Source organism: Sceloporus occidentalis, unplaced genomic scaffold (assembly GCF_023333645.1).
Source record: "Sceloporus occidentalis isolate IW3139 unplaced genomic scaffold, rSceOcc1.0.p SCAF_4, whole genome shotgun sequence".
Lineage (NCBI taxonomy): Eukaryota > Metazoa > Chordata > Lepidosauria > Squamata > Phrynosomatidae > Sceloporus > Sceloporus occidentalis.
The window spans coordinates 83,812,024-83,864,492 of record NW_028316984.1 but is presented as its reverse complement, the minus strand read 5'-3'; the positions used below and the strand labels follow the sequence as shown (position 1 = coordinate 83,864,492).

The window sequence follows — 52,469 nt, the reverse complement described above, 5'->3', positions numbered from 1 at the left end:
GCCATGACCCCAAAATATGATTCCTATTTCAATGACACCAATTAGATCCTGCTGGTTTATACAAGAAATTAGGAATTATTGTCTTACTCGTCTTTTAAAAAATGTTTTTTATATTGCCCTTCAGGGCATCCTCTCCAGTTTCTCAACATCCTTTTGAAGATGTTATCATCTAAATCCAGCTGTCTCCTTGCCTTGCTCTGCATCCCTGCCTACCTGATGCCAACCACTTCCTTGGGTTGGAAACCCCCATTTTGTTCTGAAGACTGATGAAAGAGTGTCTTCTCTCAGAGAATATTTAATCTCTGTCATCATCAGGTTCAGCTTCTCATGGGGGACCCTCTATAGAGTGCCCTGCCCTGCCCTGCCCCACCCAGAAGGGTCCAATGAGTTCATTCTGCTTTCTTCAGAGCTACATTTCCCACATCCTGTCCATTCACAGAACTATTATGTTGCTTTTCTTGGGAAGGCAGAGTGATGTCAGAGTAGGGGTGTGATCACAAGCAAACAGGTGAGATATAAGGACCCTGGAAGGCAGAAAACTATCTAACCTGAAGCAAGATGAAGCAGGGTAAGTAGACAATACTGGAGGGCACTGTATTCTCCTGTGTGGATATTTCCATAGCAGATAGTTAGAGAGATGAATTGATCAGGTAATACACACACACATATGCATACATACATATAGGGGGTGGAGGACATGGGTACTCAGGGAAAGGCAAAGTTTAGAACACCCCTCCCTCCCAATTGATTTTGCAGCTCTCCAGCACTCCAATATCCCTGGCCAATCTTTTTTGGCAGTCTTTTGGCTCCCAGGACCCCAAAAGCAGGAAACTGGTATACAAACTCACCAAAGTTGCACACCCCTGAACTGGTTGAATGTTGTTTTTGTTGTTATTGTTGGGGTATTGACTTTCATTCTGCAGAAGATCTGGGGGCAGTGCAACTTTGGGTAGTCTTCTTAGGGAAAAGTTGCTTAGTAGCGAGTCTTTGCTAACTGAGTTACCATTGACATGAACAAAGCCACAAACTTGTCATGCTGAGCAATACTGAAAAATCTGGATTCTTGTTTGGGTGCTTGAATGAAAGTTGAGCTATTTCACGGTTTAAAAAAAGAGGCATTACTTATGGTGAGATGTCATTTTGGATTCCTAGATTCTTCCGTTGATGTTCAAGATTCTCTTTTGAACCTTGGGGGCATACCTGATTCACCTATAAACAAGGGACAAGTGTCTTTATCTTCCTTTGCTTTGTCCTGTGATGAGTCAAGCCCATGGATGCCCCAGGGCTGGTAGGATGTCAACAAGGCCATGTGTGCATAGAGCAGCATTTAGGCCCAGGGTTTTTTTGTTTTTTGTTTTGGCAGCATAGGGCTGACACTCCTGGGGTTTGTTATCTTATTTTTATTTTGTTTTTACTTTTAGACCTTTAGCAACTCACCTGTCAAGTAATTTTTTTAAAAGTGTAATAGTCCCTGATATGGAGCTGGAAATGTGCCAAAACACTACCTTGCCCAGCAAAAAGGTGATTCTCTTGCACTATTGCCAGAGCTGTGGGTTTGGAGCACTAACTGGCCAGTCTAGGCAAGTTGGCATGGGAGTTTGATTATAAAGTACAGTGTCATGGCCCTTTCAGCAGAGACTGGAAAGTCACCTATAATTGAAGATGACTATAATAATGATGTGTTGAAGCTATCTGTAACAAAATACGGGAGAGATGATTTTCTGGGTCCCACTGCTTAGTTATACACAGCTGCTGGATATCTTCATAGTTAGTTTTCTTTCCCACACCCATGAAATACATTAAGATCATGTTTCAAGTTGGAGGTGGCAGAAGATAGGTCTGGATATACTGGTGAATCCCAAGCAATTTACAGTGGATCAACAAAGGTTCCTGCTTATCCAGTTATTTAACAATAGCAGCAATAGCATGATTCCCTCTTCCCTCCGTGTTTAATTATAATATACTGAAATATATAAAGTGTACTGATAAACAGAGGTGGGTTTTTTTAATGAAAGGACCATGGACCTGATTAACTTCTAGTAGTCAAATAAATAAATAAATAAACAAATGCCTTGGGGTCACTATTCTTATTTCTGTGCCTTTTGCATGAGGCTCCAGTTGGTGGATCTTGACATTCAAGAACAGAAAAAAACAGAAACCTCAAGTCTGAAGTCATTCCAATCTGTCCTCATTCAGAACCTGTAAAAGTTACTTTTTAAAATACTACTACTACTACTACTACTACTACTACTACATTATTTATTTATAGCCCGCCCAATGACAAGGAATCTGGGAAGGTTACAGGGGAAAAAAAGTATACAAAATACAATTCCAAATTAGCCCCTTTCCAATCCCCAATCCCCAATCCCACACACTCCCTCCAGACTAGAAGATGGCAGTTGTTGACTTGGAGGGCAGGCCCAGTCTCTTGAGGGCAGTCCTGATGTCGTTGGGCCCGCCCTTCCTCTCCATCTAGGATGGAAGATGGCAGTTGTTGCCATGGGGGGCGGGCGCAGTCTCTTGAGGGCAGTCCTGATGTCGTTAGGCCCGCCCCTTCTCTCCCTGCAGGATGGAAGATGGCAGTTGTTGTCATGGAGGGTGGGCTCAGTCTCTTGAGGGCAGTCCTGATGTTGTTGGGCCCGCCCTTCCTCTCCCTCTAGGATGGAAGATGGCAGTTGTTGCCATGGGGGGCAGGTGCAGTCTCTTGAGGGCAGTCCTGATGTCATTGGGCCCGCCCCTTCTCTCCCTCCAGGATGAAAGATGGCAGTTGTTGTCATGGAGGGCGGGCTAAGTCTCTTGAGGGCAGTCCTGATGTTGTTGGGCCCGCCCTTCCTCTCCCTCTAGGATGGAAGATGGCAGTTGTTGCCATGGGGGGCGAGCTCAGTCTCTTGAGGGCAGTCGCGATGTCATTAGGCCCACCCCTTCTCTCCCTCCAGGATGGAAGATGGCAGTTGTTGTCATGGAGGGCGGGCGCAGACTCTTGAGGGCAGTCCCAATGTCATTCTCTTCCTCTAGGATGGAAGATGGCAGTTGTTGCCAGGGAGAGCAGGCTCAGTCTCTTGAGGGCAGTCCCGATGTCCTTAGTCCCGCCCCTTCTCTCCTTCCAGGAAGAAAGATGGCAGTTGTTCCCATGGAGGGAGGGTGCAGACTCTTGAGGGCAGTCCTGATGTTGTTGGGCCTGCCCCTTCTCTCCTTCCAGGCCAGAAGATGGCAGTTGTTGCCATGGAGGGCGGGCTCAGTCTCTTGAGGGTAGTCACGATGTCATTGGGCCCGCCCCTTCTCTCCTTCCAGGATGAAAGATGGCAGTTGTTCCCATGGAGGGAGGGTGCAGACTCTTGAGGGCAGTCCCGATGTCATTAGGCTCGCCCTTCTCTCCCTCCAGGATGAAAGATGGCAGTCGTTGCCATGGAGGGTGGGTGCAGTCTCTTGAGGGCAGTCGCGATGTCGTTAGGTCCACCTCTTCTCTCCCTCTAGGATGGAAGATGGCAGTCGTTGCCATGGAGGGCGGGCGCAGTCTCTTGAGGGCATTCCCGATGTCCTTAGGCCGACCCCTTCTCTCCCTCCAGGATGAACAATGGCAGTCGTTGCAATGGAGGGTGGGCACAGTCTCTTGAGGGCAGTCGCGATGTCGTTAGGTCCACCTCTTCTCTCCCTCCAGGATGAAAGATGGCAGTCGTTGCCATGGAGGGTGGGTGCAGTCTCTTGAGGGCAGTCGCGATGTCGTTAGGTCCACCTCTTCTCTCCTTCCAGGATGAAAGGTGGCAGTTGTTCCCATGGAGGGAGGGTGCAGACTCTTGAGGGCAGTCCCGATGTCATTGGGCCCACCCCTTCTCTCCCTCTAGGATGGAAGATGGCAGTCGTTGCCATGGAGGGCGGGTGCAGTCTCTTGAGGGCATTCCCGATGTCCTTAGGCCGACCCCTTCTCTCCCTCCAGGATGAACAATGGCAGTCGTTGCAATGGAGGGTGGGCACAGTCTCTTGAGGGCAGTCGCGATGTCGTTAGGTCCACCTCTTCTCTCCTTCCAGGATGAAAGATGGCAGTTGTTGCCATGGAGGGCGGGCTCAGTCTCTTGAGGGCAGTCCCAATGTTGTTAGGTCCGCCCCTTCTCTCCCTCCAGGATGGAAGATGGCAGTTGTTGTCATGGAGGGTGGGCTCAGTCTCTTGAGGGCAGTCCTGATGTCATTGGGCCCACCTCTTCTCTCCCTCCAAGATGGAAAATGGCAGTTGTTGTCATGGAGGGCGGGCTCAATCTCTTGAGGGCAGTCCCTATGTTGTTAGGCCTTCCCTTTCTCTCCCTCCAGGATGGAAGATTGCAGTTGTTGCCATGGGGTACGGGCTCAGTCTCTTGAGGGCAGTCCTGATGTCGTTGGGCCCACCCCTTCTCTCCCTCCAGGATGGAAGATGGCAGTTGGGCCATCTTGTTGGGCCATGGAGGGCGGGCTCAGTAAACTGCAAACCCCCTGCCCCTTGGTCATTTCTTATAGTTGTACAACTACTGCTTCAGAAGTGTAGGCTGGGAGATTGTGAGAGTATTAGTCTAAAAATTAACTTCAACCTAGTCAGCCTAGTCATTCTTCCACACTGGTATGGCAGAATGTTATGCTGAGCTTGGGAAAGTTTTTGTTGTTGTTGTTAAAGATTGTATGTACAGCGCTGTGTAAATTTACAGCGCTTTATAAATAAAGGTTAATAATAATAATAACTGCCAGAATTCCCTGTGCTGGCTGGGAGATTCTGGCAGCTGCAATCCAAAAAAGCAACTTTCCTAAACTCTGGTTCTATGCATTGAATAGAACTGACTTGGTATATCCAGCTATGAGCATAAGGTGGTATGGAGCAGGAGGTATCAACTGGTGAAGGGTGTAGGGAATTCACCTTGCAAACTGCATCAGTAACCCACAGCATTACCTGACGTGCAGCCTTGCCTTGAACCTGACAGCAGCCATGATCCTGCCATAGGTATGCTACCTTATCTGTTCCTAGTTCAAGTGGCTGGAGTTCCATTGTTCCTTCTCACATGGTGTGGTGGGGAAGTCCCTCGAGGACTGTCTGTGCTCCAAGGTATTAACAAGCAAAGCAGCTGTACAAGTATTTTTCAGGAGAGGAAGCGGTGTCTCTTCCACTCTGCCAGAGAGTATACAGTTGAGCCTATAGCCATGTCACCTGGCACAAATTCCTGAGGCAGGTGTATGCGTGAGAAAAATGAAGGGGGGGATTGAGAGAGTGGGTGAGAGACCTACCCTTTATTGCTGGTCCATGAGTCCATCTCTTTGGTTACTCATAGGATGGATATCAGGGAGTGGCAGGTGGGTTAGGGGTGACTGTGGAAAAAAAAAGATGAGTTAATGGAAATAACCCATACCTACAGCCTGGCAACCTGTTTATCTCTTTCTGTTCTCACGTTATACATTCTACTCTCATTCAAAACAACTTTATTTTTTTTTAAAGAAGGAATGTTTTTGATGTTTCTTATGAAAAAAACAACCCATAAACCAACCACAGCATAGCATCCATTTCGGAAAAGGTTATTGGCTTCAGTCCAAATATATGTCTCAGTTTGAGGAGACCCACTGAATCAGTTAGATGTACTCAAGGACTGAGTAAACATTCAGTAATGGTTTCAATGGGTCTACTTTAGTAGAGATTATAGTTGGATACAGGGCATTCTGGTTAGAGAAATGGTGAAAAGAAAGCTAAAATCTCTCTCCATAAACCCTGCCTAATATTTAGTTATATGGGAGATGTTTAACCCATTCTATTTACTACTTCCTTTGATAAGTGTTGAGAAATATGTGTGTGTGCATGCACACAAACATGTATTAATAAATATGAGCAATGAAATTTTCTTTGTGTTGTTTCATAATATAATACGTGGGCCCCAATCCAGTTGGTTAAACTGACGTTCTATCAAAACCAAGGGAATTCTGAATTAGTTCTGATAAGTTTTATCAATTTAAAGGGATCCAAGCTCAACCATTTTTGAAGCCATGATACTTGTGGTTGAAATCCCTTTATGCTTTTGGGGGTCTTAGCACAAGTAAACTAACAAACTGACATCAATAACAGATACAAAAAAAGTGGTGGGTTTTTTTTACTATTTATAGCTGTTTTTATTAATTTATTTATTGGACTTATTTCATCCACTTTTATTGTGAAGGTCTCTGAGATTTTTCAAGATGAAAAGTGGTTCAAGATGAAAAGCAGCTAAATAAATACTCCTCATTTTTACAAAATTTGTTGGGTTTTGGATTAGGGGAAAAGTTTAGTAATATCATTAGGTGAAATCTATACTGCTACAGTAGCATAAATTACAGTGGGCCCTTCCCTTAAGCGGGGGATCTGTTCTGCATCCCCCCCCCACATAAGGGAAATCCTGCGTATAGTGGAGCCCGATTAAAAATAACGGGGCTTTTGCCCATGGTGCACTGTGTGCACCATGGGCGCATGCCCCATTACTTCTTCTAGGGTGCACCATGCCTTCTTCCGGGGCGGCTTTCAGCATATGCTGAAAGCCACGTATATTGCTCCTGTGTATGTTGCAGGTGCACTGTATGATAAATTGAGAGCACTCAAGAAAATTTAGAATTAAAAATGTAATAAAACTGAGATACGTACCTCCCCCCCCATTTTATTGATTTTATTTATTTCTAGCTATTTGTTTCATTGTATCTGTTTTTACCCCAAATTGCTTTGATTTTTTTAAAACATGAAATGTTATAAAATGTTCTGACATAAACAAAATCCTGAATGAAAAAAAATTAAATTGATTAATATGTGAAAATTTGTTGCTGTTTTATTGTTTTACTTACAGTTCTTGGTTGTATTGGATTGGTTTGCTGATAATATTAAAGAAGAAGCTGATCACAGTTAATTTATCTTTTTAATTTAAATGGGTGAGTTCTGGATGCCACCCATTGTCTAGCGAGCACATTTTGGATTTTTCAGCTCATGTTTTCCATCAAAAATGATCATGTCCATCTTTTTATAAAACTGTTGAAGTTGCTGTTGTTTTTGAGTACTGATTGCCACTCAAAATGTCTGGCTTTGTAGTTTTATGAGTGTAGTTTTCACAAGAAGTGTTTTGCAACAGGACCTGATGATTCTATGATGTGTGTCTTCTCCTGCATGGCAGGGGGTTGGACTGGATGGCCCTTGCGGTCTCTTCCAACTCTATGATTCTATGTAAAAACCCTACTTCTTTGCAGAATACTCAAAAGTAGTATTTCCGACTTAATATCTTCTAATATTACAGTAAAAGCCAACACAAAGATAGCTGCACTAGTCTTTAAAATTCAGACTAAAATCCCAGCAAATTCATTACCTCCACGGACACAGCTATCATGCCACAAAAATATGCACGTTTCTAAGTTCTCCATAACTGTTCTTCATATTAGATGATAGCAAAAAGGAAGAACTGGGGAAAGAAACAGAAAAGAATGGGAACAATGTCTGGCCTAATGTTTAAACTTATTTATTTCTTCTCCCATCTCCTGTTTTTTTTTTTTTTTTTGTAGACACTAGCAGAAGATAGTGTAGCACTGGCATGACCAAAATAAAATAAAATTGAAAACTTTGCGAGTAAGCAATCTAATTAAAGAGTTCCTCCAAAGCATTGGAAAATGGTGCCTACACACATACACCTTTCAAAATTGCAATTATTAATTTTTTTCTCAATATTCTATTAGTGTAGTTTTCTATTACTGTCAGTAACCTATCATATTAGAAAATATGAGAGTTCCTGGATATTTCCATTTTCACTTTTTTGTGTGCAATTAATATCATTAAGGCTACAGTCCTGTGGAATGCATAATTCCAGGAACAGTTCTGACTGAATGCAATTGAACTTATTTCCAGGGAAATGTGTCCAGTATTGCTTAGTGGTAATTTGTCTTAGTGCTAATAATCTTCATTTTCTTACAGGACAGCACAGATTCATATCCCTGTTGTCCATGATGACAGTCCTCTGGACTTTAGGCCAGGGGTGCCCTAATGAACCTGGACCCATATGTGCTGAGGAATTGCCCAATACTGTCGCCATTATTAATCGGTTGAAGAAGAGCCTGAGAGATTTGTACAAGTCCTTTGTGGTATGTAGGAGAATGGCAGACCCTTGTCTGTCTTACTCTCATTTTCTTTGTCCGGGAACTATATCTTCGAAAAGATGCTTCTTAGATTACAACACTTTGGGAAAGCTGATTTTTAGACTGCATCTCCCAGCACTAGTCATGATGGCTGGGGTGTTCTGGACATTATTTTCTAAATGCTTTTTTCAAGCTCTCCCAAGAACTGTGCTTTCTGCATGGCTAAAACAAGAAGTGAGTAGAACAATGCTAAGTGTTTGTGCTTGCTGTTCCAGGCCATAAATGATTTGATGAACTCTGTGCCCGCTTAATTTCATAAACCAGGGATGGAAATCATGCAGTTGGTAAGCTGCATGGGGTCATTTGGTGAACCCCTTGTGGCCCTTGAATGCTACTAGAGACTTTGGGAGCCCCCTCGTGTTACTCTCCACTTCTTCCAAGAAAAATAGATTTGAGAGGGCCACTTTTGTCCCTAAATTCTTTTTTGGGGGGAGGGGCACCTTGAGAAAGTGTGTGTATGTGAAAATGCTGTTGTAGTGACTGGAAATAATTTCCCGTTACCTCAAATATCACATCTGGCTGTTACCAGATATGCCATTGCTGCCTGACAGGTTATAAGAGGAACTGAAAATAGGGCATTTAGAAAGAAATGTCCATATTCCCATTCAAAAGATTTATGAGTAGTAGCTTCTCTAGTACAGACAATCCTGGCATTCAGATTGTGAAACTGATTGTTTTTAAAGGAGGAAGTCAATACAGAGTTGCAAATACACACATCAGTATCTTAGGAGTTTTATTGTCTTGCCCACCGCAGGAAAAAAAGATCTGAATTAAAACGAAGAAAAGTCCCTAAAACTGTTATCAAAGCTTAGAAACAATGGTTAAACAACTGAACTTGTATTGCAAATATATATATATATATTTGGGGACAATTTTTATTTCTGGTGTGCCATAACTTGCAGAAGCCGGGATGAGAATCACTGTGTGTCCAAAAGACAGGATCACGTGTCTATATGAACACACAACTATTACTTTAAAAAATACCTTTGATGAAAATAGCTCTTCCACAGCTGGAGCATGCCCATCTCTGTGCCACTGAAAAGAGGTTTCCCTGGTGTTGTCCGCAGATGCTACATTACTAGTGTTGAGGGCTAGGGTAGGAATTGACATATACAATCGCTCCTTTTAATGCATGGATCTCAGATCGGCACCCTTGAATATATGCAGAGGGGTGACCTCCACTATTTGCAATGGGGCACATGCCTGGGTGTGCACTCTATTCAAGCCTATAGGGCTTGAATAAGCACGAGCCTCTGTTTCTGCAGGGGAGGGGGGGCGGAACGGATTCCCTGTGAAAAAGGAAGGCCAACTGTACTGAGATATTTTAGCTCAGTGGCTGTATGAATTGCTATGTAAAATTGTGTTCAGTATTGAACAGGTTTAAGCTGGCATAGGGGCATCAGTGTTGAAGGTGCAGACTGCACCAGGTGACACTCTAAGGGGTGTGTGACATGACTGCTCCCCAAACATCTGCTTTTGGACTGAAACAAGTTGTGGCTTCCTACTCAGGCACTCAGCAGAAGAGATGGTATAAGTGGGGTTAAGTGGGAGGAGAAAGGAAAGACATCGTTTTTTAGGAAAAAAGTTTAAAAATTAAAATTTAAAATTTAAAACTTTATTTTTATATTATTTAATTTTTTTCTTGGAATTTTAAATATCTCTCCCTAGTGGCATACTTAGGATATTTGACACCTAGTGTGGATAATTTTTTTAATACTCCCCTCGTCTATTCAACATATGTTTCCAGGTCTGGCAAAGCTGCTGAGCCAGCAGCAGAGGAAGGCAACTCTCTTTCCCGTTTGGCCAGTACCCCCCACCAGACCCAGAAGGCAGTCCCTTTCCACCAGTAGGAATAGGCTGCTAATGCTGCCCCACAAGCTTTCTGGGTCTGGTGGAGCTGCTGGATGGGCAGGAAAGGGAGGAGACTTGCTTTTTCGCCTGGCTAGGAGACCCACCAGATCTGGAAGGCAGCTCCTTCGCACCAGTGGCTCCTGGTGGAGGTGGGCTGCTCCCGCCACCAGCAGCCTTTTGCCCATTCAGTCACTAGCCCCTCCAGACCCAGAAGGAACTGCCAGGCCCAGAAGGAACTACCACTAGCAGCCACAACTGGTTGGCAGCAGCATGCCCTGGCTGGCAGGGGGTGGCAGCCATGGGGATTTTGAGAGTTACCACCCCACTGGATGACACCTCAGGTCATCCAGTCTAAGGTATCACCAGGTGAGGCAGTAACTCCCAAGACCCCTTAGTGACACCACGGCCCCTCCCTAAACTGCACATCCCAGGATTACATAGTATGGAATCAAGCACTTAAACACTGTTATGAAATCATCATAATCATAATAACATCATAATATTACAATCATAATATTATAATCATAACAGTATAATAGTGTGAAAGGGGCTTGGGTTGTTTATAGGATGTATAAAGTTGGCCCTCTATATTTGCGGCTTTGACTTTTGTAGCTTTGATTATTTACGGTTTTGATTAATATGTTTTCTTTAGGAATCTCTGGGTCCTCCAGTGCAACTCTGCCAAAAGTTGACCATAGAGTTGTGCTGGAAAATCTAGAAGCTCCTAGAGAAAACACTTCGCTAGGCATTTGTAGGTATTCCAGTATGATTCCATGAAGTTTATCACATGGGAGGCATCCCATGCAGAAATGGGATTTAAAACGAAATTTAAAACCTGAAAAAACCCTAAAACGATGCGCAAATGTGTGATTGATTTTCAGACATATCAGGGTTAATGCAACATTAAACTGGTTGGAAGGCAACAAAACATGATTCTTTTTACTTTCAGGATTTTCCGGAAATAAAAAGAATTGCATTTTGTCTACTTTCTAGCCAGGTTAATGTCGTGTTAATGCACCTTAACAGCAACGTCATCTGAAAATCAATTGCCCTTTTGCTTGTCTTTTCTACTTTCTGTCTGGGTTAATGTTGGATTAACCTGGACGTCATCTAAGAATAACTCCACTTTTGCGGGGGGTTTTCACTTTAAATCCCATTTTTGCACAGGATCCCTTTCGTGTGATAAACTTCTATGATCAGCTTCTGGCAGATAATGATCATAGAAATGCACTGGAGATTCCTAGAGAAATGTTCTCTCAGGTAAAGGGAATAGTGGTTTTTTATTTGTAGTTTTTCCACATTCATGGGGGTCCTTTACTCCTAATCCCAGCGAATGTGTAGTAACCACTGTGCTATCAGAGGATTCAAGTGAATATCCCAAACTGCTAACTCCAAAGGACAGTGATGTACATTTGAGTCAATTGACTTGGACTCAAGTCAGGCTCAAGTTACTTCAGTGACTTGATTTGGGCTTGACTTAGCAATAAATGATGCTCTGACTTGACTCTACTTGTGACTGGTATATTTTTAGTGACTGACTTGCTGGTGTCGTGTCATTCACTTTGAGCAGGAGGCTAGATCTGCCTCCAGAATACAGGCCACATTTTTTGGAGGGGAAATACAAATGCATTGGGCTTGAGGTGGAAGGATCCATCTAAACCTTTCAAAAGGTTTTAGAAGGCTCTTTTTATGTGTAGTGAGCACAGACTGCAATGCAGGCCTCAATCCCCTTGTTTAACATGTTTGTTGTTCCCTGACAAGAAACACACTCTGCCTCCTTTTTTTCCCTGTTAAAGTTGGCTCCCAGTCTTGAGACTCAACTTGAGACTTGACTTGACTATAATGCTAATTCACGGGTTCCTCCTGTAAATGAAAAAACAAAAAACAAAAAATGCTAGGAGAACAAGGGAATTAGAGGTTGAGTATGGGACAGTCATTGCTTTGTGCAATAAAAAAAAATTGCAGATTCAGATTTCTAACAACTTATTCTCACATTAAAATGTTGTGTGATAATCTCCTTGGAGTAAAAGACTTGAATACACCACTGCCATAGGATATTATTTCTGCTATACTCTAAGGTTTCTAGTTCATCTGATGTGGGGGAGCACTCTTTCCTTAGCCTGTTGAAGATGATGTATCAGATCCTCAACATAAGCAAAAGCTATTATGACATCAGAAGTTGAGGAATGGTGACTCTATTTGAGATCCTGGCTCTATTGGATACCTGGCTGAATGAGACTACATGTGAAAGGGATCTAGGAGTCCAAGTAGACCACAAGTTGAACATGAGTGAACAGTGTGATGTGGCAGCTAAAAAGGTCAATGCAATTTTAGGCTGCATCAATAAAAGTATAGTGTCTAGATCAAGGGAAATAATAGTGCCACTGTACTCTACTTTGGTCAGACGGCACCTGGAATACTGTGTCCAGTTCTGGGCACCACAATTCAAAAAGGACATTGAGAAACTGGAGTGTGTCCAAAGGAGGGTGACTAAAATGGTGAAGGGTCTGGAAACCATGCCCTATGAGGAATGACTTAGGGAGCTGGGGATGTTTAGCCTGGAGAAGAGAAGGTTAAGAGGTGATATGATAGCCCTGTTTAAATATTTAAAGGAATGTAATATTGAGGAGGGAGCAAGTTTGTTTTCTGCTGCTCCAGAGAACAGGACATGGAGAGCAATGGATGCAAGCTACAGGAAAAGATATTCCACCTCAACATTAGGAGGAACTTCCTGACAGTAAGGGCTGTTCGACAGTAGAACACACTCCTTCCTCAGAGATTGTGGTGGAGTCTCCTTCCTTGGAGGTCTTTAAACAGAGGCTGGATGGCCATCTATCAGGGATGCTTTGATTGTGATTTCCTGCATGGCAGGGGGGTGGACTGGATGGCCCTTGCCTTGTGGTCTCTTCTAACTCTATGATTCTATGATCTTTACTCATTCCACATATAAACTGGATTTTGGACTTTGGTTTGATGCTACCCTATGAGTCTCAATATTCTGAGTTTATGAGGCTTTTCTGCTTTGTTCCTCACAAAGTGTGTAGTGATACTTAGTTTAGGTGCGGTGGTGGTGAAAAGGCAAACTGATAAAATGGGACATTTTTATTTTTCAAGGGCTCAATAGGAAAGCCACAAATGGGTTCTACAACAAAATGTTGCAGTGAGGTGAGCTCCAGCTTGGGAGAATCTATTCTGTTCCTAATTCTATTTGGTCTTTTGCCCCCATCTCTGACAGGTAGCCTGCATTCTGCGGGTACTGAGCATGTCCAGTCATCATTGCTCACCACTGGCCTTTCTCCTTCTTGTGCACAAAACTTTTATGCTCTCTAAGAACTGGCACTTATCCCCCAAAACTGCCAAAAACAGCCCAGGACCCTTGTGAACACACAAGGGTCCAGGTATACTAACTATCTTGATTGAATTCAAAGACATAGCCATGTTAGTCTGGTTTGATATGCAAAGGGATCTTGCAGCACCTTTGAGTAACTGAGAGCGAGAAAAAAACTGGTAGCATAAGTTTTTGTAAACTTGAGTCTACTTCATCAGGTCCATGGAATGAAGCAGACTTAAGTCTGTGAAAGCTTATGCTACCAACTTCTTTCTTTCAGCTGATCTCAAAGGTGCTACAAGATCCCTTTGTATCTCGACTGAATTCCAGATTCAGAATTCAGCATGACTACTGGAAGTCAACCAAAATGTGGTTGGGAAGCAGTCTTGGGGAGGCAAACAATCAATCAGAAGTGGATGGAGGCTGTCAGGATCTTTGTTTCCTTTTGGAGAAGCTGAACAAGAAGAAAAGGAGAGGCAGGGACATTGCTGCAGGAGTTGAACAGTTCAAATGTCAAGAGTAGGAATTGTGTGGCCATCCAAATATTGTTGAACTGCAATGCCCTTCACTACTGGCTATGTTGGTCAGGGCTGCTGGGAGCTACATGCTGACCAATTCTGTAGGACCATACAAAGTATCTCATTCTCTCCTTTCACCCTTCAGTTTAAAACATACTGGAGTTTATCACACGGGAAGAATTTCTCTTAATTTCAAATGAAAAGAAAGCGGGGCCAGAACGCATTCACGTGAATTCGCTAGTTCAGCGAATTTACGTGAATTTGAATTGCGTTTGAACTGACTTCCCATTGCCCGAAAATAGCTTGCCATTGCCCAAAATTGCATGTGGTAGTCTGTCATGCAATAACGTGAAACCCCATGATTGCGTTTGGACTGACTTCCCATTGCGTGTGGTAGTCTATCACGCAATAATATTAAATCCCATGATTGCATTTGGATTGCCATTGGATTATACTTCCAATTTCCCTTATCTGATAAACTCCACTGTCATTTTTGGAGCATTCGCTTTCTGAGCATTTTGTTTTCTTTGAATTTTGCAGGATGAGGGTTATGGTGGTAGGAGAGGACCTGTGTGTACCCTGAGCAATACTGGTGTCAGGGATCTGTCCACGGATCTGGTAAGGAAACATTTGTTGAAATGCAAGAGGTGTCCTAGCAGAGTGATAACCATTGTCAGATGGCATGGCCACTAAATTGTGTCATTAACTTTGAGGGAGTTAATGACTCCCAGCATTCCTCATCATACCCTGTTCCAGTTAGGATTTCTAGGAGTTGAAGAGAAACAACACCTGGAAGGCCACACTTTGCCAATCCCTGCTATCCCAAACATCTGAATGTGTGCCACATCTTTAATATTTAATATTAATCCTTTCAGTTCTTACTTCATCTCTCTGAACCAACAGGAGCATGTTTGAAGGGATTTTAAAATATAAAGCAACAGTGCCTCCAGATCAAGCTTTTATTGTGCTATTGACCTCCCTCAGTCACAAAATTTCCCCAGAGAATGTCATCGGTGGGTGAGCCTTTGGTATCTGAGCCTCTCGTTTCCCCATGCTTCTTCATTCTTTTTTCTTAGTAGTGAAAAGGCATGGAAAAGGGAGGAAAATGGAATAGCTGGACAATGCCTTTCAAACGGAGGTGCTGGGAGTCCTCCATTTGGAAGCACCCTAAGGAAGGGAGTTAACACTGAGCACGTTAAAATGGGTAAATAGAGCCCCTCTTCTGTAGCTGTGTGCTTATGTACTTGTGGGCTGTTGGGCTTTGAAACTGTGTTTGAATATGGCAAGTCTAAAAAGTGAAAGAGGATAACTTGTAGAAATACCAGTTGCAGTGCAAGACAGGACTCTGGATTGACCTGTTTAGTATTGACATAGGAAAGGGGTTTCAGTTTTATTTATTCAAATTATTTCTTGCTTTTGACTTGAAGTCTTCAGAGTAGCTTAAAACAGATACACTGAATCCTTCTTCAAATCCTCCCTCCAAATAAATCAATGAGCCATGCTGAAGCAGATTTAGGCCCTGATATTCTATTTCATAGTGCCTCCATACTGAATATATCTTGTGAATAAGGTCAAGTACTCTGGATAGCACCTTAAAGTCTGGAATGAGATCCTGACTGAATCCACCCCCTGACATAAAAGTTACTGGCTACCACTTCCATAACGTAGTTATACAACTAGCAAATGGTTGAATTAGACCATGTACATAACATTTATTTAGAAGAAGTACTCCCTCAAATAGTTGGGGAAATGTGATTTCCCCAAACTGTGTACCCCCATACTGTGTATGTATTTTGTATAATGTAATTTATTTTGTGATTAGACATTAGTATGTAAGCATGGGCTTACTTTGTATGTCTGAGTGTTGAAGAACACATTTCTGAATAAATTCATTACAAGAGGGAAAGGGTGTTAAATGAAGTTAATAGACATTCCTCTTAACATCTTGTTTGACCTTTTCAGCTGGTCTTATGGAGAAGAGAAGACACTGCAGTTGTAGCAAACCTTGATATTGCCCACATGCCCCCTCATCAGTCTCTTTTAAAATCACAGTGGTTCTGTCCTGTCAACAGTTTAATAGTCTTAGTCAACCAACGAAATGATAATTAATTTCCAAAGGGATACCTGTGGTAGAGTGTAAAGATGGTAAGACAACTAGTAGGTCGAAGGAGAGATATCTATAGCTGCATCCGCACTGTAGAAATAATCCTGCTTGACACCACTTTAATTGCTGTGGTTCAGTGCTATCGAATTCTGGGAATTGCAGTTTTGTGAGATATTTCAGCTTCTCTGTCAGAGAGCTCTGCTGAAACAACAAACTGCAATTCTCAGAATTCAGTAGCATTGAGCCATGGTAGTTAAAGTTGTGTCAACCCGGATTTATTTCTGCAGTGTGGATAGACCCTGAGTGGCAAAGATGGCTGAGGGCCAGCTGAGATGATGCTAGGCTAGCTGAAGTTGTACTGAATGTAAACCTATTTCAGCCTAAAGGGACTGATAATTATATTCACCTTGATTTGGGCTGGAGGATGATTCAGCCTGTCATAACTAGGCTCCCCCTCCCCTTTCTTTGCCCTGATTTTGTCTCTTTTACCAGTAGAGTTTAGCTAGTAAAGCAGTTCTGCCAGGAGGTTGCTCTGCCCACACTGAGATCATTCAAAGGTTCTGCCAGTAGAGTATTTCTGCCAGCAGAAGAGGTTTGCACTTAATCATACGTTTTTGATAATGTGCTCTGTTGTCTCTGCTTCTTGATTTTTTTAATGGATGTGTTTCCAAAATTTCTTTATTCATAAGTTTCTGATAACAATATCAAAATATTGGTGTATTTTAACTTTTGTATGCTTCTCCTGGTGTGAAATTTTGCCTCTATGTGTTATAACATTTGTAAGCCACTTTGAATGCAAGGGCTAGGGAAAAACTAGGGGATCGTTCCCACTTAGCTATAAAGCGGGTCATGATCCGAATTTAGGGTGCATCGTTCCCACTGAAGCTCGAATTTAATCTCCATTATCCCTCATTCGTTCCCACAGCATCTTGAATTAGAATCGAATTAAAATGTTTAAACCGGATTATCAGCCTATAATTCGGTTTAAAAAAATAGTAGTTTATAATGCGAGTTATTTTTGAAAGTGGGGTACAATTCGCTGTATCCGAATGGGAACGAAAGGGTGTCTGATTCGGGAACCTGGAGATGGGAGGAGTAGCGCTCAAGGGGCTGACCTGGGGGTGTCACCCTCTTTGGTCTCTTTCTGCATCGCCAGCGCCATTTTCTTCAATTCGCATAGACTTTCCCCCAGTGGATTGCAACCTCCCCTCTGCTCCTCATTCATAGACCGATGTGTGAGGAGAGCCATTGAACACCATTTTTAAACTATTTTTTTTTCTTTTTTCACCTCTGCCTGAGCGCCAGAGCAGCAGATGGGCTTTGCAGGACAAGCCTGCTTGATCGCCCTCCAAACAGCCCAAGGAGCAATGGGGGAGGCAAAGCGATTTTGGGAAAGCAGGCTCATTCCAGAGGAACTATGGGATGGGCTTTGCAGTACATGCCTGCTTGATTGCTCCTCAGACAGCCCAGAGAGCAATGGGGGAGGCAAAGCGATTTTGGGAAAGGAGGCTCATTCCAGAGGAACTATGGGATGGGCTTTGCAGTACATGCCTGCTTGATCGCTCCTCAGACAGCCCAGAGAGCAATGGGGGAGGCAAAGCGATTTTTGGGAAAGGAGGCTCCTTCCAAACAGCCCAAGGAACAATGGGGGAGGAAAAGCGATTTTGGGGAATGGAGAGCCTGGACGTCCAGGGATCTGAGGGGGGAGGGAATCAAGCCTTCTCTCTTCCCCAAAGATTCTCTTTCCATTAATGAAGCCCGCTGCCTTCTCCTCCTTGATCCGATTTGCCAAGCCTCCTTCTAGTCTGGGGAGACACAACAGAAGAGCCTTGGATGGAGTCAATTTTCATTGGCTGCCCCCCCCCCCCAAAAAAAAAACCCAAGACTTGTGACGTCTGAAGCCTATGCACTTGATTGACAGCTTGTGGACACAAATGGGAACAGGGAGCAAGTTAATCTGCTTTAAAATAAAGCGATTTAAAATAAATGGAAACGAAAACAAGGTTTAAATGAATCGAGGTAATTTGCCCCTTTTGGTAATGGAAACGATGGGAAAAATTCGAATTATTCCCGGAACATAATCCAAATCAGAATCGCTCCAATATAATCCGTTTTATCTGCCAAGTGGGAATGCCCCCTACAGCCAGAACATCTTTGTGTCAGGACTGCACTGTTAGTGTGTTGCATTTTTACAGATTTTACCTATAAGGGTTTATAGAAAGCACTTTGTCCAGGACATGCATTTGTTTAGTGCCTTCTCTTGCTTGTGTTAAACAGGACACCATTGACACAAGACTGTGCCAGTACACCAAATGCTTTCAGTATTTGGCAGGAACAATCAAGGAGTACAGCACGTTCCAAACTAGTTTTAAATATTGCCAGAAATACCTCAACCAGCTAGAAAATGCCATCAAGAAAATGAAGGTAAAAGAACTATTCATGTTTTAAAAATAAGTGTCTGCAGCCTCTTTACAACCTTCTCATTACTATACTATCAGGGTATGAATTCTACATCTTGTGGTCTCAAAGTACCTTTTCCAAAGTCTACTTTTGGCATATTTCCCCCCTTCACGATCCTATCCAGAGGAGGGCGACCAAAATGGTAAAGGGTCTGGAAACCATGTTCTTGAGGAGAGACTTAGGGAGCTGTGTATGTTTAGCCTGGAGAAGAGAAGATTAAGAGGTGATATGATAGCACTGTTTAAATACTTGAAGGGGTGTCATACTGAGGATAGAACAAGTTTGTTATCTGCTGCTCCAGAGACCAGGACCTGGAGCAATGGGTTCAAACTACAGGAAAAGTGATATCAGCTCAACATTAGGAGGAACTTCCTGACAGTAATTGCTGTTTGACAGTGAATCATACTCCCTCAGAGACTGGTGGAGTCTCCTTCTTTGGAGGTTTTTAAACAGAGGCTAGATAGCCATCTGTCGGGGTGCTTCAATTCTGTGTTCCTATATGGCAGAATGGAGTTGGACTGGATGGCTCTTGTGGTTTCTTCCAGCTTTATGATTCTTATATAGCCCCAGGTTTAGGGGCTATGTAGGGACTATCAAAGTTCACACATTTCCACTTACTGGGCAGCAGCAGCTACGATCGGGAAGGAATTGGCTTGAGTGAGCGATCTCTGGCACAAAGCAGAATTGTGATATGGACCCTGATTCTGCCTGTTGCACTGGAGATCACTCACAGTAGCAGGTGGAAATGGCAGTCAGCTATTTCCCAAGTGACAGGGGAACAGACCCCCATTGATCACAGAGGCTGCTCCCTGGTATGTGGGGATTGGGGGAAATGGAGTGGGATTTGGTGTGTAGCACCATAATTACACATATGCAGGGTGACCAGATGTCCTCTGCGAAAGGGGACAAGGCACAGCAATAAAATGTAGAACATTACTAAATAAAAACTAAAATCATATAAAAACAATGTAATGCTTCTTAACCATGTTGAAGATTGAGGACATTTTGAAATTTCTCCTGGACAGAAGGTTGAACATATCCTGGAGAAGGAGCACATCTGATCATTCTGCATATATATAATTCCCGTACAGGATTCTGGCCAAGTGGTACTGTCTATTTTTATTTTTAATTTTTTGGCAAAATGTGTATATATAGCCACATGTTTCCATTTGTTTATCACTGGAGAAATGTGTGTAGGTGCACACTTGCCTGCATCAGAGGGGAGGAGAAGGATCAGGGCTGGCTGCCCTTCAGACGACTCCCCTCCCCATCCCCTTCTCTGTGTTTATCACTCTCTTTTCTTTCCTGCCTGCATTTCCTTCCCTGATGGAGGATGTCTGTGAGGTGTTGATCATTTCCCTTTTCTCTTCATTACCTTTTCCTGGCAGCTTATGCCACTGTGTCAGAACTGGGGTTGGTCAGGAGAGCTTTTGGTTTGCTGTTTCAGCTGCTGCTGCTGGAGAGAGCAGATACAAATGAATCAAAGTGTGCAGCAGTTAGAGGGTTAGGGCACAGGGAACTGTGGTTAGAATGTAATAGTTTACATATGAAGCAACAAAAATCAAATTTCTTTCTACTTCCATTTACTTTAGACATAATCCATTGAAATCTTGAATTTGCATTTGCTTCTTATGTTCTTTCTTCACATCCTTGCTTTCTTTTCTAGCAACAGCCTCCAGCTCCATGTACAGGCCACTGCAGAATCTCCTGGTCCTTCAATGATTCAGAATGGGATGAGGTCACCAAAGGAGCCCCCCTAACCCAGGAGCTGCTCACCTATCTGGAGGAGCTTGATGTTTCTTGCAGTTGAGGAGACACACAGAGTGCATAGACACATACATACAAACCTCTCACTGTAGAGGGCACTGTGGCTTCTGCATGTGTACATAAAGGTTTCGTCTGTATGCGTGGTTGGTCTTTGTTTGAAAGATCAGATGTATATAAAGGGAAGGATAGTTACAGTGCAGGGACAGAGTCTGTGTGTCTATATGGGAGGTGTTCTCAGCCCACATACCTTGGTCTGAAAACATGGGTTTCTCACAGTGTAATCCTATATATGTCTACTCAGAAGCACTCCTAAGTAAGTGGGCACAGGGCTGAGCCTTAGAGCATGAATCCTATAGGCAGTCCCAGAAAGGGTAGAGCCCTTGAATCAATGGGCTTTCACTCAGAATCCAACATTTGATTCAGCAGATCCATTCATGAGGATTTAAGCCTTAAGAATGCGTCTGTCTGTGAGGAAAAGAAATGTACAAGTTACAGGTATGCATTTCCAGGAGGGTTGTGTGTGTATGTACATACATATGTATGTATGAGTGGCTAAACACAGAATGGAGAAAATGACTCAGTGCAATGTATTCATACCAAATGTACCTTTAAGATGGTGCCGAGCACTAAAAAAGGATAAAAGCCATTTGATTTCTATTATAGCTGATGAACCTATTTATGTATGAATGTTAATATTATTAAATTGTTATTATTATAATATTGTTATTATTGTTATTATTATTAATATTATTATTATTAATATGTTGTTTATTAATTTACTATGATCACCAGCAGCTCTACTTTGTAAACCTGGAGAGTAAAAATATTTTAAATAAAAACAAACTATTTTCTACATTTTTGGTTGTAGTATATTTCTAAAAAGTGTTGCGATTTCTCAAGGCTGGTCTGTGTACTCATGTTGACTACAAGCATAGTTAGCATGTCCATCTCTAGCCTATATAAATCCCAAGAGTTGCCAGTGGGAGATTTTGCCACGAAATTCAACAACATGATTAAAGAGGCAAAACACCAATAACCTATCCTCAAGTTCAAATTATATTGCTTATAAAAATGGCACCCACTGGGCTAGTAATCTGAAACTTGGGCGCGTTACAGACCACTAGATTGCGGTGGTCTGCTGCCGCTGCCGGTTGCTGCGTCCGGGAACCGCAGCAGCCAAACGGCGTGGTTCCCGGACGCAGCAAAGAAGGAGCATGAAAATCGCACTCCTTCTTGCAGCCTGGAAGAGACACCGCGAGGCGCTAGTCGCGCACTTGCGGCATCACTTCCGCTGCGTGATGTGCGGACGCAGAGCGTCTGTTACGTCAAAATGGCGGCAGCCATGTGGAACAGCCGCCGTCACTTGTTACGGACTCAGTCCGTGCTAGGGTTAGGGGCGTCTGGAAGAGACGCCCCTTTCTAACCCTAGCACGGACTGAGTCCGTTCTAGGGTGCCCGTTTGTAATGGGCCTTGGCCTTCATGATCTACATGATGAGGCTGACAACTGCACAAATATCAAAGTGGGCAGAAGGATTTGCAAAAATGCAGTACATTTAATGTTGCCATTTCTAGACTTTCCTAGGCCCTGAGATTTCCAGTCCAAAACTTGCTACCTAAGGATTACCCCTTATGATGTCCTGGGGCCGGGCCTTTTTGATGTTACAAAGATGATGTTACAGAGAGTAGCCTCTAGTGATGTCATAGGCATGATGCATTAAGCATCAACCATAATTACACACCATATGCCATTCAAATAGAAAAGACCAAATCCAATAAATGAGGAAAATATCTGCATATACACACAGTTTTTAAGGCAGTGTTCTCACCCTGAGATTGGAAACGAGAGTCCAGACTATGAGACTTGGTAACTCTAAATATGATGATTTTAACAAGCAAAAAGATTCATGCGGGACCAAACCAAAGACTATCTATTCCAGGGGTAGGCAACCTGCGGCCCGCGGGCCGGATGCGGCCCGGCGAGGCCTTGGGACTGGCCCCAGCCCGGTCCTGCCGCCGATTGCCGCCGGGGCCTTTGGGAGGCAATTGTCTATAGAAGCCTCAGAAACATGCATTGATATTAACATTTTTAAAAAAATCAGCAAATTTTTTCGTGTGTCCTCCATTTTTTTTAAAAAAGTGTCTTCCATTTGAAATTTTTTTTTAAAAAAATTATTTAATTATTTATTTTTTGGCTTCGGCCCTCCAGTTGTCTGAGGGACAGCAACCCGGCCCCCGGCTCAAAAAGATTGCCTACTCCTGATCTATTCCATTCACACAGTGGCCAACCTAGTGCTATGTATGGGAAGCTCAGAAGCTGGGAGGACAGTAGCAATATCCTCTCACAGCAGACTAGTATTTGTACATGTTTCTAGTACTGGAGGTAATATGTAGCCTTGTATAGGGTTTTTCCCTCCATTTCACCCACTGCTTGGGACACCTAGACCTATGTTTCTGATTAGAGGTAGTAATATGTCACAAGGGCAAACCACACATAATACAATGACTGTCCAGGGAGCCAATGTAGTCATACTTTATTCTTCCCGAAGGTAGAGGAAAATGGAAACCTGAACTGGTTGTTATAGCAGTTACATAGGAAAAGGACAAGAAGCGCTTGACAGATGGAGTCTTTTTTAAAAAAATATCCACCCTATTTTGTACATGGCATCAGTGAGAAAACATGAGTCCATTCTAGGGCTGTAGTTGTAAATGGTCAAAAAGTTCAAAGAAAGAAACCAGGGGACTATGAGTGTTAGAGAGGGATAGAAGTGAGTGAATGAGTAAAAGAATAATGTAAAGAGATAACAAGGAAGAAGAAACTAAGGGAACATATTGCTTGCATTAACTACTTCATAAAGTGTCATGCATACAAAGTACAGGCTGAGCCCAAAGAGTATCTTCATCCCACTGTTGGAAAGTGGCACAGGAGCAAGGAAGAACACGTTATTGTGTCTGTGGATCAGTGATGCGCCCTAGGAAGACTGGGGCCTTTCCATCCATTGACAATGAGAACAAGAAGGGCTGCTGGACTTCAAAGAAATTGGCAGAGCGTGCCAAGGAGGCACCTGAGATGGCAGCAGCCTCCACTCCTTCCTCACTGATTTGCACCACAGCCTTGTGTTGGGCACTGGAGATTACCAGCTCTGTATCTGGAGAGATCCCACACAGACTGGCATCAAAGAAAAACCCATAATCTGAAAGAGAAGGTTAAATGCAAAAAATATTAGCTTGTTTGCAATAATGTGCTCTATCTTCCTTTTGGAAATTATCTCTAGGTGGAAGCTGGGGGTTGGGGAACTCAATGGGACTAGTTCCTAACATTAGCCTGCACAATGTGCTTAAATACTAGAACTATGTGGTACCAGTGAAGCACTGCTTTTGCTTGAGTGACTGGCAGTAGAATTAGCATGGAAGTCTCACAAAAGCATTGAAAGTAGTATTCTATAAACTATCAATGCCCTTCCTCTTGGTAAAGATCTCCTGTATTGCTTATTTACAAGTAAAGCCTGTTCTGTAAAAGTCCTCAACAACATTAATTAAGAGCTCCCTCTTTGTGCTTTATTGCTTCCTACTTTGTGCAGGAAAGTGAATACAGAACAGGTACAGTACAGGTTGAGTATTCCTTATCCCTTATGGTTCAGTATATACGAACTTTGTTTCACACACAAAGTTATTAAAAGTACTACATATAAAATTACTTTCAGGCTATGTTTATAAGGTGCATGTGAAACATAAATGAATTTAATGTTTAGACTTGGATCCCATCTCTAAGATATTTCATTATGTATATTAAAGTATTCCAAAATCTGAAAAAAAAAATTTTTTTTTTGGATAAGGGAAACTCAGCCTGTAGTGATCAGTGATTACTTGCCCCTCTCTTAGCTAGATTTGCCTTGCATTATACAATGTGTGATATTAGTGACATCCCCCCATTATTATACTACGTTATTACTTCTCTTTTATTTCTTTTGTAAAGACTAGTTCTGTTTCTCCAAGATCCACCAGTCCAAGTTGAAGAGAAGTTGGCTAGCTTTCAAATTGGCACAGGAACACCACTCCCCAACTTCAATACTGTCCATACTGAATAGGAATAGTTAGGGAAAGTTACTTTTTTGGACTACAACTCTCAAAATTTTGATGGATTTTGGAAGTTGTAGTACAAAATGTAACATTTCCACTGGCTATAGTGACTGGGGGATTCTGGGAGTTACAAGCTGATAAATTCTCCAAGCTCCAGAAAGGAGAGTACTACATATACATATGGGCCATTCACACTATGTTATAAACTGGTTTGCAAACCAGTTTAAAAGGGTTCACACTTGCGCTGGTTTTTCCTGACTCGAATTCCAGGGGGGCAAATGCAAATCCCCCTTAATCTGGTTTTTCAAAGATTGAGTTTCCCCCGTTTCTTTTCCAAAACACCAGATTTTATTAGGGTGCTGCCAATGGGAACTTGCTCCTGATCTCATTTGAGGCATCCAGGAGGGAGGGGTTAATATGCAGGAGGCAGATCATGCCCACCCCTTTGCTCTCTCCCTGCCAGCCAAGTACCATTATTTTTCCCTCTCAGCACTCAGTTGCAGGGGTGAAAAAAGTGATTCCAGGAATGCAGTGGATTCAAACGTCCTGTGCTTTGGAAAGTGGTCTCTTTAAAGCACAGCCTGGCTTTTTTCTTTTCTGCTATCAGTTCCCTTATCTGTAGCAATGTCTGATTCCCAGCCCAGAGCTCACCAAAGCCAGAGAAGGGGTTCTCCTGGAAACATCATTAGATGTTGTTGTTGTTTTAAAAAAATAAAGTTTGACAGCTTATGCACATATTTGCTATTGCATGGCCACAGTAGACTGCACCTTTAAATACTTACGTCATCAGTATGACAAAGGTGCGCAGGATTCGCTTGACATTAAAAAACCACACCTATCAGTGGGACTGTGGGTTAGGGGTCATTTCCCCCTCTTTCCCAAGAAATAAAACTACAACAGACTCTGCTCCCAGGTTGGTGCAAACTAAAGCGCTCACACACATATTATATTGCTGAGAGGTTGTATTATTATATGGCCAAGAGAGTATGATTCCACCGCAAGGCAAACCTGTCCCATGGTTTCTTGCTAAGGGCTGTTCTGAGGGGCTTGCCATTGCCATCTTCTGAGGCTGGGGGTGTGTGCAGCCAAACAGTGTGATGTAGATGCACATACTTTGACTGACAGTGTAAAAAAACAACACCCAAGAACGAGCGAAATGGCAGCTCTGTTTTAAATCAATACAAATTGTAATATGAACTTCAGGGTTAAATTGCCACAGAGAGATTCAGTCAGGGTAAACATACTGGGAACTTTGATTCAGTATTGCATCATCGAATCTCCCCGGATCTACTTGTCACAAAAAAGCTAGTGTGAATGGGGCCATATAACAGTGTGTAGGGATTGTCTCTCTCTGCATCACTCTCTGTATCACTCATAATACTCTGATGCTGAACACAAAGAAATGTTTCCACCACTGTAGCCAATACATGCACCAAGTTTAGTCTTCTTACCCATTCCTCCAATTATTTCCATGAGGTCCTGGGAAGACTCCACCTTAAATTTGGGCAGAGACACGATAGTGGGTTTGAAAGTGATACTTTCCAGCTTGGTCATCACTGACTTGAAGACATCTGCACTGAGACGCTCTTCCACCTCTGAGAGGCTCTGAGATAGGGATCGAGGCACAATAATAACCAGACTCATATTGTGGGATAGCTGAAATCGACCCACCTGACAAAGCAAAACAACCCATCAGCCTCTTGTCTCTCTTCCATATTCCTATGTGCCTTACTTTAGATGAGCATTGCTTTTCACATTTTCAATGAATACATATGTCCTGTTCCACATTCCTAGACTTGTCTATTTCATTCTTCTTATCCAAATGCCACAGGGAGAGCAATATAGGTCCAACAGGGTGCACTGGAAAAACCATAAAATGTATCTTGGGAGAGGACACTGTCAGCCAGTGTTTCTTGAAAGTTGGTCCTCTACTTGTTTTGGACTTCTTCTCCCTGACCATTGACCATGCCATTTGGGGGTTCTGGGAGTTGAAAGCCCAAAACATTTGGAGAACCTCTGAGAACCACCTCTACAGGTGTTGCACATTTCATTAGCAGGGGCTTGTTCTGTACAATGAGACCCACTAGGCAAAGCCAAGGTATAATGGAGGGAAGAGTAGCAAATAGGGTTATCTTGAGATATCAGCAAAGACCATACCCATCCTGAACTTTTAATTAAATGTGAATACAGTTCAATTTTGATGTAAAGTAATCTGGTAAATGTGCAAGATTTTCATACCAGCGCTTACCGTGGGGAAAGTGCTGGTAAAACGCCAGTAACATGTTTAGGAAGCACGTCTGTTGGAAAGCCTGACATGCTTCCTAAACATCAGGGAATTGTCCCCTCACCTCCAGCGTCCCTGAATCGTTCAGGGAGCAGCCATTTCCCATTAACGGAAACTTTGCCTTAATGGGAAATGACTTCTCCCCGAAGGATGCACTGACGCTGGAAGTGAGAGGACGATTCCCTGATGTTTAGGAAGCGCGTGAGGCTTTCAGACACACATGCTTCCTAAACATTTTACTGGCATTTTACCAGCATTTTACTAGTGCTTACCCCACAGTAAGTGTTGGTATGAAAATCTTCTTAGTTTCACAAGGGTACCAAAGTGGTTTCTTATGCCTTTGATGCAAAATGATAATTCTCAAGGCTGGATGGAAGGAAGCCCTACCACTAAATCACATCAGTTCATGTGAGACATGTCTTTTGTGTTCTCATACATTGACTAGAAGCCTGTTAGACAATCCCAATTAAAGTAGAGTCATGGAATCAATTGTTAATGGTGAGTCAACCTGGAGGTAAATCCAGCTGATTCAATGATTTTACTCTAGGCAGAACAATCAACAGGATTTAGGCCAGTTTTCTTTGCCTACCTCCACCAATTTTCTGATGCTGCTTTCTAACATGTATAGATATAAGCGATGAAAAAGACAGCCCTTTCCACCCCATCGGCATTACCTTAGCTTGCAGAATGCTGTCAAAGTAGGAAGCCACTGGATATTTCTTGCTCATCAGCATGGGCACCCTGATGGTAGGGAGGCCTGGGCGGTAGAAATCTTCCAACTTTGTATTTTTCTGTTTAAACAGAGTCTTCCATTTGGCTGGAAAAGTGAAGAATTTGAATTCAGGTTTTTTATTTAAATCAAGGATGGTAATCATATGGTGTATGAGTTGCAACTAGGCCTGGGAGAGTCCAACCCTCTCATACCCTATATATATATATATATATATATATATATATATATATATATATATAGAGAGAGAGAGAGAGAGAGAGAGAGAGAGAGAGATTGCCCCCCTCCTCTCTCTATATAGAGGGCAGACCTGGAACAACTACTAAGGAAGGTTCTCACAGACCTGGAACAACCACTAAGGAAGATCAAGGAAGAAAGTGCTAAGGCAGGCTTACTGTTGATCATAAGGAAAACAAAAATAATGACACAGTTTTTGTGGGGTTTTTGGGCTATGCGGCCATGTTCTAGAAGAGTTTATTCCTGATGTTTTGCCAGCATCTGTGGCTGGCATCTTCAGAAAAGATGCCATTTCTCTGAAGATACCAGCCACAGATGCTGGCGAAATGTTAGGAATAAACTCTTCTCATAGCCCCAAAAAACCACAAAAAATATGGATGTCGGCCATGAAAGCCTCAACTTCACATTAAAAATAAAATGACCATGGAAAATCTATATAAATTCAACCCAAGATAATGAAGAAATAGAAATAATAAAGGAGTTCTCATACCTGGGATCAAACATTGATAGGAACAGGGACTGCAGCCAGGAAATAAGAAGTAAATGGGGAGAACAGCTATGAAAGAAGTAGAAAAGACCCTAAAATGCAAAGCTATACGACTGAGCATAAAAGTTAGAATCATACAAGCCACTGTATTCCCTATTACAATGTATGGATGTGAGAGCTGGACAGTGAGAAAGATGATAGGAAGAAAATTCACTTGAGCTATGGTGCTGGAGAAGAGTGCTGAGGATGCCATGGACAGCCAAACAGACAAACAAATGGGTCCTGGAGCAGATCAAGCCAGAAATCTCCCTGGAAGCCAAGATGACAAAACTGAGGCTGTTGTACCTCGGACACATCATAAGAAGGCAAGATTCATTGAAAAAAACCCAATAATGCTCAGAAAGGTGGAAGGATAAAAAGAGAGAGGAAGATTGCATGCTAGATGGATGGACTATATTAAGGAGGTCACGGGTATCAGTTTGCAGGAACTAAGCAGAGCAGTGGAGGACAGGGAGTCTTGAAGATGTTTCATCCACAGGGTCACCATGGATTGAGATCAACTTTAGAGGGGTTAACAACAACAACAACTCTCTTTCACACACGTATATATGGGAGAAAAAACTTTAAATGCCCCCCAACACTAAAAATGATTATTTTTTTTGTAGGGGAACATTTTTAAGAGAGAGAAAAAAAATGAAGGTAAGGATTTTGGACACCCAGAACTGATATTTTTTTCACTCTGCTTCACTTTCAGTAGTGGAGCAGCCCTCCACAGTTTCAGAGGGCCCACCTCACCACTTTAGCTGCTGTGGCCCCATCCTATAGAATCCTGGGATTTGTAGTTTTCAGGTGCCAGTATTCTTTGGGAGAGAGGTCTAAGGACTTGATAAAGCTACAAATCCCAGGATTTTACAGGATAGAGCTACAGCACTTAAAATGGTGTCAAGATGTATTAATCTGCAGTGTAGATGCACCCCCAATGTAAATATACCAGCTATATGAGAACATAGCCCTCATTGACTCCAGCATCTCATTGACACAGTGGCTCACCAGGTGCCTGCAGGAAGATATGAAGGCAATAACTTTAGCAGCCATGACAGCACATTTTATCCATTGTTTCTATGCTGCGTGAAAGACATGCATCATTTTGTTCATTTTGAATCTCCTGCCACTGAGTTCAATTAAATACCCTGGTAGCATGAAGTAAGTATCAGTCATAAGGATGCAGAACAATATGTACATGTTTACAATTAACAACAAAACAAATCACACCTCAAATTGGAAAAACATATACTGTATATGTCTTTGATCTTTCCTCCCCATTCCAGCTCTTTTTGTTTTTCACAATCCAGCTCTGGACAAACATATTGTAATGGCTTTGGCCTCCTCCAATTTGGTACCTCCCAGATGGTCTGGACTATAACTTTCATCATTACCAGTCAATATGGCCTTTGTAGTTCAACTTTTCTTGAAAGTGCCAGGTTAGGAAAGACAACTCATTTACAAAATGCCACTTGTTTCCAGCAAGTGCATCTGCTTCTGAATGTGTGCAGTGAGGACTGTAGTTGCAGCAGTATCAATGATCCCTGACCTCCTAGATCCTCTGCAGAAGGCTATTAATTGTATGAGACCATTTACTATGCAATTGTCAGTCAATAAACTAGTATGTTGTCATGTCTTGTTCACACTGGCAAGTAAAATGATAACGAAAAATTAAACTTTCAGCTCTTAACATTAATAAAGGGAATTGTTTTCCCTGTCAAAAGATTCCAGAACATCTCTGGAAGTGTCACTTGTTTTTTGACATTGCCCTTCACTTTTGGGGAAAGGGAATCACCCTTGGGAGGTTTAAAATCTTGATGAATGGAGCCTGGCTATCATTCTCCCTCTTCCATGGCAACAGTTGCTGCTGTTCTTCCAGGGTTTATTTGAGACCATGGATTTGAAGAAGGGGCAACACAGGATGTGGTTCTGAGAGACATTTCTAAATCTGCACTCTAGACAATTGCCCTCAGTATTCTTGAGCTGGGAGAAAAGTGGGAGAGCCAAATGGTTTTCCAATAATCTATTTTAATGGGTATGTTCCTGGTTCAAACTAGACGTCACCATTCTTTGTTAATATTTTTAGATATAATGTTTATCAGGGAACACTACTCAAAGGATGTCTTTGGTGTAATTTGAAAGCTTCAGATGGGAAAGGGAGATCGGAAAAACAGTTATGCACCAGAAAATAGGATATGGAGTCCTAAGAGATGCCAAGCTGATGAAAAGGGGGGGGGGGGGTCTGGAATTTATTTGGGAGCACATGCTTTGTCACTTCAGTGCCAAAATATAGGGAAGCCATAGATCAGAGCAGTGGCATCCCTAATGTTGGTGTCACCCAGTACGGGTGCCTGGTAGTGTAGGGGGGTGCCACCCATCTACCTAAGACTGCGGGGGGGGGGGGCAGCTGGGCAAGTGATGGGCAGGCTGGCAGGCTGGCAGGCAGGGGCTCCCTGGGGCTCTCTCTCCAGTCTGGAAAACAATTTCTCCAAGATCACATGCTGGATAGGGAAGCCCTTAAGAACTTTCTACTTACCTTGGAAGTAAACAGCATTGAGAAGCATCATTTGAACATCTGGCTCCACGTGCTCCAAGAGCTTCTTGATCTTGTTGCCAGTGTGTTTGCTCACCCAGGCATTGATGTCAAGGATAGCCTGATTGCTGTTGTTATTAAGAGGCGACATCTTGGTTTGATAGTACTCCCATGTCAGATTGCGAAATTCACTGTCCAACTTGAGTGCTGTGTTTCAAAAATCCAAAGACAGAAGAAACTAAAATATGCACTCAAGCCATACATCTATTTTTCAAGGGTTACCTTAGCAAATATTGTCTACCACAACAAACAGCCCATCAAGCTTTAACTGTCATGTCTCCATCCTATGGAATTCTGGGATTTGTAGTTTGTTGTAGCACCAGAGTAATCTGAGCAAGAAGACTAAATATCTCACAAAACCTCAATTCCCACAATTCCATAGCACTGAGTAAGGCAATTAAAGTGGTGTCATTAATTCTGCAGTGTAGGTGCAGCCTTAGCTATGGGGGTAGTTGTCACAGAATCATAGAATCATTGAATCATAGAGTTGGAAGAGACATCAAAGGCCATCCAATCCAACCCCCTGCCATGTAGGGACAGAATCAAAGCACCCTGGACAGATGGCCATCCAGCCTCTGTTTAAAAGCCTCCAAAGGAGACTCCACCACCCTTCAAGGAAGTCTGCTGGGTTGTATAACAATGCTTTTTCCAACCATTATTTTAACAGTTAATACATTTAAAATATATAAACTGACTGTTGACAACCACAACTTAACATGAACAGTTGAATCCATATTATAGAGTAAAACCATTCAACTCATTTAGGCTAAAGTTAGACATGATTTCTTTGTCCCTTTGGATTTCAGTGGGTCAGCTCTATGCTTGAGGAACGTGAAACTGGAACTTCAATCCAGAGTCAATCCAAAGTGAAGGGGAAGCAGAGTCAACTCGAATCCAAAGCAATTCACGTGATGAATTATCACACGTGAAGAACGAAATTGTGGTCATTCTTGAGTCAAAGTGGAGCGAGTGCACATTAAATTACCACAGCAGTACATACCATATGGATTCACCAATGCGAATTGGGACCCTTGCGCATGCTCAGTGGGGGTGTGAACGCATCGTGAACCTTTCTATTTCCAAGGTGAAGAAGAGGGCTACTTCTTGGTTCCAGTTTCACATGAATGCTAGCCTCACGTGAATGATAGGGAATGTCACCTATCACTGGCAAAATTATTATTATTATTATTATTATTATTATTATTATTATTATTCAGTGAATTTTTAAAAGAATAATAATAATGATAATATTTCCATAATAATAATAATAATAATAATAATAATAAATTCTTTCACTGCAAAATAATCAGTGTAGAATCTGCAGGTTTTCTTGGAAGTAAATCTGACCTGAAGGAGACCATTTTAGAGGAGTAAAGAAATGATCACGGTTTCCCTTATTCTCCATGCTCCCTAAAGTACCACTTCCCTGAATTCAATCCACTCTCCTTCCCTTTGTAACCGTTGCCTTCTCTTAGGTTGCATCTGCACTGGGGAGATAATCCGGTTTAACTCCACTTTATCTGTCCTGGCTCAGTGCTATGGAATTTTGGGAACTGTAGTGTCATGAGACATTGAGCCTTCTCTGCCAGAGAGCTCTGGTACCTCAGCAAACTAATAACTACTACAACTACTTCTTCTTCTTTTTCTTCTTCTTCTTCCTATTATTATTATCATTATTATTTTGCAGTGCCTTGTTCTCCGTTGTTATTATTATTATTATTATTATTATTATTATTATTATTATAGAAATATTATGCAGCCTCCATTCTTGAAGGAGTACCGGAAGCAAATGGAGCATCATCATGGGAAATGTGGGACCTTGGAGGTTTGGGGGGGGGGGGTGTACCAGGACGGAAGCAAAGTTGCATTCCACACCAAACCAATTCGGATTGAAATCGAAGTGAGCTTGGAAACAATTTTTGTGAATTTGCTTGTTACCGAATTCACAAAAATCAGGAGTCACTTTGGATTGACTGTGGATCTGCCTCAGAACAATCCCCCATAGAAAGCAATCATGTGAGAGAATACATCACGTTTTAACGTGAATTTGCATGGTTGGACCCGCAGTGGCTTCGGATCAGAGCTGCAAAACCCTACGTGTGATAAGGGCCGAAGACTGAACACAGTCTGAACATTGCGCTCATAAATTTAAAGTTCCCATTAATGTCTATAATTATATATAGAACTGTTCTGCAGGAGGTTGTTATCCACTGGCAACACATACTAATTAGAATACTTCTCATATATCCACCAATGTCAAATTTCAGTTGTCACAAAGCATTTTCATATATTGGTGCTTACAAAAAAATAAAACTCAACATAAACAGTACCATATCAGATTTGTATGGCAATTCAAGTTTCCTAAGGCTTCAGTCTTTTTTAAGGAAACAAAAATATTTAAATATCAAAAATATCAAAGCCAGGCCTGTTAGGGTATAGCTTTAAATCAGCAGAGTAGCAAAAAAGTGTCCTTGTCTAACTGTGGGTTGAAACAGATGAGCCTAAAAGGGTGGCTTGATGCTGCCCCTTTGATTGCCAGAACGGGGCTGCAGCAACCACATGCCGTGGTCCCAATCCGGGATTTTTCAGGGCCAAAAAGAAGTGGCAAAATGCTGCTCCTTTTTGCACTGGAAAAACGCAGCCCTCTCCACTGCTGAAGCTTTCGGCACTCCTGCTATGTGCAGTGTTTAAATGTTGCACTGCTGAAGTGCTAAAAAGCTGTGCCCATGTGGGCAGAGGGGCAGCGTGCTGCCAGTTTCGAGGCAGCATCAGTGTGTACATCATCCGTACACCACACACCCCATGCCGCCGGGAAGCCTGTGTTTTGTGCTGGTCTGTACTGGCCCTATGCTTCTCTAAGAACTGAGACTAAATAATCTGCTAAATAATCTGCCTTACCTTGCCTGGTTTGAATCCTCTCCGGGATGCATCTGGATATTATCATATGCATTTTGCTGCTGAGCTGGGGTTTAGGCAGGTTTTAGGCCAGAGGTGGCATTGGCTGCAAAATGCATATGATAATATCCAATTGCATCCTGGAAGAGGATTCAAACCGGGCAAAGTAAGGTGGATTAATTAGCTGTGTGCTAAACTCCGTCCTGACTCAAAAACAATTCAAGTAGCTTGCTGTTTAAACAAAAGTTTACTAATATCTTTAATCTACATACACATAGGCTGTATCCTAATCTAGCTAATGAATAGTTCATTCATTATCTCAGCATCTTTCCAAAGAAAGTTGAGAGAGGAAGAATATGGGAAACCCAACAGGGTAGGAAAAAATCTTTGTGTGACAGAGAACTTCCCAAAATGGAGAGTGAGCTGAACCACATGGTTTGTTTATGAATTTGCACAGTTATTGCCCTGTGATTCAGTAGGAACTAACAGGAGGTTTGAAAGAGGGGAGACAGCAGGATTTGCAGGCAGGAAAATCTAACTATCTAAGGAGGGGAAGAGAGAAAGAAAAAAAACACCCTTCTAGCAAGACTAAGTCCAGAGATATCAAATGAAAAAGAAAAGAAATGAAGAGCATGATTTTAAAAAGTTCTTCATTCCTGTCATACTCCTATCTTTCACATTTATCTATTTACAATTTAAATTTATTTTAAAAAATAACTATAAACAGGGTTTATGGACCAAACCCACCCAAGATGGCAAACAAAGCACAAAGAGAAAAATAATAAAATTACACAATGAAGCATTATTTAAAAGTTATATAATACAAAGCAGAAAACCCACAATGTATTAAAATATTAACTTAGTCAACATAAAAAAAAAACAAGTTACAGAACTATAGCAAAGAAATGTCAATAAAACAGAATAATAATGAACAAAAGCAATCAGTTAAAGGGGTCGTGCACATTGGCCATAAAGGCTGACCTGGGGGAGGAGTTGGGGCATGGCATCCACATGATGCACACCCCAGGGTGGCATGAGACCATGTGCTGCTCCACATGGTGTGCAGTGTCATGGCGCTCCTCTGGCGCTGTGTCCATGCCTTAAAGCCACAGCACCATGGTTATCTTGCCCTTTCCAAGGCGCAAAAAGGAGCCACGGAAAGTCCAGATTGGGCCCGCATTGTACAGATGCTGTGGCCCTGATCTGGAACAGCTGAAGGTGGCTGCAGGCCACCTCTTAGGGGCGGTCTGCACAGCCCCAAAATCTGTTTGAAACAGCTGGATTCCCAAGGACTTTTAAAATGTTGTACCTCAGGGTGCCAACCATTCACCTGGGGGGAATTCCATATGGTGGGAGGCCACTGTTAGGAAGGCTTTGTGCTCACAGGCTAACTAATCTTAAAGGTGGCCCAACAACCAGAGTCATCACCCTGAAAGTCTGGGATGTTCCTCAGGGCAGACAGGAATGAAATTTATTTAACTTCAGTACAGGGACATTTGGTCCAGTGTCAAAATTGAGTAACTGAACATCTGATGTTGTACCTTCTACTTTTAATGAGGTCAGTATTATAGCATGGACATGGAGGAACTGGTTTGGGGAGTTCAGAGAGAATCCACAGATGAAGGATGCACAGAATGTCTCAGATACAATCCACAGCTACAAGCCAAGTTTCAGTTCTTATCTGTACCTGGATAATGTTTTCTCTTTTGAAACACACGTACATCTAAGAATTAGACCATATATGAGAGAAACTGATGTGGGGAAATCTTGAGATTGATTGAGAGCCAGAATGGTGTAGTGATCTGAGCATTGGATTACAACCCTGGAGATCAGGGTTCAGTTCCCTGCTTGAGCACAAAACCCCACTGGGTGACCTTGGGCAAGTTACACTCTCTCACCTTCAGAGGATGGCAATGGCAAATCCTCTCCGAAGAAACTTGCCAAGAAAATACTATGATAGGGTTGTATTAGGGTTGCTGTAAATCAAAAATTACTTGGAGGCACACAACAACAACAACATCTTGAGATTGGCAATTTAACTCACCTGGTTGGTAGAAAATTGCATTGGCTGAAATCAAGGCATCTGATTTGCTAAGGGCTTTCAGTGCTTTATGGACACATGTGAATTCTTCAGGATAGAAGAGTAGCTTCTCAAGACGGTCTGTGGTTTCATCACAGGTTCCTGTGTAGCAAAGACATGGGTTCACAAAGTGTAATTGGCCAGGCCAAATTTTTATGGAGACAAGGACACCTTCTGTTTCTTTAAATCAAGAGTGTTTACATTTTCTAATGGAAATCCTCACCATGGAAGTTATTTCCCAAGCATTTGCAAGTGGCAGTCTAAGGCCTGCTTCAATTGCTATCTTTCCAGAATACAGATCTCACCCTGTAATGATGTTCGTAGTGCAAAGGTAACTTCTCATGGTCCATATTATACAGGGACAGCCAGCATCAATGCTTCCATTTGGGACTATTGGGACTATTGCTGTGAGCAGCTTACCTCCTTTGGTGGCTTCCATGTCTGTGGGGCAGTGAATATTTTCCAGGTTTTAGTTCAGATTTTAAAGGAGCCTAACCACTAACTAGATAGGTCTCCTCTAGGTATGACTGTGTCTGGGTCCAACTTATCATGTTTTGCTCAATTCTCAACAATTACAAGCCATATAAAGGCGCTGGTATACTTAGCATACTAGTGCAGCACGAACACCTTGGAAAGAGGAAGAAGAAACCTAAGCCTTGTATTTTGAGCCATCCTCAAGCTCATGCCCTTCAGATGTATTGGAATATACCTTCTGCAATTTCTGGGCATTTTATAACAGGGGCTGGGGGATTAGGAGCGTTATAGTACAACACATCTGGAGGGCACCAGTTTGGGAAAGGCTGATACACACCCATTTGGGCTGGTATATATTCTGCCAAGATATTATTTACTTTTTTAAAAAAATTATTTTATTTAAAGTATTTCTGTATTGCCTCTCTGCGCACAAGGGCAGAAAGACGTTACGTGTAAATTTATGAGGTGTTGGAACATGCAGTTGGGCCACCTTTGAAGATCTCAAATTTCTGGCAGACTTGTATGGAAGGAGGGAGTCTTTCAAATATCTTGGCTCCAAGTTGTTTAAGGCTTTGTCGGTCAACAACAGCACTTTGAATTGAACCTGAGAGCAAATTGGAAGCCATTGCAGTTCTTGCAAGACCAGTGTTATATGGTCTTGAAAATACACACCTGACACAAGTCTGGCTGCTGCATTTTGCAGTAGCTTCAGCTTCCAAACACTTTTCAAGTAGAGCTCATTACAGTAATCTAATTGAGAGGTAACTAAGGCATGAACCACTGTGGCCACATCTGTAGGAAAGCAACAACAACAACAGATACAGTGACTCTAAATCTCCAGGAATTATGTACATACCTGACTGCATAGTCTTACCTAGTAACAGGTTGGAGAGCATTGTTGAAATGCTGATGGGTGAGAAGACCAAGTTGGATCCATCCCTCTCATTTTGAATGGCAGCTTTGTAGAATTCCACTGCAAACTTAGTGAGAGCCTCAGCCAACTTTGTGTCATCTTCTGGAGTGGGATTAGTACAAGCAGCCCATGGGTTAGTACGTGGTGGGAGGCATTTGTGGGGTGGGCATGTAGTAGCTGCTGGTGTTGTGGGAGTTGTGGTAGGATATGATGTGGTTGATGCTATCGCAGACGTTTCTGTGGTGTTCAGACATATTTGCATTGGTAGAGGGTCCCCAAAGCCAAGAGTCTGCTTGCACGCAGCTTTGGTACCCTCACCTACTTTTTCCTTTTGTATTTCATTAGATGCAGCATGAACACGAGCCATTTCCTCTGTCTCACCCTTTTCTTCCACTTGTACTTCAGGAGATGCAGCATTCACCTCAACTGCTTCTTCTTTCTCATCACTCCATTCTTTTTCTCCTCCTTTTGTGGATGCTGTGATACTCTCTCCATTGTCACTGTTCTTATTTGAAGTGTCCTGTCAATCATGCAGTAGAATACTATCATAGTTCACACATGTTACTCTCAGATAGCATTTATTCAGTGGTGGCTGCTGGCTTCTATATCAGCTGGGCAAAGAATTCCCTCTGGGTTTTAGTGTGGACTTCAAAAAAGCTATCCATGACGTGGAGCACCAGTTTCCTCAAAAATCACTGTACATAGTACAACAAATCTGGAGGGCACCAGTTTGGGAAAGGCTGATACACACACATTCGGGCTGGTATATATTCAACCAAGATATTATTTACTTTTTTTAAAAAAATAAATTTAAATCACTGTATACAGTGATTCTTGAGGAAACTGGTGCTCCACGTCAAGCAGCAAAATGTGTTGAGTGTCCACATGGGTGGCTGAGGTACTAATATCTTTCTTTCTGATGGTTCAATGTACACAGACTTTGTCCCAAGCACAAAATTATTAAAAATAATGTATATAACATTTACTTCAGGCTATGTGTATAAGGTGTATATGAAACATAAATGAATTTCATGTTTAGACTTGGGATCCATCTCCAACATATCTCATTATGTATATGCAAATATTTATTTTTGATTTATTTATTGGATTTATATACTGCCTTTCTCCCAAAACAGAATTCAAGGAGGTTCCAATATTCCAAAATCTGTAAAAAGTTAACATCCAAAACACTTCTGGTCTCAGGCATTTTGGATAAGGGATGCTCAACCTGTAGAAATAATCAAGCCCAACTGAATTATTTTGGCACTGAAGGCAGAAAGTCCTGAAGCACCTCTTTCCCCTCCTGTCATTAAAAATGCAATAATAATGAATTAACAATTAACTATTTTCATGGCACCAAAAACCTGTTACATGAAATAGATGCTTCCTTATGCCTTAGTATAGGGCTGACCCAGTTCAACATATTTCTTAAAAACAAAAACTGTGTACAGTGTGTCAAAACTACCACTGGCACAAAGGGAAAGTACAATACTTTCATTTCTGGTGTAGCTCAGAGACAGCTGCCCCTTGTCCATAGCAGCTATTTGAATGGAGAGGAAAGCTCTCATTTGATACTCCTGGGGTATACCACTGCAAAGCAAATAGCAGTTTCAGCAGGATAATTTTTTGTTGCACTGTGGCAGGAGGGGAAACAATTAAACTCCTATCTTTTGACCACAATCTCATTTTTTAAAAATCAACCTTGCCTACTAGCAATGCATGTAATTTTTGTTTTGAAAAAAGGTCACCTTGAATGATATAATTTATTTAGTTATGTGGTTACATGTAGCCAATGTGGTGTAGTAGATTGAGTATTAGACTATCACTTGAGACCAGGGTTCAAATTCCCACTGGGGCATGGAAACCCACTAAGTGGCCTTAGGCAAGTCATATTTTCTCAGCTTCAGAGAATGGTAATGGCATACCTCCTCTGAACAAATTTGCCAAGAAAAGGTTCATTTTAGGGTTGCCAAAAGTTGGAAACAGCTCAAAGGGACAGAACAACAACAGTTACATGTAGATTGGTGCTAAAGTTTCTCAGAATCGCTTTAGTTGGGATTAACTAACAGGGTTTCACCCAGAGAGTGACAGCAATTCACTGGGATTTTAAATAGCAGTTTTCACCCAGGCGTATCTAGAGAGAGCAGGGATTGATACTGTACAGTGACCTTTTGCATACAAAGTATGCTCTCTCCTCCTGAGCTATGAACCCTCCAAAACCAACAGCAAGAGAGCTGCTTTCCCATCACTTCAGCTCATGACTGCTGGCAATGCTGCATCATGAGCAAGATATCTGGTGCAGCAGTGGTGTTTTCTGTAACTTCTTTCTGTCTATTATAACATACACTGGCTACTTTTAGTGGTACTCAGGGCATATAATTAGTCAGGGATCAACATTATATTTGCACTTATTTATTCATTTAGTGATTGATTTATGTCCTGCTTTCCTCCTCCAAAAGGGGACTCGGGATAGCTAACAATAAAATGAATTAAAATACCCTTGGCTCAGTGATTAATCAAAATTGAGAGTGTAGTCAAGAAATCAGAATACTAAGACTTGGAAGGACATCCATGAGAGAACTAGATAAGATCCTCAAGTATAAAGATATATCATTAAATACTAAAGTCAGAATCATCCAGGCCATATTATTTCCATTTTCTATGTATAGGTGTGAAATCTGGACAGTGAAGAAAGCTGATAGGAAGAAAATGAAGTCATTTGAAATGTGCTGGAGAAGACTTCTGTGAGTAAGGGACTGTTAAAGACAAAAATAATGGTTTTTAAAGTAAATCAAGCTTGAACTATCCTTAGAATCCATGATGACTAAACTGAGGAGCTTTTGCATCAGCTAAAACACTAAAAAAAAATCTGATAGCCTACAAAGAAGTAACACTGAGAGACTGAAAATGAGTTGAAATCCAGGAATTATTGTGTAAATCTCAAAATCAGAGTGGACTTCTCCCTGGCATTCTCAAATTACTGTTGGTGAAAGATGATCAATTTATTTCAGCAAGGGCTGTGGCTAAAATTTAAACATTCTAATTTGGGGAGAAAATAAAGGTGAAATAATCAGTTCTCATTCTAATCTGGATTACGCATCATACCTCAGAGAACCCAAGTCTTTTTTTAAATAGTGTCCACAACGAGGGTGCCTCGGTGTCTGAAGATGGTTCAGGTTCTTTGATTCTCCAAGGATCCTCAGAGGGAAGAGGAGTTGCCGATTGTCTTATTCTGTCATCTGCTACCTCCTTCATGTAAATGCCATGCAGAAATAAATCCCCATGAGTAAATTTATAATAATAATAATAATAATAATAATAAAAATTATTTGTATACCATTTTTCCCTAGATCAAAACGGTTTACAGACTATAAACTATTAAAAACATCTCATAAAAATAGATAAAAACAAGTAATACAATTATACAAATACAATCATTCATAGGGTAAGGCAGAGAATCGATGGCATCAAGAGCGCTCAACTTCATTCCTTGGGGGGGGAAGGCTTGACAAAAAAAGAAAGTTTTAAAGCCTCTTTTTAAATGTTTCTAGAGGGGTCATGAGATGGAGCTCCTCGGGGAGACTGTTCCAAATCTGTGGGGCCGCCACTGAAAAAAACGTCTGGAATGTGGAGACATATTTGGAAGATGGAACCTCCAACAGATTCTTCCCGGATGTTCTGAGTGTGTGGGGCGGATTGTGTGGGGAGATGCGGTCCCTCAAGTAACTCAGGCCCAAGCCATGTAGGGCTTTATAGGTAATAACCAACACCTTGTATTGCGCTCGGAAGCGAATGGGCAGCCAGTGAAGATTTTTCAGAATAGGTGTTATGTGGTCAAACCTGGATGCACCGGTGACCAGTCTGGCTGCCATGTTTTGTACTAACTGAAGCTTCCGGGCTTGGTACAAGGGTAGCCCCATGTAGAGCGCTTTACAGAAATCTAAGCGAGAGGTTACCAGAGTATGTACCACCGTTTCAAGGTCCCTTTGGCCCAGGTAGGGTCGCAGTTGGCGTATCAACCGAAGTTGATAGCAAGCACTTTTGACCGTCGCATCTACTTGAGATGTCAATTGCAGAGACGTGTCCAGAAGTACTCCTAGACTGCGAACTTCGTCCTTCAGGGGAAGTGTGACCCCATTCAGGACAGGTGGACAAATTTCCTTCCCCGGGCCTGGGGAACCTATCACCAGTACTTCCGTTTTCTCTGGATTCAGACTGAGTTTGTTTTCCCTCATCCAGCCCATTACCGACTCCAGGCAGGCATCCAGAGGAGAGACGCCATCCTTAGTCACTGCATCAGTCGAAGACACAGAGAAGCATATTTGGGTGTCATCAGCGTACTGATAACACCGCGCCCCATATCTCTGGATGATCTCTCCCAGCGGTTTCATGTAAATGTTAAACAAAGTGGGGGACAAAATAGCTCCCTGAGGGACCCCAGATGTTAGTTCCTTCTTAGAGACGCAAGTGCCCCCAACTGCACCATCTGGAATCTTCCCGAGAGGTAGGAATGGAACCACTGGAGCGCAGTGCCTCTTGTTTATCATAACTCAGAACGTATGCTTCTGAAATTAGCCAAGTTTCTACACTGAGAAGTGTCACTTTACTCACATAGAGTTACACAGCTGTTGTGCAACATCTTTTCTTGTGAAGTTGTGTAACCAAATCAGCAACTAAGCACTTTATCACACAAGAATAAAAAAGCAGAATTTTAACAGGATAAAAGTTTGTTTTGTACTTATCACACAACACTGTGTCTGCTCGGCTGCTGTCTTGCATTCCATATGTTACCGCAGTGCACCTTTGCATTGATGGGCAAAGCCCATCAACATTCTCACTCTCCCTGCTATCCCATTACTGCCTTCATGCAGTAGGTCACTTCTGCTGCAGTTCCACTTCTCAGGAAATCATGGGGTGTGAATGGGCATGATTCTGCTCATCTTTCTCTCTCCCCCACAGTGATCACAGCCACCAACACCTTCCTGAAGCTGGCTGTTCTGTGCAAATTAACACAGCAGCCCTGAGCTACAGGAGGAAGTGGGGGTACAAGTGATCATGGCTCCCAACCACCTCCTGAAGCCAGCTGCTGTGTGAATATGCACACAGCAGCCAGCTTTGGGAGGGTGCTGGCAGCTGTGATCACTGCATGGGAGAGGGGAAAGGGGGAGAGAAGCAGTATCGTGCCCTCACACATCATGTGACTGCCTGAGAAGTGGATTTTTTAAAGATTTGTTTCACATAAATCACTGAGATGGTATGGGAACTGCACAATTCACTGGGTACCTAAAAGTCGGCAGTGTGTGTCCATTTGGACACCCAGCTATTACTTTTAAAATACCTTGACCATTTCTGCAGAGAAACTTCCACATACGTAAGATACCAAAAGGACTCTAGCTACTGTATTAAGACTTGGGTTAGTTCTCCAAAGTAATTGGGAAAAAATGTTGGTGATCATCATTCAAATATGTGTTTTTATACTGCTGTGTTTTTGGACTAGTTTTCTTACATGTAGGCAATACAGGCAGCAATCATTAGTACTGGTTTTCTTTTCTTGAACTCATATACCTTGTATCTTTAATTGCTTTTATTTATTCTATTCTTGTAAGCCTACCAGTCTTAATTTATTGTGGAAACCAGGCTGTTAATACTAGCAATAGTAGTAGTTGTACTTCGGTCCTCTGGGAAGAATCTGCTACAACCTAAGAAGTCCAGACTTTCGGTGGCTACCCAGAGGACCTTCTCACCAGGCTCTGGAACGACCTGCTGGATGAGATCTGCCATATTACTACCTTGGAAGCCTTTAAAAAGGCTTTTAAAAGGCTAGTAAGATGGATCTCTTCCTGCAGGCTTTTCCAAACTAGGTTACATCCATTAGATCCATTAGACTTGTCTCTCCCCTCTATTGATACCTCTATTGATACCGATATAAAAATTGATTGCTACCATTGCCCGGTCCCCCCTTCTCTAGAGGAAGACTCATTTCTTGTACTAATCTGCCCAAAATTTTAGTGTATTCCTATTGGAATTTTAATTTTTTTGATGTTTAATCTCTTTTTATGGGTTGATCACTGTTTTTATGATTGGTGGGAGGGTTGAGGTTTTGGGGTTTTTAAATTGTAATTTTTAATTGTTTGATGTTTATTTATATTGTTGGAATCCACTTTGATCCCTTTGTGAAAAAGCAGAATACAAATTATTATTATTATTATTAACAATAATAATTTGAGCCAGGGCAGCAGTTAAAATTTAAGCATGATAAATTAATTATGATTCATTGATGATAAACAAAGGAAAGTAATTAATGCTTGTTCTTAATCTGAATTGTCTCTCACACCTTAGAGGATGTTGGTTTATGCCAAAAGGAACTCCAGAATCCTCCAGAATCCCCGTTCTTGGTGCTGGTATCTGTCCTTTCAGTGTCTGGTGCCTCCTTGATGCAAAACATTGTGGAGAAACAAATCCATTAGTAAATTCTCATACTTTTGTGCAACTGCTAGGTACTGTATATACTCATGTATAAGTCTAGAAATTTTAGTCAAAAAATTGACCCAAAAAACCTGAGTCGACTTATCCATGGATGAATGTAAATACTGTACTTTAACTCTTATTTAAAAAGGAACTATCAGCTGGTGAAAGATAAGAGTGCAATCTGTCCTGAAAACGCTGACCCCCCCCTCTATCATTATTATTATATATATTTTTTAATTAGGAGTACAGTGCGTCCTTGGTATATGCGGGGGATCCGTTCCGGACCCCCCCGCGTATACCAAATTCCGCGTATGCTCAAGTCCCGTTGTCCCCAATGGCGGCGCGCGTGCACGCGCGCCACCATTGGGGACAACTTCCCTCCCTCCCCTCTCCTCCCCCCAACTCTTTCCTTCCTTCCCTCCCTCCCTCCCTCCCTCCCTCCCTCCCTCCTTACTTACCTTTTCGTCGCCGGGGGGCCCCGTCGCTGCCGCCGCCGGCGCCGCCACCGCCACCGCCACCACCGCCTCAGCCGGAGCCGGGGGGAAGGCCGGGTGGGGGTTTTGGAGGCCAAGAAGCCTCCAGCCTGCCACCCGGCCCTTCTGTGGCGGCGGCGGCGGCAGCGGAGCACCAGCGCCAGAGGCCTCTTCGGCCCCCACTCCGCCGCCGCCACCGCCAGCACCTCTCTGCAAGGGCCGGGGGGGTGGGCTGGAGGCCTCTTGGTCTCCAGTCCGCCACTCGGCCCCTGCATTGAGGTGCAGGCGCCGGCGGAGTGGGGGCCGAAGAGGCCCCAGGCGCTCAGCCTCCTCCTCCTCCTCCTCGCCGTGGCGCCGCCACGGATGACGGGGGAAAGGCCGGGCGCTGCTCCTGGAGTCCTCCAGGAGCAGAGCCCGGCCTTTCCCCCGTCAGCCGTGGCGACGGAGGGGAGGCCTCTGGCGCTGGTCCTCCAGCGCCAGAGGCCTTCCCTCCGCGGCTACAGCCAGGGGAAAGGCCGGGCTCTGCTCCTGGAGGACTCCAGGAGCAGAGCCCGGCCTTTCCCCCGTCAGCCGTGGCGGCACCGCGGCGAGGAGGAGGAGGAGGAGGAGGAGGCAGAGCACCTGGGGCCTCTTCGGCCCCCACGCCGCCGGTGCCTGCACCTGGATAATGACTTTTGAATCCCCTGATTTCCCTCCGTGTGATAAAGTCCTCAGCCTCAGAGGACTTCAGAAGGGGTTTTCTTGGCAAACCCCTTCTGAAGAAATTTGCCAAGAAAACCCATGATAGATTTGTCTTAGGGTCTCCATAAGTTGGAAGTGACTTGAAGGTGCACAACAACAACAACAACAACAACAAGCCACCATTTTATTGGGTCACATATCTGAAACATAGGCCAGAACCATGCCTATGACCATTACTGGTCATCACTGCACAGGTGTCCAACATTCCTTGCAGTTACTGTCCCTTGCTTTTACCAACATGAATAGGAAGTGGGTTCCAGCTTCTTTTATTCTCTCAGTCTCTTTGGTGCAAGAAGTGTAGTGAAAGAAGTATCCACTAGAAGAATATATGAAGAATCCTACGTCTCCTTAAAGATTTGACTCATCTGTTACAGCATGAACTTTTGTGCACTATAGCTCAGATGCATTTAGTACATGAAACCTCATGCTGTTCTTGAGTTGTTGGTCTTTAAGGTGACATAAGATACTCTGTTGCTTTTGCTGCAACACACTAACATGGCTACATTGGACCTCAGCTCTCAGAAGTCCCAGTCAGTGTGGCCAATGTTCAGGAATTATGGGAACTGAAGTTCCCAAAGTCTGGAGGACCAGAGTTTGAAAACCACTACTTGAGAGTACAAATGATAACATCCTCTATGATATCATACTACACATAGATAAGTGTCCAAGAGCTGGGGGCCTAAGACATTTTGCTCCCTGGGAGAAAGGACAAAAGGGCATCCCCTGTCCGGCTCATGCATAAAAGCTCACTAGACTGAAAGATTAATCTTTCTTCAACACAGAGGATGTAGACTTCCTCCACCACATCTTAAGGAGCAGTAGAAAAGCAAATCTTTGCTTATTTCATTCTCCTGTGCTAGCACAAAGAATTTCAAATGCTTGACCTCTGTTGAATGAGATGATAGGACTTGTACATAGATTTTTCATATCTGAGGCTTTTTGTTGAAAATTTCATCTACCCCTCTGTGCAGAAAAAGATATGTGGTACTTTTGAGACTAACTGAGAAAAAGAAAATTCAAGCATAAGCTTTTGTGGACTCTACTCCACTTCATCAGATACAGTCTACTGGAGTGCAGAAAGCTTACGCTAGAAATTTATTTTTCTCAGTTAGTCTCAAAGATGCCACAGGATTTCTTTGTCTTTTTATGCTGAAACAGACCTGCATAATTTTATGCTGAAACAGTCTTTGAAAACTACTGTTGTGCAGAAAACAGTGGAGGTTTTTTTGTGTGTATGCACAAAATCCACTCTTTTCTGCACAAAAAATATTTTTCTACAAATAAAATTTTCACAAAAACCCCCCAAATATGAAAAATCTGTCAGCCATTGACTATTTTTAATGTGGTTTCTCAGTGCATCAAAACACCCTTTGCAGTTATGGACTAGCAGCCTAGGACAGGTAGTGTGCCTTACATAGTTCTGCCCTCCAAAAACAGGAATGGTGGAACAGAGAGAATTTCAGAGGTACAGCTGGGAGGCCACACTACCGTCACCCAACATCTGTTGCCTGACAAAGTCGCCTATCATATCAGGTACCGTAATACCTTAAAGGCACCAGATCCACTCTGATCTTGGAAGCTAAGCAGGATTTTACTGGTTAGTAATTGGATGGGAAACCACCAGTTAGTACCAGGTGCTGTAGGTTATGTTTCAGGGGAAGGAACTAGCAAACTATCTCTGAGTATCGCTTGTCTGATAAAACCCTATGAAACATATAGATTTGTGATAAGTCAGTAGACAACTTGAAAGCACATACATACACAGAGAGTGTTTTATGCAAAATGCTTGGGACTAGGATTGTTTTGGATTTTGATTTTTTTTAAATTTCAGAATACCTGAATTTCCACATGTGCACAACACACACACAATGAGGTATCTTGGAGAGAGGACCCATGTCTAACTACCAAATTCATTTATGTTTCATATGCACCTTACACACATAACCTGAAGATAGTTTTATACAATATTTTTAATAACTTGGTGCATGAAACAAAGTTTTGGTACACTAAACTATCAGGAAGCAAAGGTATGAAAAAGGTTTTGATTTTTTGAAATACAGTCGACCCTCTGTTTTCATGGGGGATCCATTCCGGACCGCCCCCCCGTGTGAAAATGGAGATTCGCACATATTCAAACCCCTGCGAGTGCGTGTAGGGGGCATAACTCATACTCATGCCCCTACATGAGTAATCAGGAACGGGGATCCAAGTCAGTGAGAAAGGACTGTATTTTGGATTTCAGAATTCTGCATAAGGGAAATTTAACCTGTATTATGAGAATCATAGAATCAAAGCCTTGGAAGAGACCACAGGGCCATCCAGTCCAACCCTCTGCCATGCAGGAACTCACAATCAAAGCATCCCCAACAGAAGGAGACTCCACCACGCTCTGAGGGGAGCGTTTTCCATTGTATATGGGGTCGTTCCCACTTACCTATAAAGCGGATAATGATCCGAATTTGGGGTGCATCGTTCCCACTGAAGCTCGAATTTAATCTCCATTACCCCTCATTCGTTCCCACAGCATCTCGAATTAGAATTGAATTAAAATGTTTAAACCGGATTATCAACCTATAATTCGGTTTTAAAAAATAGTAGTTTATAACGCGAGTTATTTTTGAAAGCAGGGTACGATTCGCTGTATCCGAATGGGAACGAAAGGGTGTCTGATTCGGGAACCTGGAGATGGGAGGAGTAGCGCTCAAGGGGCTGACCTGGGGGTGTCACCCTCTTTGGTTTCTTTCTGCATAGCCAGCGCCATTTTCTTCAATTCGCATAGACTTTCCCCCGGTGGATTGCAACCTCCCCTCTGCTCCTCATTCATAGACCGATGTGTGAGGAGAGCCATTGAACACAATTTTAAACTATTCTTTTTTCTTTTTTCACCTCTGCCTGAGTGCCAGAGCAGCAGATGGGCTTTGCAGGACATCCCTGCTTGATCGCCCCCCAGACAGCCCAGGGAGCAATGGGGGAGGCAAAGCAATTTTTGGGAAAGGAGGCTCCTTCCAGAGGAACTATGGGATGGGCATTGCAAGACATCCCTGATTGATTGCCCTCCAAACAGCCCAAGGAGCATTGGGGGAGGCAAAGCGATTTTGGGAAAGAAGGCTCATTCCAGAGGAACTATGGGATGGGCATTGCAGGACAGTCTGGACGTCCAGGGATCTGAGGGGGGAGGGAATCGAGCCTTCTCTCTTCCCCAAAGATTCTCTCCCCATTAATGAAGCCCGCTGCCTTCTCCTCCTTGATCCGATTTGCCAAGCCTCCTTCTAGTCTGGGGAGACACAACAGAAGAGCCTTGGATGCAGTCAATTTTCATTGGCTGCCCCCCCAAAAAACCCCAAGACATGTGACATCTGAAGCCTACGCACTTGATTGACAGCTTGTGGACACAAATGGGAACGGGGAGCAAGTTAATCCGCTTTAAAATAAAGTGATTTAAAATAAATGGGAACGAAAACAAGGTTTAAATGAATCGAGGTAATTTGCCCCTTTTGGTAATGGAAACGATGGGAAAAATTCGAATTATTCTCAGAACATAATCCGAATCAAAATCGCTCCAATACACTCCGTTTTATCTGCCAAGTGGGAACGCCCCCCTAACAGCTCTTACTGTCAGGAAGTTCCTCCTAATGTTGAGGTGGAATCTCTTTTCCTGGAGCTTGCATCCATTGTTTCATGTCCTGTTCTCTGGAGCAGCAGAGAACAAGCTTGGTCCCTCCTCAATATGACATCCCTTTAAATATTTAAACAGCATATTTAAATATCACTTCTTAACCTTCTCTTCTCCAGCCTAAACATACCCAGCTCCCTAAGTCTCTAGACCCTTCACCATTTTGGTTGCCCTCCTTTGGACATGCTCTAGTTTGTAAACATCCTTTTTGAATTGTGGTGCCTAGAACTGGACACAGTATTCCAGGTAAGGCCTGACCAAAGCAGAATAGAGTGGTACTATTACTTCTCTATTATTACGCCTGCCTTCTCCTATAAAAGAATATAGACTGCTGAACAGGCATCTTCGGAGGCGGCAGTGGCAGCAGAGGTTGAGGAGGAGGAGGAGATAGTACATAACCAACATAGAAAGCAGAAACAGCAAGATGGTGATGCAGGAAGAAACATGTAAAAGACTTCCTTAAAAAAACTATCCTCCAGTATTTCAAGGATGAAAATTGGGACATATGTGGCCAGGCGACATCAGAATGTGGTTAAGATGGGGAAGTTATTAATGAGGAAGAACACACAAACTAGAAGATTCAGCAGTTTGCTTTTGCTTGAGGCTAATGGGGACGGAAAACTTTGACTTGACAAGACTGTTATTGTCCCCTCCCCATCCCCAGTCAGGTAGCCAATGATTGCCTCCACATTCTTCCTTCTTCTCCTCCCCTTCCTCCTCCTGTTGTATTACAGATGTTTGTTGGGCAATATACATTCCTTTACAAGAGAAGGCAAAGGAAAATCTAAGTTATACTATTTGCTGATATACAAGTGCTACATAGCGGAGGATTGACAGATGGCTGTCTTTTTTCATCTTCTATTTCAGTTAAACAGTCTTAGGACTGATGAGGATAAAGAGGAGCATTTTGAGCACATGAAAAAGAAACCCCAGGGTTATATTATGTGGCTGGTGGCTGGTTGCCTCCTCACTCCTTGCCCCAACACCACTTACATATCATGGAGACAACAGGGATAGATGCCTAAAAATGAGATGCAGTATATGAGCTTTTTAAATGGTCTGGAATGGCCTGAATTCTAGCCTGCCCAGTAGGATTTTCTCCTGTCACCCTAACTGCAGGTTCTTTGGGTTGGGGAAAACCCAAGTTTGGTCCAGATGGGCCTTCTGATGTGACCTACACTTTGACTGTGCGTCACGGTTACAAAATTGGTTATGATGATTCATGAAAAGGATAGGGAGGACATACCTTAATACACAAATCTGATTATAATCCCCTTTATGCTTTGGTAAAAGAATCTGAGGGTGGGGTGAGGAGCTAGTACTACTACTCACCTCTGAAAAGCTTACTGCCATCATAGCAGCCAGGTATATGAGGATCATCCAGGTCTTCATGGTAGCAAAAAGTCTGCCAAACAAATGCACGTGTGTTTAATTCTGTCAGAAGATGAAGGCTCTTGCTTGGCCTTCCAACTTTGGTCCCCGTGAGGCACTTAAGCGCCCCCTCACTTAGAGGGATTCTGAAGAATACCCACTACAGCAAGTCGTTTTCTCTCTTTCTGGCAACTGCTTGTCTTCTTTCTCTGGCTGTTTGCAGGCTCAGCTCTCCCATTTTTCGCAATCTCTGATCACATGTCTAAAGAAAACATTAGTTTCACTCTCTTCAGGGGAATTCCATTTCCCTTGCTCACTTGGCTAAAAGGAAATAATGAAAAAATGAAAAATAACAATAGCCATCAAATGAGCCCAGAGAAGTGGAGGAGTCTGACCCCCCCCCCCACCTTCCCAGTAATAATACAAGATTGGAGCTATTACCTGGTTGATTACTGACAGTGTGTGAAGCCCTTCAAATCCTAAGGCCCAATTGTTGTGACAGACATGCCTTATCTGGGGCTGTCTTTAAAGAATTAAGCATGGGGGAGGGAAATGCGGGGAGACTTGGATGACGGAAAGCAGCAGTCAGTTAAAAATTAAGAATGATTGATTCTTCATTCACTCAGGATTCCCGTAACTCATGAAGTGGAAGTGGGCATAGGCTAGCCTAGGGAAATGCACTTAAGCTGGTTAGAAAGCTAATATTGATAAAGGAAATCTTTGTTTGACTTTTTGATGGAAAACTATCAACTTAAAAGCCACTTCACGTGGCTTTTAAAACCCATCAAGCTGTTCCAGTCTCTGTTGTTAGTCCCCTGGAATAGCCATCAAAATCTCTGAACACACAAAATACCCTTTGGAGGCATGAAACGGGGTATAAATGTTCCCTCCTTCTGCCTTCCAATCCCCCAGTTTTGAATTAATAAACTTTGAATTAATAAACATCAATGCATCCTTTAGGGAAGGGCATGTTCCATCTTGTTTGAAGGAAGTGGCTGTTAAGCCGCTTCTGAAAAAACCTTCCCTGGACCCCCTGGATATGAACAACTACAGGCCTGGTTCTTTGTTGCCATTTTTGGGCAAGGTAATCGAGAGGGCGGTTGCTCTTCAGCTCCAAGCTGTTTTGGATGAAACCGATTATCTAGACCCATTTCAAACCGGCTTCAGGACAGGCTTTGGGGTTGAGACTGCCATGGTTGCCTTGACTGACGATCTGCGTCTCAGCATCAACAGGGGTAATGTGACCCAGTTGGTGCTCTTAGACCTCTCAGCGGCTTTCGATACGATAGATCACGGCATCGTCCTGGACCGCTTGGGGGGATTAGGTATCGGAGGCACTGCATTGCAGTGGTTCCGGTCCTTCCTCTCGGGCAGGTCCCAGAGGGTGCTGCTTGGGGACAGTAGCTCAAGAAAGAGGGAGCTCCTTTGTGGGGTCCCACAGGGAGCTATTTTGTCCCCAATGTTGTTTAACATCTATATGAAGCCGCTGGGTGAGATTATACGGAGTTATGGTGCTGGGTGCTATCAGTATGCTGATGACACCCAAATCTATTTCTCCATGTCTCATTCGTCAGCCTCGAATTCTAATGGCATCTCTTCTCTCAATGAATGTCTTCAGGCGGTAATGGGCTGAATGAGGAAAAACAGATTGAAGCTGAATCCGAACAAGACGGAGGTGCTCACGGTAGCGGCCCCGAAACCAAGAATTGGGTTGCAACCACCAGTCCTGGATGGTATCACACTCTCCTCCAGTGACTGTGTTTGCAGTCTGGGGGTGCTCCTTGACTCGTCGCTCCTGATGACAAATCAGGTGAATGCAACCGTCAGGAGCGCCTGTTATCAGCTTCGGCAGATACGCCAGCTGCGCCCTTTTCTGGAAGTAAGGGATCTCGAGATTGTTGTGCACGCGCTGGTAACCTCATGTCTAGATTTCTGTAACGCGCTCTACATGGGGCTACCCTTGTGCCTGGTTCGGAAACTACAGTTGGTTCAAAACATGGCAGCCAGGCTTGTGTCAGGAACATCTAGAAGGGACCATATCACCCCGGTTCTGAGGTCCCTCCACTGGCTGCCTATTGGTTTCCGGGCCCAGTACAAGGTGTTGGTTATTACATTTAAAGCCCTAAATGACTTGGGTCCAAGCTATCTCAGAGACCGCCTCTTCCCATACAATCTTTCCCGCGCTCTCCGGTCCTCTGGGAGGAACTTGTTGCAGCCTCAAAAATCGAGGCTTGTGGCGACCTCCTGGAGGGCTTTTTCTGCTGTCACCCCCAGGCTCTGGAACAACCTGCCGGACGAGATCCGTCAATTAACATCTTTGGACAGCTTCAAAAAGGCTGTCAAGATGGATCTCTTCAGGCAGGCCTTCCCAGACTGAAATATCCCGGCCTCAGGATCTCAGGATTTCAGGATCTCCCCCCTCCTCAGTAATGTCTCCAAAGCCCCCTTTTCTTTTCTTTAGAACTGAAGTTGCAGTGGTTTGTTGGATGGTATTATTTTGTTTAATTTATTGTTATTTTAACTAGTTATTGTGATTTTAAATTAGATATGTAGTTTAATAACTTTTATAGGGGGGGAGGGAAATATATCGTTTTTATGCTGTATGTTATTTTAATGCTGTAAACCGCCCGGATTGGTTCGCCACAAGGCGGTATATAAATAAAAATTTATTATTATTATTATTATTATTATTAATTTCTGTCAATCAGCATAGGTGTACATTATCTTCCAAACTTACATGTTGTTCATAGGTAATCTTAA

At 42.9% G+C, this 52,469-nt stretch overlaps 1 protein-coding gene and 1 long non-coding RNA gene across 4 annotated transcripts; one reads left to right on the top strand and one right to left on the bottom strand.

Moving 5' to 3' along the window:
• Positions 1 to 7,972: 7,972 nt before the first annotated feature.
• Positions 7,973 to 18,361, top strand: LOC149314185 (uncharacterized). Its single transcript, XR_016281109.1, has 3 exons — positions 7,973 to 8,088; positions 14,380 to 14,457; positions 18,221 to 18,361. It is a non-coding gene; the product is annotated as an uncharacterized LOC149314185 (long non-coding RNA).
• A 4,324-nt stretch (positions 18,362 to 22,685) lies between these two features.
• SERPING1 (serpin family G member 1) lies at positions 22,686 to 50,030 on the bottom strand. Of its 3 annotated transcripts, XM_089520619.1 has the most exons (10): positions 49,871 to 50,030; positions 49,671 to 49,743; positions 43,318 to 43,413; positions 40,089 to 40,232; positions 36,945 to 37,503; positions 35,561 to 35,698; positions 30,565 to 30,768; positions 27,207 to 27,349; positions 25,700 to 25,919; positions 22,686 to 23,362 (listed from the first exon to the last, which is right to left on the bottom strand). In XM_089520619.1, the coding sequence occupies exons 2-10, from the start codon at positions 49,728 to 49,730 to the stop codon at positions 23,112 to 23,114; spliced, it is 1,815 nt and encodes a 604-aa protein (XP_089376745.1). In that variant the 5' UTR covers positions 49,731 to 49,743; positions 49,871 to 50,030; the 3' UTR covers positions 22,686 to 23,111. The 3 variants fall into 3 exon arrangements, with proteins under 3 accessions (XP_089376745.1, XP_089376744.1, XP_089376746.1); XM_089520618.1 differs by having other exon boundaries at positions 49,671 to 50,030; XM_089520620.1 differs by lacking the exons at positions 40,089 to 40,232; positions 43,318 to 43,413 and having other exon boundaries at positions 49,671 to 50,028.
• Positions 50,031 to 52,469: the final 2,439 nt, after the last annotated feature.

Excerpts from the sequence above, each read along its gene's own strand:
- SERPING1 (XM_089520618.1), bottom strand. The coding sequence starts at position 49,730 with ATGAAGACCTGGATGATCCTCATATACCTGGCTGCTATGATGGCAGTA. Across the intron at positions 35,699-36,944 it reads GCTCTCCAACCTGTTACTAG|GAACCTGTGATGAAACCACA; the intron begins GTAAGACTATGC and ends TTTGCTACACAG. Across the intron at positions 25,920-27,206 it reads ACAGCATTCTGCAAGCTAAG|GTGGGTCGATTTCAGCTATC; the intron begins GTAATGCCGATG and ends TTGCTTTGTCAG.